The following is a 72,089-nucleotide window of genomic DNA, read 5'->3' on the forward strand; positions in this document are numbered from 1 at the left end:
GATCTCAGGTACCTTCTTCTGAATCTTTCTTTCTCCTCTTCGAATCTCCTTATGTTTCTTGCTCTTTGTTGTATCCTAATTTTGTCATGCCTTTTATTTTCTTTTTAGACCTCCATGATGTACTGCATTGTATACCACTTACTCCAAGTATGGATGTTAGGTCTTCCACCTTTCTAATAAAAAGCTAGTCATCTAGGATGACCATTTGTGCTTTGGGAACCAACTCAGGCTAGTAGAGTCAACTCAAGGTTCCATACTTAGGAACCTTCGCACACTTCAAGAGTCTAACGCCTCACTAGAAGCAAGGGTCGAGCGGCTTGAGCTATCACAGAGTGACCGATGCTGCAGTATGAGTCGTCACCCTCGACGAGCAGGACAGGGAGGAGAAGGTACTAGCGGTCAGCAGTAGCACGGTCCATGTTTTACCTATCTCATTTTCACCTTTTATCGAAACATTGAGATTAATGTTCGGTTTAAGTGTGGGAGGGGATATTTACTATTTTCTTAATTTCCTTTATGTTTTCCATTTTTTATCGCTTTCTAGTTTAGTTTTTCATATACTTTTAATCTATTTGTAGTTTTTTTTTCAACAACTACATGTGCTTGACGAGTCATTTGTGTAGTTTGTCTATTTTTCCCATTTCTTGAGCCATAACAAAAAATTTAATAAAAAAAAACAACTTTTATTTTGAAAATTTGGGCTGTTAGATAAGTTTAGGATCATTCGTTGCATAGACTTGGGAAAACTTTTGAAAAATAGATACTATCTTAACACCATAAATTTCTTGACTATAAGGACTTATCCAGATACTTATTATGTTTTGGCCTTAAAATCTCACTCTTAATTATTTACCCTTAAGTAGTTTATTTTAGCAGTCAACACCATCTTAGTCACCGCTAAGTGACAAACTGATGCAAATAGGTACGATCCCGCGAAAAAGAAGAAAAAAAAAAGATATAACTTGAAAGCAAAGAAATCGAAAAAGTATTCCACCTTTTAAGTTGGGTAACCCTCACCTGGTTATTTAGCCTAACAGTAGTGAATCTTCTTAGAGTATGTTTGTGTATCTGTGGTTAAACTACAAAGAATAGTTAATATTGATACAATCATGGATCGGGATTACCAACAGGTTTATTCACCATGCGAGTGTGAGATAACAGGCTTAATGTGACTGCACCTGAATGAAAAATGAGTAAGAAGGGGATGAGTAAAGTAGGTGTGAATATAATATCATGATATGGATTTGTTTGTATAGAGAAGAAACTTATGACTGCAATCCTTGGAAAGTGTTATCACGATGTCTTTAGTTCACGAGTTAGTACCTATCAGAGCATCATTGATCGAATTAAAGTCTATAGCCCAAATTTATTACTTGTGTGTTGTTGTTTATCTTTTGTGCTTATAAGAGTTTTTGCTTGAGGAGAAGCAAATGTTTAAGTGTGGGAGAATTTGATAACACTAAAACACATTGCATATTTGGCTCGGATTGCACATGTTTATTGTATTTTATTTATTAATTTCTTGTATTATGCTTGTGTTTTGTTTCATTTTCAGGTAATAGTTCCCTTATAAGCCTCCCGCGAAGAAACGATGCGAAAAGAGCAAAAATAGGGGATTTTAAGTGAAAAATACACATCTGACATCCCACATGGCGTTGGCCAAGGAGGGCGCCATGAGGTGTCATGGTTTGACCAAGTCCCAACGGTCACAAGACCACGTCTCCCACTCTTTTCCCACATGGCGGGCATCAAGTATAGATGGTGGGTGTCATCTTCATGGTTTGACCACGTCCCAACGGTCACAAGACCACGTCTCCCACTATTTACACACATGGTGGGCGCCATGTAAGGGATGGCAGGTGCCATCTACCTAAAGGAAGCTTTCGATCATGACAGTTGGAGCACTCTCCCATGACCAGAGAAATCCTCTCACACGAATTTTGAATGGACTGCTTGAACCCCAAGGCATTCCTACACTATAAATAGGTCTTAAATTCTTAGTTTTTAAAGGCATCTAGCCTTAGTTTTAGAATTAAGTATAAACTCATTATTCAAAGCGATAATCTGTCACATCGAGAGGTTATCACACTATCGTTGTAATCGAGATTAGAGTACCATAGCATAGAAGTTTATTTTCCTGTCAAATTTATCTTCAAGTCAGATTTACTTTCCAGCATTGTACCAGATTCAAGTCTCCGATTTGGAGTAGGTTTTTATTTCAATTCGCACATTACTATATATCACACTGTCTTTACTTTATTTAAATCCCCGTACCGCTTTACATTCTTTATTTTCCTGTCCCGCTTTAAATTTATTTACATTATTGCTCTGCTTTACTTTGTTTACTTTACCGCATAATTTACTTATTTTAAATTCTTTTCCTGCAAAACGATTTGTCTTCGAACCGAACTTAAGAGTGACACTTTTGTTATTTTAAAAACCAATCACACACTTATCACGTTTTTAATCCCGAAATGACTTATTCTGCAAACCAATTATATATGTATACCATAGTCATGTCCAGCTAAACTTATTGTGTTGGGATGTGAGGACTGTCATTTCGACGGTACTCCATTTGTTGTTTCTGTAGAAATACTTTAGTGGCTAACTTTGATTTTAAACAATTTTTCTGAACTTAAGTGGATCGGCCATTACGTAAACGGGACCATGTTTTTATTTATGTAATAGCCGTGATTACGTCGGGTAAGATCGAAAGTCGTTTGACACTTTAGATAAAAGTTGGTTAGTTTTTAATAGATAAAAACAGTGAAAGCGCTTTATTAATTAATTAGGAAATTTTGATATTATTAGAATGTGATTGTAAAACTATTTTTGGAGCGTCTATAGATTTAGGATCCGGTTATCCGAGCAAAAGCCCGGAACCCTTTTAAGTCAAACTTTCAAATCAAAATCACTTTTCAATTGAGGTAAGAGTTTATTTCTTAAAAAAATGAGTTTACTACATTAACACGGTAAGCACCGCCCATATGTGACAAATGGAAGGTATAAATTAGAGAGTAAAACTCGGTTCCGATTACGCTAACACGAAGGTTCCAGTTTAATTAAATTTTATTTTGAGAAGAAAATATTGCCCTGTAAGTTTTACTACTAGACAATAGAAGTACTGTTAGATCAAAGTGAATCACATTCCAGTATTATTTCTCTGAATTCAACCTTTGTTTTTATTTCCTGCGCGCATTACACTCTGTTTCGATTAGCCTTAGATATACAATATAACAATAGTAGCCGATAGATTGACAGTGATCTCTATGGGATCGATAATCTTTTATATTACTTGGATATACTTCATATACTTGCGGATAATATCCATCAAGCACTTTCGCAAGGGTTGCAGTTTTAGGAGATTGAAGCATGAATTAGAGAAAACAAGTGGTGATTTTTGGAGCATTTGAAGCCATTGGAGACCATCTCTTCAAAGAACTTATTATGTTATCATTGTTTATCAATTATGGTATTTTTAATTACACTATGAGTAGCTAAATTCTTCTAGGTTAGGTTGTGTTATGATGAACCTATTTCTCAATCATTGGATTCTATGTTAATTTGACCACTATATGAACCTATTTATCTATAATCTTATTCAATTGCTTCTTGTTCGTAATGCTTTTATATGAGATACTCTTTTAATTTGATTTTGGGCACATAGGAAATATTGACCCTTAGTCTATGTGTTCGACCTAAGGAAATTGTTGTGTTTACGCTGGTTGAATAGACATGGGAGACCCCGAGTAGTGGCATAGAGAACTAACATTTAATACATCGCTTAACCCTGCTTATGTTAGAAGACTAGGAATAGAAAGATATTGGTAGTGATTAGGGAGTTATTTTGTGAGGGATCGACTATAACAATTTTGTTAATTCGCCGTGAGGTTATAGTGATTAGATAATTCATACAGGGAATCAAACATCAACAGAGACAAATAGAGGATTCTACAATACAACCTGACCGCTTTCATGACATTATTTACTCGTTTATTTAATTTTCTCACTGAAACCTGAAAATCCCCCTTTTTACTAGTTTTTCCAAATTGCACACATTTTGTCTTGCTTGGAGGCAGCCCTTATGGATTTGATCTTTTTATTACTTTGACAGTATTGGTACACTTGTCGAAGTCATCAGTTTGCCTAATACTTCTATAGGGAATGATTGAGTTTGGGTTTTAATGGATGGAATAACTAAATCGCCTTATTTCATTACGACTAAGATCAGTTATTCATTGCAGAAGTTTGTTGCAGTGTTGAGAAGGTTGTTAGCTTGCACGGTATTCCCTCTGTAAGAACAAAATTGGTTCTACAATAGAATTCTAAGATTTTGATGATAACAAAGGATGAAACCAAAGTGGCACTCTAACAAGATTTTTTCTAAGTATGCAGGACTCTGAACAAATATGCTGGACTCTGAATAGCAACGAAGCACTCCGATCTCTTATCAGATACAAACACTTGTCAGATACAAAGTGCTAGAAGATCAGACACCGCTAAGGAAGAAGTACGTCCAAGAAGTTCTGATTCTGATCAAAGAAAGACAGTAAAAAGAACCAGAAGCTCTAGCAACTACTGGTTTTAGAATCTGATGATCAAGAAGACTAGTACTTTGAGAAGCTCTGATGAATTCAGACGTGATCTCACTCTGAAGAATGACTCTGATACAACAAGACTCTGATGAAGATTCACCATGTCCAAAAAGAGTAACGGAAAGAATTCTCACTATGGAAAGGAAGTATTTTAAGAAAGAAGTTAATCGGGGAGACAAAATGGTTATAGCAAGAAACACAGAAGTAATAACATTGAATGCTCATCAAAGACCAAGATTCTTTCATCACTCCAATGGTCCTTCTCACTACTATATAGAGGACAGTCTACCTCACTGAGAGATACAACATCAACGCACAGAAAAGTCATTCATATTCTCTCTCATTTTTCACGAGTTGTTGCTCTTACGTGAAAAACTCTTGTTCTAATACTTTGCTGTAATACTTGCTTACCCTTAGAAGCACCTTACATTACAAATCTATTTTTAAATTGTTTTTGTTCCTCAAGTGACTCTGCGCAGTCTGTATAACTTGAGAAGGCTAAGAGATTATTCTCTTAGACGATTGGTTGTGTAATCTTTCAAGATTAGTGGATTAAGTCCTTTTTGAAGGCGAAATCACCTTGGCTGGGTGGACTGGAGTAGCTTTGTTTTCTAAGCAAACCAGTATAAAGTTCTGTGTTATTTTTTCTGAAAAAGCTTTTATTTTTCAAAACAATTCAAACCCCCCTTTCTTGTTTTTCTCACCTTCAGTTGGTATCAGAGCTTCGGCTCTGTTATTGATTTTTTAATCAAACACTTAATAGTGTAGAGAGATCCAGAACGAGAAAAACTATGGCCAACACCAATGAAAGAGATAGTTACAATGCTAAACCTCCAGGCTTTGATGGAGAGAAATTCGATTATTGGAAAGACAGAATTGAAAGTTTCTTTCTGGGCTACGACGCTGATCTCTGGGATATTGTCACAATTGGTTATATACCACCTGTAACAGATGCTGGAGTTGCCATTCCCAGAAGCAAAATGTCAGATGATCAGAAGCGTGAATTCAAGAACCATCACAAAGCCAGAACGATACTTCTCAACGCTATCTCCTACAATGAGTATGAAAAAATCACCAACAAGGAAACAACTAAAGAAATACTTGACTCCCTAAAGATGACTCATGAAGGAAACTCTCAAGTCAAAGAAACAAAGGCTCTGGCTCTAATCCAGAAATATGAAGCCTTCAAAATGGAGGAGGATGAAGCTGTAGAGGTAATGTTTTCTAGATTTCAAACTTTAATTGCAGGACCCAAAGTGCTAGATAAAGGATATACAACTGCAGACCATATCAAGAAGATTGTCAGAAGCTTGCCAAAGAAATGGAGACCCATGGTCACAACCTTAAAACTATCAAAGGATCTGAACAACATCAGCCTTGAAGAACTTGTCAGTTCACTCAGAAGTCACGAGATAGAACTGGAGGAAGATGAGCCTCAGAAGAAGATCAAGTCTATAGCAGTAAAGTCCAAATCAGAAAGGCGCAAGTCTGATAGAAACAAAGCCTTCAAGGCTAAAGAAGAAGATTTTGATGACTCTGAAAAAGAAGATTCTGACGATGAGGAAGAATTATCCCTTTTAACTAGAAGAGTAAAACAACTCTGGAGAAAAAGGAATAATAACTTCAAAAAACCAAGATCCAAAGGAGATCGATCAGAATCAACTTCAAAAGGTAAATCTAACAAAGATGTTACTTGTTATGAATGTAAAGAAACAGGTCATTACAGAAGCGAATGTCCCAAGTTGAAGAAAGAAAGCTCCAGAAAAGAGAACTTTAAGAAAAATTCCTTCAGAACCAAAAAGGGATTGATGGCTACCTGGGACGACAGTGGATCTGACTCATCAGAATCAGACTCTGATGAACAGGCAAATGTGGCACTCATGGCTACCATCTCCAAGAATGCTTCAGATGAAGAATCTGAATCCGAAGAGGTGTTTTCTGAGCTTTCTCGATTTGACCTTGAATCATGCCTATCTGAAACTCTAAACTCATATCAGAAACTTAAACAAAAATTTAAAGTTGTTAAAGAGGTGCTTGAAGGAACCCTCGAAGAATGTGGTAAACTTGAGATAACAGTTTTAAAACTAAAAGATGAAAACCGAACCTTGATATTAGAAAGAGATTCCACAAATAAAAAATGCTCAAAACTTGAAGAAGCGTTATCTCAAGCTCCACAAACTTCAAACACAATAATTTATGAATATGAAAAATCTTTTCAAAAGTTTCTGAAGAATGGGATAGAGAGGAGCAGAATGGCATCCATGATTTATGGGGTCAGTCAGAATAATAGAAGAGGAATTGGGTATGATCCTAGTGAAGATAAAACTTCTACTAATGACCAACCTAAATCTCCATTTCCTATCACTATACACATACACAAGCACAACGCTTTGATAATGCTAGAAAACCCAAAGTGTTAAGAAACTCTGGGAAAACTAATCACAAAGGACCCAAAAGATTCTGGGTACCAAAGGATAAGATTTTTTATGTTGCAGATATCTTATGCAGCAGAGTTAAAACACCAGTCATGGTACCTGGACTCTGGATGCTCGTGACACATGAAGGGAAGAAAGTATATGTTCCAAAACCTGGAACTTAAAGATGCTGGATTCGTAGGCTTCGGAGGAAATCAGAAAGGAAGGATCAGAGGCTCCGGAACTATTGGTAATGGTACTCTTCCCTCTATATCTGATGTTCTCTATGTAGAAGGATTAATGTATAATCTGTTATCAATAAGTCAATTAAGTGATAACGGGTATGATGTAATCTTCAATCAAAAAACATGTAAAGCAATAAATCAGAACAATGGAACAGTCCTATTCACTGGCAAGAGGAAAAACAATATTTATAAAATAAATCTTTCAGATTTAAAAGAACAAAATGTAAAATGTTTAATGTCTGTTCATGAACAGCAATGGGTATGGCATAAACGCTTGGGCCACATTAGCATGAGAAAGTTATCTCAGCTAAATAAACTCGAGTTAGTCAGAGGTCTACCCAAGCTAAAGTTTTCTTCAGATGCTCTATGTGAAGCATGTCAGAAAGGAAAATTTTCAAAATTATCTTTTAAAAAGAAAAATATTGTTTCTACCTCTAAGCCTCTGGAACTTCTTCACATTGAATTATTTGGTCCTGTGAAAACAACATCAGTCAATGGGAAGAAATATGGATTAGTTATTATTGATGATTTTAGTCATTGGACATGGATAAAATTCTTAAAGCACAAGAGTGAGTCTCACTCTGTATTCACTAGCTTCTGTTCCAAAGTGCAAAACGAATTTGACTCTAAAATCATCAGAGTCAGAAGTGATCATGGTGGAGAATTTGAAAATAAATTTTTTGAAGAATTATTTGACTCTAATGGAATATCCCATGATTTCTCCTGCCCTAGAACTCCACAACAAAATGGAGTTGTAGAGAGGAAGAATAGGACACTCCAAGAGATGGCCAGAACCATGATCAATGAAACAAATGTGGCTAAGCACTTTTGGGCTGAAGCAGTAAATATAGCGTGTTATATTCAGAATAGAATCTCCATAAGACCTATTCTGGAGAAGACTCCCTATGAATTGTGTAAAGGAAGAAAACCCAACATTTCTTATTTTCATCCTTTTGGATGCTCTTGCTTTATTCTGAATACTAAAGAACATCTGAACAAGTTCGATTCAAAAGCTACAGAGTATACAATACAGAAACCAAAATTGTGGAAGAATCAATTCACGTCAGATTTGATGATAAGCTTGACCCTGAAAAGTCAAAGCTAGTTGAGAAACTTGCAAATCTGGAGATTACTCTTGCAGGATCTGACGAGAAGATCAAAGCACCAGAAGCATCTGGTACACAAAGTTCAGAAGGAACTAAAGCCCCAGCGATCCCAAAGAAATCAAAAAGTCGACTCAACATATCTGAAGAGTTGATTCTGGGAAGCAAGGATGAACCTATCCGAACTAGGTCAACCTTCAAGGTACCTGAAGAAACTCCTCTGGGACTAGTATCTCCGGTCGAGCCTACTTCCTGTGATGAGGCACTTCAAGATAACGACTGGGTTCTAGCCATGCAAGAAGAGCTAGATCAATTCACAAAGAATGACGTCTGGGATCTTGTTCCTAAACCTAAAGGCACCCACGTTATCGGAACCAGATAGGTGTTCAGAAACAAGCTAAATGAGAAAGGCGAAGTCGTCAGAAACAAAGCTCGAATGGTGGCTCAAGGGTACAGTCAACAAGAAGGCACTGACTACAATGAAACCTTTGCCCCAGTCTCCAGGTTAGAATCTATTCGCTTACTTGTTTCATTTGCTGTAAATCATTCTATCAAACTGTATCAAATGGATGTCAAGAGTGCATTTCTTAATGGCTATATATCAGAAGAAGTGTATGTCAATCAACCTCCAGGTTTTGAAAATTCAATTTGTCCAGAACATGTTTTTAAACTTAAGAAATCTTTATACGGATTAAAACAAGCTCCTAGAGCTTGGTATGAAAGATTAAGTAACTTTCTTCGGGAACATGATTTTATCAGAGGGAAAGTTGACTCTACACTCTTCTGTAAAAACATTAATAATGATCTCATGATATGCCAGATATACATTGATGATATCATTTTTGGTTCAACTAACTCCTCTGTATGTCAAGAATCCTCTGAGCTAATGCAGGCAGAATTCAAAATGAGCTTAATGCAAGAACTAAAGTTCTTTCTAGCAATTCAAATCAATCAAGCTTCAGAAGCCACCTATGTTCATCAAAGCAAATACATAAAAGATATTCTGAAGAAATTCGAAATGGCGGAATGCAAACCTGCTAAGACTCCCATGCATCCAACTTGAATTCTGGAAAAAGAAGAAGTTAGTCAAAAGGTTTGTCAGAAGCTCTATCGTGGTATGATAGGCTCTCTTCTCTATCTGACTGCTACACATCCTGATATTCTGTTTAGTGTTTGTCTCTGTGCCAGATTCCAATTAGATCCTAGAGAATCTCATTTAACAACTGTTAAGAGAATACTCAGATATCTGAAAGGAACTTCTAACCTGGGCCTGATGTATGAGAAAACACCAGAGTATAGACAATCTGGTTTTTGTGATGCAGATTACGCAGGGGACAGAATGGAACGAAAAAGTACATCTGGAAATTGTCAGCTCTTGGGAAAGAATCTGATATCCTGGGCCAGTAAAAGACAATCAACCATAGCCTTGTCCACTGCAGAAGCAGTATACATTTCAGCATCATTATGCACCACTCAGATGCTCTGGATGAAGAATCAACTAGAGGATCTTCAAATCTTTGAGAGTAACATTCCTATCTTTTGTGACAATACTACTGCCATCTGTTTAAGCAAGAATCCCATTTTGCACTCCAGAGCTAAGCACATAGAAATAAAACATCATTTCATTAGAGACTATGTTCAGAAAGGGGTAGTAATGTTGAAATTTATTGATACAGACCATCAATGGGCTGACATATTTACCAAACCCCTTGCTGAAGATAAATTCTCCTTTAGCTTAAAGAATCTAAAAATTCAAAATTGTCCTGAATAAAATGTGCCTCTGAGATAGCAAAATAAGATTCTGATGTAAATAGTTGGATTCTGTATCTGACTCTGATGCTACTACCAGTTAGAAGTCATCTAAGTTAGAAATCTCCAGGAACCAACCCTTTGGTATTCCTAAAGATCAGATAAAGTAACACGTGGAGCATCATGCGTGTTACCTTGGAACTTCTAGACAGTTGTCTAGTAGTAATCAAGAAAAAGTCTCTTGAGATCTCCTCGAGCAGTATGCTGATTTTGGGGATTAGACATCATTTATGAGCTGTAATCATTCTCCCTCTAACGTGCGTACTTGGTTTTTGTGCTAAACTCATTTATGTGTGTCGTTTTGCATGCGCCCTAATTTGGGTATTTAAACGCTTCTCTTCACAATAACACACTTTTCACTCCCATAAACACTATTAACCCTCTTGTAAGTGTTCCTCTCTCTCTCAAGGCATATTATGCAGTGTGTACTTCAGTTCTTCAAACTTCAACCCAGTTCTTCAACAATATTCATGGATTCTCAACAATAGTCCGTGTACAACTTCTCTCAACAGATGAACTCGAACGAGCAAGCTCCAAGTTCAAGCAATCAAAACCCAGCAATTATAGGCGCCGTCTCCACTCCCATCTACAAAGAACCTCACATTCTCGATCGTGAGCCTCATATCCATTTAGCAACACCGTTTGAAAAGCTGGGAGTGTTGTGTGAATCACTGGTTGATTTTGACAATATGAGAAGGATAGGCGTCGACCTCACTGATGAACTAAAGAAGCAAGGATGGGAAAACTACTTCCAACGTCTCTATGGCCCAGTCTACACTAATTTGGTTAAAGAATTCTGGAGATTTACTGACGCTGACGATCACTACATCGCCTCCTATGTTCTGGGAGTCAAGATGGTGATCACTGAAAAGTCTATTGCTGCTCTTCTGGGAATGGAGAAAGCTGGAGGAAGACATATTTACATTATTAATCCCAGGGCAAAGTATCTGTCCCATGAGATTAACCCAACAATCTTTCAACAGAACACTGAAGGCAAACATTCCAAGAATAAGGAACTTCATTAGAACCTCCGGGTATGGCTGAAGATCATCTTGGGCACCATCCATCATTGCCCAGCCTCCAACTCCTCATATTACATCAACACAGACCAGAAGTGCATTCTGTACTGCATTCACAAGGGACTGAAGCTCTGCCTTCCTGCACTACTCTTCAAATATCTCAGAGATTCCGTGAGAGATACCATAAACAACATGAATACCAGAAATTACATTCCTCTGGGGAGGCTCATTTCTGATGTACTGATTGAAAGCAATCTCGTGGACCATCTGATACAGTTCAGACTCATGGAAGACGTGATGATAGACACTGGAAGAGCTCTGAACGCTCACAATCTGAAGAGCATGGGAATTCTTAATCAAGTAAGGGTCAAACCAACTCTGGACACCTCCTGGGAAGCTCTTAAAGATCAGAGGAAGATCCCAAATGGACTCTATTTGTTCTCAAAGATCGACCCTCAAGAGGTAGTCATGTACTACTTAGATGATCTGCGTAAACAAGGAGTAGAATTCTCAGATTTCTCCCTAGACTGGCTGCCCGATTTTCCTCCAGATTTCATGAAGAGGACACGAGAACTATCTGAGAAGGCAAAGCAGGCGAAGAGAGAAAAGCTGGGAGAATCTTCTGGATCAAGACCTCCAATACCTCTGGGTGGATCCCCTGGTAAGTCTATACCTCTCTCTCCTTCTATAATAATTAAACCAATTACTTCCTCAATCCCTCAACCTACGCCCATATACACAAACTCTGAAACTCCTCCAACAACCTCCAGACCATCTAACCAACCCTCTCAAAAATTCAACCTTGCCACCACATCTCTACCCATTTTGGAAGTAGAAATGCTGAACGAAACCACTTCACCCTCCTCATCATCATCTCTAGAATCACCACCTTACTACACACTTTCATCAGACACTGAACCATCTGACCCTCACTCCCCAACTCTGGCTCAGCTCCAACATCGTGCTCTGGCCTCTCAACAGCCAACATAATCTATCCCTGAACCAGAAGTTACCTCTCCACCCACAAAAAACCCAAACACAACCACATCTGACCCTCCACCATCCGAACCAATTCACTCTGAATCACAACCACACAACTCTGAAATACCCCAACCAACCACATCCGCTGACCCACAAACTCCCACACTTAACTTAAGCCCTCTCACTTCTACTCCCCAAGCCTCTGAACCTGACAACACCCTTCTAACCCTTGAGGAAGCAATAAAGGTGTTTGCAGAAGTTTCAGTTGACAAGGTCAAGTCTCTGACCATCAACTCTGGCATCAGTGATGATCCCTCAACTGTAAGGACTTACTGGAACAGAGTGATAAGTTGGATGACCTCTGAAGCCTTCAAGTTGAAAGGCCTCTCTGAACAAGTCCGCAACGACTTTATCAGAGATGCTGAGCTCAGACTCCAGGAGCGTCTAGCCAGAGAAGTGTTAGATGCCCAAAAGTGCTTATTTGAGCTATCATATGTGGGCATCTTTCACTCTTTTTCCTTGCTAAAATTGTCAAAACCACATTTGTTTTACATGGAATGCATTACATTGATAAACAAGCTTGGTGCCTTTGATTTGTGTGTTATTGTGCAGGAAAAAGGCATGAACTAATTGAAAATGAAGACACAAGAAAATTGGCAAAGGAACCAAAGAATACAAGCATTTCATCAGCCTGTTCGCTAGGCGAGGCTGTGGCGAAGCACTGCTTCGCTAGGCGAGCTCCAGGCGAAAAGCCCCAGTAAATTGACAAATTAATTCGCCAGGCGAGCTGAAGGCGAAGGTGGTAGCGAGTTCATTCTGTTTTGGTGAAAAACGCAGCCAACACTCACTCGCTAGGCGAAGCTCTAGCGAGTCCCCAGCGAGCATTCCAGTAGCAAAACCTCTCAACCTCGCTGGGGCGAAGGTTGAAGCGTGTCCTTCGCTAGGCGAAGGTATGTTCGCTAGGCGAACATGACAGTTCAGCAGACCCTGTTTTCTCTGGGCGCAGGGGCCTTATGTGCCCATATTAGACCCTCGCTAGGCGAGCCATTCTGCTCGCCTAGCGAACATGACAGCCCAGCAGTGGTCTATAAGTAGCAGGTGCCACTTTTGAGCACCATACCTTAGTTTTACCTCATTTTTCCACTTTTGTACTTTCTTCTAGATATTTTTGCAGCATTGTTCTTGGGAGCTTTTATGCCCTAATTTTCATTTCTCTTCAGTAGAACCATCTTCTACAAAAAGAAGGTGGATTCCCATCCAACTTCGATTATCCGACTTGGATGTTGATCAACCTTCTTTCCTTACTTGCCGACCAAGCTACCATGAAAATGAGTAGCTAAGTCATCCATTTGTCAAGGTTAGATGTAGGTGATTACTAGCTTTGTGTGTAAATGTAAGGATCCTCATATGTAAACTCTTTAATGGTAAATATATGATGAAAACTTTGTTTCTATTTAAAACTCTTTGTGTTGGTTTATGATCGAGAGATGTTTACCGACTCTTGACCTAGGTTTTCATCCAAACTTGTTTGTTAGCTAGAGATAGTAATGAATGATTTTGTTCACCATAAGGTTGAACCAAAAAGTTGTCATTTTGATAGATTGTGTTCGAGAGAAACAATGGATCAAAATGGCAAAACTCACAATGTGTGTTCGAGAGAAACATATTGAGAGGACTTTGTGAAATTATTTATCATCTAAAGGAGTTTATAAGATTGTTGACCGAGCAAATACATGCAAAGTGATCATTGAAACCTAACTTTGACAATATTTCTCATTTAATCAAACCATAACTTTTACCACAATTTATTAATTTTTATGCAAGATAACTTGATTAAAAACAAAACCCTATTGTTACATTGAGCTACGATTAATACAACCATCGAACGGCGGTGATATCTTACAATCCCTGTGGATATGATAACAAAAACCCGACACGAAAAATACTTTCAACAAAATGGCGCCGTTGCCGGGGATGTTGATGCTGATGCTGATGATGATGATGTTGATGATGAGGCTACCGGTTCTGAGGCCGATAGTGAGGAGGAGTCCTGAGCCCTTAGTGGGTTAAGTTTTTTGTATTTTTTTTCAGTTTTTATGTCATTTCTATTTGTATTTTCGGATTTTGTATCTTGATTTTGGGTTGTACTATTGGGGTGTTTTGTCCCCCATGAACAAATTTATATTTTCAGTTAATGTTATTTAGTTATGTTTTTAATTTTGTGTGTTTAATAAATTTTTGGTTGATTGAGTGGCAAACCCTTCTAGATTGGTTGCTCCTCAAGAAGTACCCAATGAAGGTGCATCCGAGCTTGGATGGCAATGATAAGAATAAACAAGTGAATGAAGCTAAGGTACATGGTTACCTTCGGCTAGAATTTTAGAATGCATTAGGAACTTTACTCTTTTTGGTAAATTGAATATTGTCTTTTTGCAACATAATTGAATGAATGTTTCATCTAGAACTTAAAACCACAAATTGTGAGGAAACCTCCATTGTACACTTAAATGCTGGATTCTAATAAGTTTTGTTGATTCATGTGATTCATGCTTTGTCTTTTATTATTGTGAAATTGTGGAAGCAATTAGAAATGATCAAGGCACTTGTTTTCTTTTGAGCACAACTACATCCAAAAACAACTTACCTGTGAGCAGAGAGAGTATTTGTTAACCCCTTTGAGCTTAAACAGTTGAATCTCGGCTTGAAATAAAGCGAGATCTCAAACATCTTTTTTTTACAACCCGAAAAATCTTGATTATTGTTCTTTTGCCGTAAAAAGTTAAGAGCATTCACTTAGGGTGTGGAAGAAATAAGTTGGGGAGAACGAAAAAGAATTGGTAAGTACCACAACTCTTGTAAAAGAAAAGAAAAACCGAGCAAGCATAAAAAAAAATGCATGTATAGAAAATATAGAAAAGAAACATCTGTTTTGTATATTTGATGTGAAAGAAAAGAACAAAAATAGAAAGAATGAAAATGAATGCTTGCTTGGAAGAAAAATAGTGAAAAATAAAAATTGAGTTGTGGAATATGTGTTGTGAAGGTTACAAATAAGAAACAAATGAAACAAAGTCGAGTAGTGTGAATAATATTGTGAATGTCTCTTTTGCATCGGCACTTTCGTTTCAATGGCCTTAGAAATGTCCCTTGTTTGTTAACCTAGCCAAGCTGCACCCTAAAAGCCCTTAGTGATCTTTATGCTTCCACAGTACCATTCATAATTGTTAGACATTGTATGAATCTATTTGTTTTCTTCATTGTTTGTTAGAGAGTGAGATTAATCCCGCGGTTGCAAACGCGTAAAATCTTCATTCCTTATTCGAAGAGGAGAGATAGGATGATTCATTCAGAATAGTATTGTTGTAGATAGATAAATATTTTGCATTGCTATTTAAGTTTTAGTTCTTATGTATTATGTTATTCGAACCGTTGGAAACTTGTATTTGCTGATTTCGCTTGTGTTTGAGCCGTTTATCCAACTTCGGAGAAACCAGTTTCTTAAAGCAAATCCTCTTGTCCTGCAAGAGGCATACTTTGCTTGAGGACAAGCAAGAATCTAGTTGGGGAGAGTTGTTAGATGCCCAAAAGTGCTTATTTGAGCTATCATATGTGGGCATCTTTCACTCTTTTTCCTTGCTAAAATTGTCAAAACCACATTTGTTTTACATGGAATGCATTACATTGATAAACAAGCTTGGTGCCTTTGATTTGTGTGTTATTGTGCAGGAAAAAGGCATGAACTAATTGAAAATGAAGACACAAGAAAATTGGCAAAGGAACCAAAGAATACAAGCATTTCATCAGCCTGCTCGCTAGGCGAGGCTGTGGCGAAGCACTGCTTCGCTAGGCGAGCTCCAGGCGAAAAGCCCCAGTAAATTGACAAATTAATTCGCCAGGCGAGCTGAAGGCGAAGGTGGTAGCGAGTTCATTCTGTTTTGGTGAAAAACGCAGCCAACACTCACTCGCTAGGCGAAGCTCTAGCGAGTCCCCATCGAGCATTCCAGTAGCAAAACCTCTCAACCTCGCTGGGGCGAAGGTTGAAGCGTGTCCTTCGCTAGGCGAAGGTATGTTCGCTAGGCGAACATGACAGTTCAGCAGACCCTGTTTTCTCTGGGCGCAGGGGCCTTATGTGCCCATATTAGACCCTCGCTAGGCGAGCCATTCTGCTCGCCTAGCGAACATGACAGCCCAGCAGTGGTCTATAAGTAGCAGGTGCCACTTTTGAGCACCATACCTTAGTTTTACCTCATTTTTCCACTTTTGTACTTTCTTCTAGATATTTTTGCAGCATTGTTCTTGGGAGCTTTTATGCCCTAATTTTCATTTCTCTTCAGTAGAACCATCTTCTACAAAAAGAAGGTGGATTCCCATCCAACTTCGATTATCCGACTTGGATGTTGATCAACCTTCTTTCCTTACTTGCCGACCAAGCTACCATGAAAATGAGTAGCTAAGTCATCCATTTGTCAAGGTTAGATGTAGGTGATTACTAGCTTTGTGTGTAAATGTAAGGATCCTCATATGTAAACTCTTTAATGGTAAATATATGATGAAAACTTTGTTTCTATTTAAAACTCTTTGTGTTGGTTTATGATCGAGAGATGTTTACCGACTCTTGACCTAGGTTTTCATCCAAACTTGTTTGTTAGCTAGAGATAGTAATGAATGATTTTGTTCACCATAAGGTTGAACCAAAAAGTTGTCATTTTGATAGATTGTGTTCGAGAGAAACAATGGATCAAAATGGCAAAACTCACAATGTGTGTTCGAGAGAAACATATTGAGAGGACTTTGTGAAATTATTTATCATCTAAAGGAGTTTATAAGATTGTTGACCGAGCAAATACATGCAAAGTGATCATTGAAACCTAACTTTGACAATATTTCTCATTTAATCAAACCATAACTTTTACCGCAATTTATTACTTTTTATGCAAGATAACTTGATTAAAAACAAAACCCTATTGTTACATTGAGCTACGATTAATACAACCATCGAACGGCGGTGATATCTTACAATCCCTGTGGATACGATAACAAAAACCCGACACGAAAAATACTTTCAACAAGAAGTTGAGGTGCGGGCACACAAAGAAGTTGAAGAGAAAGCAAAGCAAGAGGAACTGCAAAGGATCAAGGAAGCTGAGGCCAAAGCTCTAGCTGATGTCGTTGCTGTTACTGAAGCTGAGGCAAAAGCAAAAGCTGCCGCTGAAGAAGCAGCTCGTCTGGCTGAAGAGTTTGCCGCTAGGGTAGGAAACGATGCTCTGACTCAGGGGGAGTCCTCCATCTTTGTCCCCCTGGTCCTGAAAACACTTGAAGAGCTACAGAAAGAACAACATGAAGTTCGAGCCAGACTGGACCAACAAGATTCTGTTAATGTCAACATTCAGAACCTGCTGACCCAGCTGCTCCAGAGGATGCCTCCACCTCCAAACCCTTAGGCACCTAGGATTTTTTGTGTGTGTTCTTATCTGATTTGCGTGTTGCTCTTATCTCATTTTCTTGTTATTTTTCTGCTTCTATGCTTTCTGCGTTTCTGGCCTCTGTACTTGCTATCTGTTAATATATATCTTTTGCTCATATGTTTTACTAAGTCTTTTTTATTCTGACAAAAAGAGGGAGAACTAAAAACAACTTGATAAAAACATATCTAACTCCCTTCAAACTCTGCAAACAATGTTTCTAAATATTGACTTAAAGATTTGCAAGAAAGTAGCTAGAATTACCAAATCATGCAAGGTCCGGTAAGAACTTCTGAACTTCCAGATCTAACTCAGGGTGAGCTCACTACAATCTGATCTAAGACTCTTATCTAAAAATGTTTCATCTCTAAATTAAATTGTTTTGTCATCATCAAAAAGGGGGAGATTGTAAGAACAAAATTGGTTCTACAATAGAATTCTAAGATTTTGATGATAACAAAGGATGAAACCAAAAATGGCACTCTAACGAGATTTTTTCTAAGTATACAGGACTCTGAACAAATATGCTAGACTCTGAACAACAACGAAGCACTCTGATCTCTTATCAGATACAAACACTTGTCCGATACAAAGTGCTAGAAGATCAGACACCGCTAAGGAAGAAGTACGTCCAAGAAGTTCTGATTCTGATCAAAGAAAGACAGTAAAAAGAACCAGAAGCTCTAGCAACTACTGGTTTTAGAATCTGATGATCAAGAAGACTAGTACTTTGAGAAGCTCTGATGAATTCAGACGTGATCTCATTCTGAAGAATGACTCCGATACAACAAGACTCTAATGAAGATTCACCAAGTCCAGAAAGAGTAAGAGAAAGAATTCTCACTATGGAAAGGAAGTATTTTAAGAAAGAAGTTAATCAGGGTGACAAAATGGTTATAGCAAGAAACAAAGAAGTAATAACATTGAATGCTCATCAAAGACCAAGATTATGTCATCACTCAAACAGTCCTTCTCACTACTATATAAAGGACAATCTACCTCATTGAGAGATACAACATCAACGCACAGAAAAGTCATTCATATTCTCTCTCATTTTTCACGAGTTATTGCTCTTACGTGAAAAACTCTTATTCTAATACTTTGCTGTAATACTTGCTTACCCTTAGAAGCACCTTACATTACAAATCTATTTTTAAATTGTTTTTGTTCCTCAAGTGACTCTGCGCAGTCTGTATAACTTGAGAGGGCTAAGAGATTATTCTCTTAGACGATTGGTTGTGTAATCTTTCAAGATTAGTGGCTTAAGTCCTTTTTGAAGGTGAAATCACCTTGGCCGGGTGGACTGGAGTAGCTTTGTTTTCTAAGCGAACCAGTATAAAGTTCTGTGTTATTTTTTCTGAAAAAGCTTTTATTTTTCAAAATAATTCAAACCCCCATTTTCTTGTTTTTCTCACCTTCACCCTCGAGTATTGTTTCTGATAGAGATCTCAGATTCACATTGAGGTTTTGGGGGAGTTTGTAGGAATCCATGAACTAAGCTGAAGTTATGGTCTTCTTACATTCGTCGACGGACAGTCAGACAAAGAGGACTATCCATTCTTTGCAGGGATGTAACTGGGACAACTACTTACCGTTGGTTGAGTTCACTTATAACAACAACTTTCATTCTAGTATTGGAATGGAACCATTCAAATCTTTGTATAGTGAAATTCTAGTTATCAGACTTTGGATGTCACACGGGTTGTTATGACATCCAATTCTGCACAGACAGGGATTATGCAGAACTTAAACGTAAGTGCAGTAAATAACACAAGTAATTGTTTACCCAGTTCAGTCCAACATGACCTACATCTGGGGGCTACCAAGCCAGGGAGGAAATCCACTATTAGTAGTATCAATTCAAAGCTAAACTCACCCGTTTACAACATATCACTTAATCCCTACCCAATGCAATTTCAATCTTACACTAAGATCAGAGTTCCTACTCACTCCCCCTCAATCACCTCAGTGATTACTACCTTTAATCAATATTAAAGACACGTTGAAGTCACACTTCAAACAACTCTTGATTGTGCTTCACAGCTTTAATCAAGATACACAACACTCACGCTTAAAAGCTTTGAGCGACACAACACTTACAACTCAATGAACACCCTATGCCACAACAATCATCTACTTGATAATGGCTTGGCTTACAAGATACGTCTAATACAAGACTCACAAAAATACAGCAGTGAAGTATGATGGACACACAAAATCTTCACGCCTCAAAATCCCCGAAGCTGAATGAAGGAACGCCTTCCTTTTTATATTGCAGCACCTGGGCTTTTGCACCTGTATTCTCCTGAATTTAAGGTCACACGAGTTCCCATAAATTCAACATTTAGGTTACTAACAAATAGGCTATTTGTTAGGTTCATTAAATGTAACTTGGTTGTTGATTTCCTGGTTTTTCTCTAAGCTGTTGACTTCCTGAAGAATAGCCCAAGAAAAGCTGAAACAGAAAACTGAACAACCTACAATCTAGCATATGCTGTCAGGAATGAATGTCACGACATTCAGCTTGATATCAAGGATCATATGCTGAGTCTGTTTTTCCAGAAAACAGACTGTACAATTTTGCTGACCTGTACATGACCAAAAAGACCATACTACAGTAACAACTTACATTAATAAATGTCAAAGTATCCAATTTGACATTTACACATTTGGCCTTAAGTTAGTTCTGTTATCCTCTTGAAGAACAAACTAAGAGACATACTGAAGTGTAGCAGAATACCACTCTGTCTATTATTCAGTATATACTGTCCATGATGAATGTCATAACATCCAGTTTGACATTCACACAGTAGGCCTTATGCCAGGTCTGGTTCTTCCTTGATAACCAGACTGCAAATGAATACTGAGCTCTAACAGAACACCAACTGTTCTATTCCTCAGTAGCTGCTGACAGGGATGAATGTCACAGTCTCCAGTTTGACATTCAATAAATCCTGTATTAGCTAATCCTGCAGTAACTACTCAAGTGTGTCATGACATCAGTCAAGACATCAGAGTACAGTTAGATATTCTAACCTACACTGCAGTCACACATCCACACCATGTTGTAACACCTCAAAATTTGCCCTCCTCTCTTGGGACTAGCTTAACATATTGCATTTCATTTTTTAGGTCATTAGGCATTGCATCTTTGCATATCATGTGGCTACATTAAGCAAGTCATCCTCCTAAGTCTTGATCAGAAGATAAAGAGGTTAAGATGCAAGCTGAAGGTTTCATTGAATTGATCATTAATCATTTAAGGATGTGTGGTACAAATTAGGGTTTCTTGATTCTCAAAGAGATTGAGCTTTATCTTGGTTGCAATGATGCATCATCATCATCATGGTTTTGTCATCATCCCAGAGATTCAAGAGCTTGATCAGATACCTTGGGATTAGGGTTTTGACCACTGGTCAACCCTAATCAGTTGAATCATCTACATTGGGCCAGTCAGGGCTTGGCAAGGAGATGAGGTCTACAATGGATATGGGGATCATCATGAGATTATATTGAGCTTATGGAAGCTAGGGTTTCATCATTGAGCCATTTCATCAGGGGTTTGAAGCTCAAGTTGATCAATGCATAGCCAGATTCATCTATCAGTCAGAAAAGTCAAATGTGGTCAACTGTGCCTGAAATTATGGATTTGGAGGTGGGAGAGAGTTAGAGACACTTCATTCATGTCTAAACAAGTTTCATTTGACATTTCAAACATCAAGAATGAAGAAAATAAAGTCAGGTGGAAACTTTCCAAAAATAGAAAGTGACTTGTAATTGAAAACTGCCAAAAATGGAAAGTTTTTCTCCTCAAAATTACGTGTCCAAAAATGCTTCAAATGAAATTTTGTTTAACATGAAAGTTGTAGATCTTGCTCTCACCTTTCCAAAAAGTCCAAGAACATGAATTTCTCATGTGTGGTTGGCAAGTTATGATCAAATCATTTTTCAGAAAATGTTGATTTTCAAAGTGGCATAACTTTCACATGGAATGGCCAAATTGGGTGATCTTTCTTTGAGCAAACCACATTTTACATGTACTTTCATGATGCATTATCACATTTCATCAAAAATCATCATGGCAAAATGTCATTTTTCAAGTGGACTATTTGAAAATTGGTGGGAAAAAAGGTGATTTTGTGAAATACATGGCTTTTGCATACAAGACCAATTGCAACACATTCCAAATGACATTTAGAACTTGCTTGAACTGGTTTGGTGCTATTACATTGGCTGATAATCAAAAGGACATATTGGCCATTTCACATGAAAATTACATTTCACTAATTTCATTTGATTTTGTTAATTGTGATTAACAACTGGATTAGCATGAGGTATAAAAGCATAATCATAACAGAAAATGCATAATGATTCTTCACAATTTCAGATCTAACAAATTTTCCCTCCAAAAACCTTTCAATTCTCTCAAAACTTTTCACATTTTTCATCATTTCTCATTGAATTCTTCATCAATTTTGCTCATTCTTGTTGGATCTATCCTCTACAAGTGTTGGTGAAGGACTGTTTCACAAGATCAAGGCCATAGCATTGCAGAATCGTGACTGTTGAAAGCAAGCTCATCCATGGTATTTTGTTGATTCTTCAAACTGGAGCATAGTTGAGCTAAGGCATTCATTCCATTCAACTTCCACATCATTGATCTTCATCTGTTTTGGCATTTTGGACCTTGAAGCACGCAGATTCATCACTGCCATCATCAAGAGGTTAATTTTCGAATTCCTTAATTGCTTGAATTGTGATATGGTTATGGTAGATCTTTGATCATAGAGTGCACTGCAACTTGTAGAATTGAAAAACATTGAGAATCGAGTGAGAAATCTTGAATTTAAGTTTGATGCTCAATTGTTCTTTTGCTCGATCCGGTTGATATGTTTAGAGTTAGGTCAAATGCTTGCCATATCCATGACGTACATGCTTAGACGAGTTCAACCATATATGATTTGTTCATTTTAGTGGAATTTTGTTCTTGTTGATTTTTCTGGAAATTCTGGTGATGAATGCTTCAAGAACGCGCTAGGATACGTGTTTGATCCTGTTAGGCCTGGCATGCGTTTGAATTCGATGTTTCCCGCGGATCCTGACCAATCGCGCGCTGCCAGGGCGTTTTAATGAAACGCCGCGTTTCATCGTGGCTGTGGATAATTACGCAAATGCCATTTTCAATATTAATTTGTATTATTTCATTTTCTTTTTCATTTTTTCATTTCATTTTGATCATGCAACTTCAAAAATCCATAAATCATTCATTTCTTGTCCAAATTTGATGAGGTTTTTTGAATATTTCTCCCTGTGATGTGTAGTTTTTTATGGTGATTTTTATTATTTTTGTGCACGAGTGAAAAATAAAATTGCCTAGGGTTTGATTGAATGTGTCCAATTTGTGTATACCATGCCATTTTGCTTGTGAAATCTTGATGCTTCCATAGAAATGCTTGAAATTTTTTGTGCATATTCTAGACTCTTTGCTGGTGATTTTGATGTATGGTTTGCAATTTTTGGATCCCTGGTTGATGAGATATGATTTTTTGAATAGAGGTGTGACAATTTGTGTCACACCATGCTTAGTGCAATTTCATGATTTTATTTGATGTGCTTAGGGGCCTTGGATTGAGTTGAATTTTTGCAAGATTGAGCATATGGATATTGAGAATACATGGGAATTTTTCTGGATTTATTGATTGCATTTCCTATTTGATTGGAATTTTTCCCTCTGTTTGGTCATTTGTTGATTTTTTGTGATACATGTTTGTATTTGCTTTGTGAAATTCTGGTCATTAATTGGATGAGTGTGAAATTTGGTATGAGCATTGTATACATCTTATAGAACATTTTGGCTTTGATCCCATTCATTTATCATGTTTTGTCACTGTTTTATGATTGGTGGAAGTTGATGCTCGTTTTGATGCCTTGTGTTGGCTTGCTTGAACTTGTCTGGACTTTATGAATTTCATTGACCTACTTCCCTTTATCTAAATGAGCTAAAATTTGGTGTGCTTGACATGATATGTGTTCTGTTTAGACTTGAATTTTTGTGGAATTTATTGAAATGTTTTGATATTGATTTGAGTGAGATCATTCTGTTTGGTCCTTTGAGGTTGCAAATTGCATGTTTTGTGTTATTTTGTTCATGAAATGATAATGGTGGATGATATGAGCATGGGACCAATTGGTTTTGTTTCTAAATTGTTTGATTGTGATTTTGGATAATTTTCACTTGCTGTTTTGGATTTTTGATCTCATTTTGACCCTAGGCTTGTCCTAGTGGTCTTGGTTCTCATATTTGAGTTTGGCTTTTCAGGTTAAGAGGCAAATGCTTTAAGGAGATTAATGCAAGTTGATTGAGTTTGGTTGCTTGTTGTGAACTAACTTGTTTGTTTTGTAGGATGCTTGGCTCACTTGCTTTGAGTTTGTGCTTGGCTCACTTGAGTTGATTGTGCTTTGCATATTGCATTGTTTGATTGCACATTGTCTGTTGGTTTTTATACTGTTTGTTTTGACTTTGTGGTTGGTATGCTGACTGAATTAGATTGATTTCAGGTACCATAGTCGCTTTAGTTCTTTGAGAACTTGCTGTGCTGCTGCTTGGTTGTATAAACCAATTGAGGTTGACTCTCTTGTCTCCATGTAGTCTGGAAGACCTGGCCTGTTACTTGGTCAGGCACCTGTCTGAAGTCCTCCTTAAGAGGCAATGATTGTGATTGTTTATTTTTGTCCCCAAGCAGGAAAAGACCTTGATTAAGGCAATTGGCAGAATCCAAGGGATGTGCAATCCATCCCCTGCTATTCTTGTTGAGTCGTCCCTCTGCTCACACCACTGTGTTGATGCATTGGGACATTAACCCAAGATCAGTTGAGTCAGAGTCTTAAGTGTAGAAGGGTTCCCACTTTCTGAACCCACGCTCCTTTGTCTGAAGCTCTCCCTGGCCAGGGATAAGAGCTGTGAAGTCTCATCTTCACTCACCTTTCATCTGCTTCACCCTGACTCTCAATGTCAGGGTTAAGAGCGAACACTACCCTGTACAGCTGGCTTGCTCTTGCGGCCTCACCCTTGTTTGAGCCTCACTTGACTGGATATAGTGTGTGCTACTTGTGAATGTTTGCTTTGTTTTGTATATGCTTGCATGCTTTGCTTTTTCCTGGTTAGGATTAGCTTGCTGTTGTGCAAGTAGATAGAAACCATAACATAGGGCAATGATGCATGATAACATCTAGGCTCGAGTCCAGCTCCCTAGTAGTGTGTCTCCCTTTGTATCTGGTTAGAATTTCTTTCCCGTTCAGGGGAACTACGTGGCCCTGATCCTCATACCAGATGAGGTACGTAGGCAGGAGACCGTGCGAGGTCTCTCCGGGCACTTTTTTTCTTTTTGTGGGTGTTTGTTTGTTTCTTCTTGTGTGTCAGGATATGGATGTAAGCCCAGCGATTGGCTGTCTGTATCCTGATTGTGTTTGTTTGGTTCGGAAGCCGATGTAAGTCCAGCGATTGGCGTTCGGGTTCCAGGTTTGCCTGTGTTTGTGTGTGTCTTGTTTGGCGTGCGTGAGCCGAACTACGGCAGCTCTGATTTTCGTTCCAGACGAGATACGTAGGCATAAGATGCGATATCCTAGCGAGCCCTCTCCTCTTTTCCCCCACCTGTGTTGTCTTCGGTGTGTGTGTGTGATGTTTGTTTAGCAACCTTTTCTTTCTTTTAGAGCGTGGATCCCGTCGAGTACGACGGACGTGAGGGGTGCTAATACCTTCCCCTTGCGTAACCGACTCCCGATCCCATTCTCTTTGGTCGCGAGACCATGCTTTTTCCAGGTTTACTCTGAGCGTTTCCTTTCCCTTTTTTGGGATAAATAACGCACGGTGGCGGCTCTGTGTTGTTTTGTTTCAGCCCGCCGGTTGTTTTTCGCGGATGCGACAGCTGGCGACTCTACTGGGGACCTAGATGTTGACCTGTGCTGGTCCATCTTCCCTAGGCGAGTCTCTCCTAGCGTTCTAGGATAGTTTAGGTTGCTTGTGCTGCTATTTATTGCATTTATTATTCTGACTGTGTATATATTTGCATAAATACTTGCATGCATCATACTATCATTCTGCTGTCCTCTGTACAGGTGGTTCTTCTGTGTTGGGGTGGATGTTCTGAGTGGGGCTAAAACCCAGGCCCGAGTATACACCTAGGAGTAGTGTGGTCTCATGTTGCCTCCTTCATGTTAGGTTAACATGTGCTTGGCAATGTGATGTACCACAAGCCGGACGAGGTTCATTTGATAGTGCTCTTCCTTTGTGGGGTACTCCACTCTGGTTGAGTCACTTCATCTGAACTATTGACTCTGGTGACCGATCATTTCCCGGATCTTTGGTTTAGACGATCTCAGGAGAGCTACAATGGCACACCCGAAAGGGCAAACCCATTGAGTATCTCTGCCCGATTGTCGAGACTATTATCCGCCTTAGGATGACCTGATTAGAATTTACCTGTGAGGGGAGGGTGATTCTTACAGATGCATTGTTCAGATGGTGACTTTGATGGTGACTATTGGTTCCGCAGATCAGAGTCCTATTTATAAGTCGGATTTATGGCCATTTATAAGTCGGATTTATAAGTCGGATTGATGGTGACTTTGATGGTGACTTTGATGGTGACTTTGATGGTGACTATTGGTTCCGCAGATCAGAGTCCTATTTCAGTTCCGTTTATTTCGGAACCCTTGAGTTGGATTTGTGGTTACATATTCCTTCAGATGGTTGTGATCGATTCAGAGATTAGGGTTTCAGTGCAACAGATGTTCAGATGACTTGGAGGATGGCAGTGCATTGCATTCATTCATCAGCATCATTAACATTTTGCATTTACCTGCATCTAACACATGTTTATCCATATGCAGGGACATTTTGGATTGAGATCCTGGTTGAGAGACTTTGCTCAGACATGAGGACCGGTTTGAAGCATGATGTTGCCTATAGTTTCTTTGACCCAGAGATCGGTGTGCTGAGAGATATGATAGCATTGATTACGCCCGACCATGTGGGGATGTTCAGAGAGGCATACGGTGGTATTCTGAAGATGGTTTTCAGACTCACTGACAGTGACAGAAGCGCCATTCATACTCTTCTCCAGTTCTATGACCCGGGTCTGAGATGTTTTGTGTTCCCGGACTATTTGTTGGGACCTCTGATGGAGGATTATGCTAGCATTCTGGGTATTCAGATCCGAGATCAGATTCCTTTCTGTGCTATTAGGGGAGAGCCTGATGTCCTTGGGATTTCTCGTGCTCTTTATTTGAGCCCGGAGATGATCAAGGAGGGTTTGAAGGAGAAGGGCAAATTACCGGGTTTTCATTTGAGTTTCTTGGAGGCCAAAGCCAAGGAATATGCTGCTGCGGGTAACTGGAAGACGATCTGTGCTTTGATTGCTGTAAGCATTTATGGTGTTATTCTGTTTCCTAATCAGAAGAACTTTGTCGACCATAATGCTATCAGATTGTTCATGCAGAGGAACCCTATTCCTACTCTGATTGGAGATGTCTATTACTCGGTCCATAACCGGAATGAGAAGCGGCGTGGGGGACTGATTCGATGTTGTGCTCAGATGCTATTCAGATGGTTTATGGGGTATTTGCCTTCCCGAGGTGCTTTTGCTCATCTCGATCCGACTGTCAAGTGGTCATTCAGACTGATGGGTTTGCGGGCTGCTGATATAGCATGGACTCATAACGGTATGGCAGGACGGGATTTCATATATAGCTGTGGGAGTCTCTCCAATGTGCCTCTTGTGGGAGTTCAGGGTTGCATCAATTACAACCCGGTGCTTCTCAGGAGACAGATGGGGTTTGCTGTGGAGGGTCCTCCTCTTGGACGAGAGATTCAGGAGTCCTTTTACTTCCCGATTGATGGCAATCAGGCCAAGCTGAGGCAAGTGTTGGATGAATGGCGCGATATTCAGAGAAAGGGCAAGGTTCCTTTTGGCAAGGTCAATAGCCGGTATTTTCCTCTATTTGATGATTGGCTTCGGAAGAGGATCGAGATCACACATCTACCATTTCCGGGAGGTGATCCTGGGTGTCCTTTGATTGAGGGTCCGCGTTCTTCTGTCAGTATGGAAGAATTCCTCGAGATGAAGAGAGCCAGAGATCAGTTGCTAGCGGAGAAAGCTGAATTGGAGATGAGTGTTGCTCGGATTCAGACGGCCAACCAGGAGATCAGAATGAGGATGGAAGATCAAGACAAGCGACATGCCCTGGAAGCAAAGCGCTTTGAGATGGATACTGCCTACTATGGGAAGATCAGTCAGGCTTTGGCATCATCGACAAAGGAGCACGACATCACCAAAGAGAGATTGGCTAAAGCTTCAAAGGTCATTGAAGATCAGAAGAGGAGGCAAATTCTCGTGAGGGATCAGAGGGATGACAGAGTCAGGGTTCTCATTGCTGAGTGGGAGGCCAAACTGAAGACTAAGGAAGCAAAGAATGTGAAGATCATCGCCGAGAGAGATCATTACATTGCTGAGAGAGATCATTGCTTCAGGCAGATGAAGATTCATCAGAAAGAGGTGGGGAGATTACAGCAGGAGAACACCGAGCTCAGGTTCGCCGCAGAGTTCGCGAAGATGGTTGATGATATAGGGCCATCTGTGGGACCCTCATCAGGCTAGCTTTATCATTTGTGTGGATTACCGTCAGGCTTGTTGACGGAATTCATTTTGCTTGTATTTCTTTCCCGATTCTGGAGATTTGTATCTGATTTGATGTATGACTATGGCACTTATTGTGCATTTTGCTATGCGATGATTGTTTTCATTCAGTGATCGATCTTCAAGCTTTACTTGCTTTACTTGCTTTACTGTATGCACTCACACAGCACACACATGGTTGGGCGGTATTTTGCTAAATCATATATCTCTGGTCTGTATGATGAAATCGGATGACGAATATCAGAATATTGTTGCTGGGTTATTATTTGTCTCGATAAAGCCAGGATCGAGAGACAAAGTGTTCCTCATGTGGATAAACACTGCATTCATGCATGATCATAATAACTTGTGTTTTATTTTGCAGGTATCAGTTCTAACGTGCTTGATTGTTTCAGGAATCATTGCTCGTGCTCGCAGAATTGTACCTTTGCACTCAACCCGTCCTCACAGATACTTCACGCGACGTAATACTCCCAGACTGATGGATCTCCCAAATTCAGATATCCTCGAGTTGAAAGACAAGATGACCGAGCTGATCAACATCATGCAAGGTTTTGCAGTTGGTCAGAAAGCTCTAGCTGACAAAGTCGAGAAGCTCGAGCGGGCTTCTGCTGCTAATAGTGGTGTGAACCTGGATGGTGTCTCCAACCAGGGGCTGGGTGGTTCCAGAGACGGTGGAAAAAGAACAACAGTGGGTATAGTGAATAACACTGCTGGTTTTGGTGCTGCTGGTGGTCAACCTGGTCAGAATATGAAAGACAGTCTATTCCCTCCATTCTTTGGGGTTGAAGATGACAGAGAGGAAGACCGAGAGGCCGATCAGTTCTCGATGCACAACGAACCGTTCGGTCAATACGGTGCCCAACCACAGAATAAGGAGATTCAGCTGCTGGCTGAAAAGATCAGAGCACTGGAAATTTATGCCACTCCTGGGGTGGTCAACATGTCAAATATGGGGCTAGTGGAGGGGATCGTGATCCCGCAGAAATTTAAAGCGCCCGCGTTTGATCGGTATAATGGGAGTTCCTGCCCCGAGACTCATCTGCAGGCGTTTGTCCGTAAGATCTCAGCTTACACCATGGACCAAAAGCTGTGGATGTATTTCTTCCAGGACAGTCTGTCCGGAGGCTCACTGGAGTGGTACACCAAGCTCAAGTCCTCGGATATCAAGAATTGGCAAGATCTTGGGGACGCATTCTTTAAATAGTATCAGTTCAATGCTGATATGGCCCCGAGTCGTACCCAGCTGCAGGGTATGTCTCAGAAGAATAATGAAGGGTTTAAAGAATACGCTCAGAGATGGAGGGAGTTGGCTGCCAGAGTGCAACCTCCACTTGTGGACAGAGAGATGTTTGATCTCTTTATGGGTACTTTGCAAGGGGCGTTCGCCGAGAGAATGGTTGGTTGTCCGGTGACCAACTTTTCAGATATAGTGGTGGCTGGAGAGAGGATTGAGAGCTGGATGAAGCTCGGGAAGATTTAGGGTAATGCTTCATCTTCAGGATCGAAGAAGCCCTTCAGTAATGGCCAGAGAAAGAAAGAGGGTGATACCAGTGCGGTCTATGCTCAAAGAGGACCCAGTAGGGATCGTTACTTTCAGCACACTGCTGCGGTAACTATTCCTGCTGACAATCAACCTGCACAGCAGCAACAACAACAACCTCAACAGCAGAGACAACCCTTTCAGCAGAGGCCTCAGAGGGCTGGGTATCAAGTCAGGGGGAGAATGAATGACCGACAGTTTGGCAGGCCTCCTGTAACCTATTCCTTTTTGCTGAAGAAGTTGATGGATTTGGGGCTGGTACAACTCAGGACTTTGGCACCTTTGAGACCTGATCAAAGGCCAGCCAGTTATGATGAGAGTGCAAAGTGCGAATTCCATTCGGGTGCTCCCGGACATAACGTAGAGAACTGCAAAGCTTTTAAGCACGTGGTTCAAGACCTGGTGGATTCGAAAGCTATCAACTTCGCACCATCTTCCAATGTCAATGCTAATCCCATGCCCGCGCATGGTCAAAGGGGGGTGAATGCTGTCTCTGAGGAGGGCCGAATCGGGTTGTTGTCTGTTGATCAGTTGAAGACTCTGTTGGTTGAGGTTAAACGGCAGTTGATGTTGAATGGGGTTCACCCGGGCTGTGGTATTGATTGTGCTGAGTGCACTGTTGTTCAGAATGGGTGTGAATTATTGAGGAGGACTGTCCAGGGTTTGATGGACAATGGAAGTATACTGATTGAAAGGGCTGATATGGGAAAAGAAGATGTCTCCACCATAACGATTTATTTTGATCCGGTGGATTTGTCTACTCTGGAGGAGGCGGCTCCAGTTACCATCACGGTACCTGGACCAATTCCATATGACAAAGATGATGCCGTGCCATGGCATTATGGTGGAGAAATTTACTGTAACGGAGAGAAAGTAGAAGATCAGACTGCAAGTGAAACCACCGTTTCAAAGGTGGATAATGCCGGTCCCAGCGGTTTCACTCGCAGTGGCAGACTGTTTGCTCCTGATGCCTTGAGGGGAGGAGAAGGAGAAAAAGAGAAAAAAGAAAAGGCCAAGGCTTTAGCCAGGGCGAAAGGGAAAGCAGTGGTGAATAATGGTACTCCTGATGTGACACCGACGCCTGTTGGGTCGGAAGAAAAGCTTGATGATGATGCAGAGGAGTTCTTAAGGATCATCAAGAAGTCTGAGTACAAGCTTGTGGACCATCTGCAGCAGACTCCTTCCAAAATTTCGATTCTATCTTTGGTGTTAAGCTCTGAGGGGCATAGAGAGGCTCTGTTGAAGATCTTGAAGAAAGCCTATGTTCCTCAGGAGATAACCATTAACCAGTTGGAGACGGTCGTGTCTAATGTGCATGCCAGCCATGGGTTGGGTTTTACAGACATGGATCTGACTGTGGATGGGAGAAATCATAACCGGGCTCTACACATTGCAATGGAATGTAAAGGGGCCGTGCTTTCGCATGTGCTGGTTGATACCGGCTCCTCTTTGAATGTGTTGCCAAAGAAGGCTCTGGCTAAGCTGAATTGTGACGGGTTGATCCTGACTCCCATCGATCTGATAGTGAGGGCGTTTGACGGGTCAAAGCGGGCTGTATTTGGAGAGGTTGAGCTGCCAGTGAAGATAGGCCCGGAGGTGTTCAAGTCGACTTTCTACGTCATGGATATTCAGTCGGCATACAGTTGCTTGTTGGGTAGGCCGTGGATTCATGCTGCTGGGGCAGTGACCTCGACTTTGCACCAAAAACTTAAGTATATCTGGGAAGGACAGGTTGTCACTGTGTGCGGAGAAGAGGATATCTTTGTCAGCCACCTGTCCTCATTCAAATATGTTGAAATGGACGGTGAGATATGGGAGACGCCTAGTCAAGCATTTGAAACCGTTAAGGTGGAGAATGCTCTGTTTGCAAAAGAAGAAGAGAAACCGTCCATTGCTTCGTACAAGCAGGCCGCCGAGGTGGTGAAGAATGGAGAGGCTCCTGGTTGGGGCAGGATGATGGACATCTCCGCAAAGAAGGACCGCTTCGGAGTGGGGTATCAGCCGGGCCGAGGCTCAGAACAAGGCAGAGGACGCCGTACGTCAGTCACCTTCACTAGTGCCGGAATGCTGGATCCGGATCACATCTGCATGATGAGTGAGGAAGCTGATAGCGACTGTGAAATGGACCGATGGAGAAAGCCGTGCGCACCAGGGATGGGAATCCAGAACTGGAAGGCTGAAAAGATCATCCGGGTCACTCTGCTGGAAGAGTAATATTTTTCCTGTTTTGATTTTATATGCATGAAAGCCATACGTGTTGCCCGACACGTAATGGTTCATTGTAAGGGCCACCTCATGTTTAAATTTGCAAATTTGCATCATCAATAAAAGGATGTTTTTCAATTAAAAGTGGTGTTCCCTGTTTTTCATTTAGTTTTGCAGTTTAAAAATAAACAAAATAAAAATGGCAATGTTTTCATTTTTCTTTTCAATTTGTCTCACACCGGTTCTAAGCAATGCATGAATCAACATTCATGCAGATGCGATCATTCTCCGGATCTCATTGATAACAATCCTGTTACACCCTTGTATGACTTCGACAATCCAATCTATCATGCTGAAGAAGAAGACGAAGAAGATTGTGAACTACCAGGGGAATTAGCCAGGTTGTTGAAACAAGAGGAGAAGGTGATTCAGCCGCATGAGGAATCGATTGAGGTTGTGAATCTGGGTACCGACGAGGTCAAGAAAGAAGTGAAAATCGGGGCTGCTTTGGAGGAAAGTGTCAAGAGCAGAATGGTAGCATTGTTAAAAGAGTATGTCGACATCTTTGCCTGGTCTTATCAAGATATGCCAGGGTTGGATACTGATATCGTTGTGCACAAGCTACCGTTGAGAGCAGATTGTCCTCCAGTGAAGCAGAAGTTGCACAGAATTCGACCTGACATGGCAATGAAAATCAAAGAAGAGGTGCAGAAGCAGTGGGATGCTGGTTTCCTTGCTGTCACTAATTATCCGTCATGGGTTGCCAATATCGTGCCAGTCCCGAAGAAAGATGGGAAAGTGAGAATGTGTGTGGACTACCGATATCTGAACAGAGCTAGTCCGAAGGATGATTTTCCGTTACCTCACATTGACGTGTTGGTAGATAATACAGCTCAATTCTCGGTGTTTTCCTTCATGGATGGCTTTTCTGGCTATAATCAAATCAAAATGTCGCCAGATGATATGGAGAAAACAATGTTCATTACACCGTGGGGCACCTTTTGTTACAAGGTGATGCCATTCGGTCTCAAGAACGCCGGTGCTACTTATCAGAGAGCCATGGTGACTTTGTTTCATGATATAATTCATCATGAAATTGAATGCTATGTTGATGATATGATAGCAAAGTCCCAGACAGAAGAGGGGCATTTGGTAGATCTGGCCAAGTTGTTCGACCGGCTGAGACAGTTCAGACAGAGGTTGAATCCGAACAAGTGCACGTTCGGAGTGCGGTCCGGTAAACTGCTGGGGTTCATTGTAAGTGAGAAAGGAATCGAGGTTGATCCTGCGAAAGTAAAAGCAATAAGAGAAATGCCTGAACCAAAAACAGAGAAGGAGGTTCGTGGTTTCTTAGGTAGATTGAACTACATTTCACGGTTCATATCTCATCTAACAGCCACGTGTGAACCAATATTCAAGTTGTTAAGAAAAGATCAAACGGTCAGGTGGAATAATGATTGCCAAGCGGCATTTGAAAAAATAAAAGAGTATTTGCAGGAGCCTCCGATTGTGATGCCTCCTGTGGAGGGAAGACCGTTAATTCTGTACCTGACAGTCCTCGAGGAGTCTATGGGGTGTGTATTGGGGCAGCATGACGAGTCTGGTCGAAAAGAGCATGCCATATACTACCTTAGCAAAAAGTTTACCGACTGTGAAACAAGATATTCACTGCTCGAGAAAGCTTGTTGTGCTTTGGTCTGGGCTGCTCGCCGACTGAGGCAGTACATGCTGGTCCATACCACTTTATTGATTTCCAAGATGGATCCAATCGAGTACATTTTCGAGAAGCCAGCATTGACCGGACGGGTTGCGAGGTGGCAAATGATTTTGACAGAATATGATATACAGTATACCTCTCAGAAAGCAATCAAGGGGAGTGTATTGTCTGATTACCTCACCCAGAAACCCATTGAGGATTATCAACCGATGAAGTTTGAATTCCCTGATGAGGACATCATGTTTCTCAAATCGAAAGATTGTGAGGAACCAATCCCGGAGGAGGGGCCTGACCCTGAATCCGAATGGATTCTGATGTTTGATGGGGCCGTTAACGTGAATGGAAGCGGTGTTGGTGCTGTTTTGGTTACGCCGAAAGGATCCCACATTCCTTTTGCTGCCCGGCTAACATTTGAGTGCACCAACAACGTGGCTGAATACGAAGCTTGCATATTGGGGATTGAAGAGGCTATTGATTTGAGGATCAAGAACCTTGTCATATATGGAGATTCAGCTCTGGTTGTAAATCAAGTTAACGGAAAATGGTATACGCATCAGTCTCATTTAGTGCCGTACCGGGATTATACGAGGAGATTGTTGACGTTTTTCACCAAGGCGAAGTTGCATCATGTGCCCAGAGAAGAGAATCCTTTGGCAGATGCTTTGGCTACTCTGGCCGCCTTGATTAAGGTGCAGTGGTGGAATCAGTTCCCCAGTGTTGAAGTAGGTCGTCTGGATAGACCGGCTTATGTGTTTGCTGTTGATACATCGTCTGATGATGAGAAGCCGTGGTATTACGATATCAAGCGCTATCTAGAGACTCAAGAATATCCTGAGGGAGCATCTAAGAAGGACCGAAAGACTCTGCGGAGGTTGGCCATGGTGTTTTACTTGAATAAGGATGGGGTTTTGTATAAGAGAAATTTTGATTGGGTCTTGCTCAGATGTGTTGATGATAAAGAAGCAAGCGAATTGATGAAAGAGGTTCACGAAGGATCGTTCGGTACCCATGCCAGTGGGAATGCGATGGTAAAGAAGCTGCTGAGGGCAGGTTATTATTGGATGACAATGGAGGCCCAATGTTTCAATTTCGTGCGGAAGTGTCATAAATGCCAGATTTATGCTGACAAGGTGCACGTGCCTCCAAATCCGTTGAGCTTAATGTCATCTCCATGGCCGTTTGCTATGTGGGGCATTGACATGATCGGAAAGATTGAGCCTACGGCTTCGAATGGGCACCGATTCATATTAGTGGCTATCGATTACTTCACCAAGTGGGTGGAAGCAGCCTCTTATACGAACGTGACAAAGCAGGTCGTGGCCAGATTTCTCAAGAGAGACATCATTTGCAGATATGGGGTTCCCGAGAGGATCATTATTGATAATGGTTCTAATTTGAATAATAAGATGATGGCAGAACTGTGCCGGGAATTCAAGATTGAACATCACAATTCTTCTCCCTATCGTCCGAAGATGAATGGGGCGGTTGAGACAGCCAATAAGAATATAAAGAAGATTGTGCAGAAAATGGTGGTGACCTATAAAGACTGGCATGAGATGTTGCCGTTTGCATTGCATGGGTATCGAACGTCGGTGCGCACGTCTACTGGGGCAACGCCTTTCTCACTAGTATATGGAATGGAAGCCGTGCTACCAGTAGAGGTCCAAATTCCCTCTTTGAGAGTCCTGATGGACGTGAAATTGCAAGAGGCGGATTGGGTAAAGACCCGGTACGAAGAATTAAGCCTGATTGAGGAAAAGAGGCTGGCAGCCATCTGTCATGGGCAGTTATACCAGCAGCGGATGAAGCGTGCTTTTGACAGAAAGGTACGACCTCGGGTATATCACGTGGGTGATATGGTGCTGAAAAGGATCCTTCCTCCTCAAAACGATCGAAGGGGCAAATGGACACCGAATTATGAAGGTCCATTCGTGGTCAAGAAGGTTTTCTCTGGCGGAGCCTTGTTGCTAACGACCATGGATGGCGAGGATTTTCCATCCCCTGTGAATGCGGACACAGTTAAAAAATACTTCGTATAAAGAGACCCGCTGGACGAAAAGAATAAAATAGTCCAGGCAAAAAAGGGCATCCCGGCGAACCAAAAACAGAAAGAAAGGTTCGGGCAAAAATTAGGGATAAAAAGGAAAAATCGTACACCCGGCAAGTCGAAAACCTGGAAAGGTGACTTGGGCAAAAAAGGGTATCCCGGTGGACTGAAAACCCGAAAGGGCGGTCCAGGCAAAAGAGGGATTGAAACGAACAACTGCGTCTAGCATGATCGTTTGCGCTTTGGTTAAGGCATCTTGGATAATACCCGGTAGGGATCAATCAGAAACGTCTTGTTCAGAAGGCAGAAAGCAAGGAGAGTCTGAGGACATATGGGGTGTAACCGAGTTGGAACTCGATGGGATTACGGGTTTCACATTGCCATTAGGATAGATTTTTCCTTTTATGCGCAATTACCTCTTTTCAGGAATTGCTTCCTTTGTATTGCTCAATTTGAGCCACACACTTTTTCAATCAATAAAATGCATATTCAGTCAAATAATTTTGTTTTTGTTTTTCATTACCGCTTTGGTTGCAAAAACATCCAATTATTGTGATAAAGAATCTTGCATGTTAAGACATACAGGTCCCTTCCAATGCATGCTTATAAGATTGAAAGTTTGAAATCTTATTCGGAAGGTTGAGTGACTCGAGTGTTGAAATCTTGACACGCCTGGGGCACGGTTTTATCTAACGATCTCTTTTGCAGGTACTGTTAGATATTTTCACTCACTTGCAGGTTGTGACGTGGAAGCTTTTGACAAAATAATCCTCATGGAGTCCGATCAGGGACGAATGAATAGAAGAACGGTGAAAAGACGACGAGACGTACGACGATCCTTGAAATTAATCAAGAAGACTCTTCAAAGTCGGAAAATTGAAAAGTCTGTATAAATCCCAGGAGTTCGCTTTCCGTCGAGTACGGAGCGGTTTGGAATACAAGATGATGAAGCAGAAAGGTCCGGACGAGTCTGGGAGTTTTCAAAATTGGAAAGAGGATAGTGGAATTGGATGTGGAATGCCAGGGGTCTACGAGTCGACGGGTGTTCGGTATCAGATTTTCCTCCTCCCCAAGCAGAGTCGTGAGGACTAATTCCCCAGCAGATCCAAGGTCTGTGGATTCCCTAGCAGGGTCAGGATGGTTATCCCCAGCAGGTTTCAGATCGATGCTTCCCCAGTCGTCAGGCCTGGAGGTTGCTGTTTCCCAGCGGAGGTATCTGTGAGTGTTGGTTCCCCAAACAGAGTCTGGAGTGTTGCATCCCCAGCAAGTCAAAGACTGTTGTATCCCCACAGAGTGCATTGGTGGATCTTTCCCCAGCAATTCCCCAAGCGGATTGGGTGCAAAGGAGGTTTTTTCCCCAGCAAGGGTTGCCTTTTTCCCAGCAGCAGTGCTATTCCCCAACAGGGCGGAAATTGGAGTGGTGGCTAGTTCCTCAGCGGAGTGTCTCGAGCTCCTCAGAAGAGTCCCTTGAGGGGGATGCTTTTTATACATCCATCATGTAGATAAGCATAGCATATTGCATAATAAATTGCGTAGCATTTCCATAATTATGGAGCATTACGCAGAAAAATCAATCATGCATCATATTGCAAGCATAAGCTAGTCTCAGACCGTGGTTACCGTTTGAGAAGTGGTTGCCTGAGGGTGGAGGTGTTGCTCCGAGGAGTTTGGCACCGTTTTTTATCAACAGTACTTCCCCAGTAGTGCGATACTGGAGGAAACTTTTCCGTCGGACAGAGATGGAAATGTTACGCGATCAGCGTGACTCAAGCCGTGGTTACCGCTTGAGAATTGGTTTTGCCAGAAGTTGGAAGATGTTACGCTGAGGAGTTTAGCATCATGATGTCAGATCAACAATGTTCCCCAGTAGTGCGATACTGGAGGGAACTTTTCTGTCGGACGGAGATGGAAATAAAATCAAAGGACGTTACGCGATCAGCGCGACAATCGTGGTTCAAATGGAAAAAAGGAAATGTTGAGGCATTTTCTGGAAATCGGGGTTCAAATGGAGAAAGGGAAATGTTGAGGCATTTTCTGGAGATCGGGGTTCAATTGGAGAAAAGAAAATGTTGAGGCATTTTCTGGAGATCGGGGTCCAAATAGAGATTGGAGTTGAAGATTGTATCCGGGATGAGGTCCTCAGGATTATCTTCTGTTCATGTGTCACCTTAGACTTTGGCTGAGGCCAACAGAAGTCGTTATGGGTGTCTTCTGAGGAAGAGATGCACATGTTACCTTCCTTTTGTGAAGGTGTACCCTCTGATATGTCGCCCTCAGAGTGGTGTTTGGTGTTATTTCCGACGTTGCCAGCGGAATTATCACAAAAATTGGAGAACGTGGTTCAAATGGAGAAAGGGAAATGTTGAGGCATTTTCTGGAGAATGGGGTTCACAATGGCGATCGCAAGTTATCGTTAGGCGACTGGGGTTCAAATGGAGAATGGGGTTCATTATTTTGGCAAACAAGATGTCGGGGTTCAAATGTAGTGATCCGGGATCATTTGCGCGAAAGAAAATTTTGGGGTTCGAGAAAATGAAAAAAGAAAAACGAAAAAAGAGAAATTTTCGGGGTTCAAGAAAAAGTAAAAAAAGAATAATCCCCAGCGGATGTGTGGTGTTCAGGCCATGGTTATCCCTGTGTTACCATTTGTTTTGGTATCCAGGTCGACGTTTCTGTTTCGGTATTCCGGCTGACTTTCTCCGTACGAGACAGGTGTTTCTTTGAAGATTGTTTCTTTGCCGATTCTGACAGGCACTGTTAATTATTTTCCCATCGGAGTGCAAATTGTTCGTCTGTTCTTGGTATTCAATCACTCTTCACCCTGATCATCTGAAAGCCGAGGTTGTTCATATCGACAGGTTCACAGTGGATTGAATTGGGGCAGCTGTAACACCTCAAAATTTGCCCTCCTCTCTTGGGACTAGCTTAACATATTGCATTTCATTTTTTAGGTCATTAGGCATTGCATCTTTGCATATCATGTGGCTACATTAAGCAATTCATCCTCCTAAGTCTTGATCAGAAGATAAAGAGGTTAAGATGCAAGCTGAAGGTTTCATTGAATTGATCATTAATCATCTGAGGATGTGTGGTACAAATTAGGGTTTCTTGATTCTCAAAGAGATTGAGCTTTATCTTGGTTGCAATGATGCATCATCATCATCATGGTTTTGTCATCATCCCAGAGATTCAAGAGCTTGATCAGATACCTTGGGATTAGGGTTTTGACCACTGGTCAACCCTAATCAGTTGAATCATCTGCATTGGGCCAGTCAGGGCTTGGCAAGGAGATGGGGTCTACAATGGATATGGGGATCATCATGAGATTATATTGAGCTTATGGAAGCTAGGGTTTCATCATTGAGCCATTTCATCAGGGGTTTGAAGCTCAAGTTGATCAATGCATAGCCAGATTCATCTATCAGTCAGAAAAGTCAAATGTGGTCAACTGTGCCTGAAATTATGGATTTGGAGGTGGGAGAGAGTTAGAGACACTTCATTCATGTCTAAACAAGTTTCATTTGACATTTCAAACATCAAGAATGAAGAAAATAAAGTCAGGTGGAAACTTTCCAAAAATAGAAAGTGACTTGTAATTGAAAACTGCCAAAAATGGAAAGTTTTTCTCCTCAAAATTACGTGTCCAAAAATGCTTCAAATGAAATTTTGTTTAACATGAAAGTTGTAGATCTTGCTCTCACCTTTCCAAAAAGTCCAAGAACATGAATTTCTCATGTGTGGTTGGCAAGTTATGATCAAATCATTTTTCAGAAAATGTTGATTTTCAAAGTGGCATAACTTTCACATGGAATGGCCAAATTGGGTGATCTTTCTTTGAGCAAACCACATTTTACATGTACTTTCATGATGCATTATCACATTTCATCAAAAATCATCATGGCAAAATGTCATTTTTCAAGTGGACTATTTGAAAATTGGTGGGAAAAAAGGTGATTTTGTGAAATACATGGCTTTTGCATACAAGACCAATTGCAACACATTCCAAATGACATTTAGAACTTGCTTGAACTGGTTTGGTGCTATTACATTGGCTGATAATCAAAAGGACATATTGGCCATTTCACATGAAAATTACATTTCACTAATTTCATTTGATTTTGTTAATTGTGATTAACAACTGGATTAGCATGAGGTATAAAAGCATAATCATAACAGAAAATGCATAATGATTCTTCACAATTTCAGATCTAACAAATTTTCCCTCCAAAAACCTTTCAATTCTCTCAAAACTTTTCACATTTTTCATCATTTCTCATTGAATTCTTCATCAATTTTGCTCATTCTTGTTGGATCTATCCTCTACAAGTGTTGGTGAAGGACTGTTTCACAAGATCAAGGCCATAGCATTGCAGAATCGTGACTGTTGAAAGCAAGCTCATCCATGGTATTTTGTTGATTCTTCAAACTGGAGCATAGTTGAGCTAAGGCATTCATTCCATTCAACTTCCACATCATTGATCTTCATCTGTTTTGGCATTTTGGACCTTGAAGCACGCAGATTCATCACTGCCATCATCAAGAGGTTAATTTTCGAATTCCTTAATTGCTTGAATTGTGATATGGTTATGGTAGATCTTTGATCATAGAGTGCACTGCAACTTGTAGAATTGAAAAACATTGAGAATCGAGTGAGAAATCTTGAATTTAAGTTTGATGCTCAATTGTTCTTTTGCTCGATCCGGTTGATATGTTTAGAGTTAGGTCAAATGCTTGCCATATCCATGACGTACATGCTTAGACGAGTTCAACCATATATGATTTGTTCATTTTAGTGGAATTTTGTTCTTGTTGATTTTTCTGGAAATTCTGGTGATGAATGCTTCAAGAACGCGCTAGGATACGTGTTTGATCCTGTTAGGCCTGGCATGCGTTTGAATTCGATGTTTCCCGCGGATCCTGACCAATCGCGCGCTGCCAGGGCGTTTTAATGAAACGCCGCGTTTCATCGTGGCTGTGGATAATTACGCAAATGCCATTTTCAATATTAATTTGTATTATTTCATTTTCTTTTTCATTTTTTCATTTCATTTTGATCATGCAACTTCAAAAATCCATAAATCATTCATTTCTTGTCCAAATTTGATGAGGTTTTTTGAATATTTCTCCCTGTGATGTGTAGTTTTTTATGGTGATTTTTATTATTTTTGTGCACGAGTGAAAAATAAAATTGCCTAGGGTTTGATTGAATGTGTCCAATTTGTGTATACCATGCCATTTTGCTTGTGAAATCTTGATGCTTCCATAGAAATGCTTGAAATTTTTTGTGCATATTCTAGACTCTTTGCTGGTGATTTTGATGTATGGTTTGCAATTTTTGGATCCCTGGTTGATGAGATATGATTTTTTGAATAGAGGTGTGACAATTTGTGTCACACCATGCTTAGTGCAATTTCATGATTTTATTTGATGTGCTTAGGGGCCTTGGATTGAGTTGAATTTTTGCAAGATTGAGCATATGGATATTGAGAATACATGGGAATTTTTCTGGATTTATTGATTGCATTTCCTATTTGATTGGAATTTTTCCCTCTGTTTGGTCATTTGTTGATTTTTTGTGATACATGTTTGTATTTGCTTTGTGAAATTCTGGTCATTAATTGGATGAGTGTGAAATTTGGTATGAGCATTGTATACATCTTATAGAACATTTTGGCTTTGATCCCATTCATTTATCATGTTTTGTCACTGTTTTATGATTGGTGGAAGTTGATGCTCGTTTTGATGCCTTGTGTTGGCTTGCTTGAACTTGTCTGGACTTTATGAATTTCATTGACCTACTTCCCTTTATCTAAATGAGCTAAAATTTGGTGTGCTTGACATGATATGTGTTCTGTTTAGACTTGAATTTTTGTGGAATTTATTGAAATGTTTTGATATTGATTTGAGTGAGATCATTCTGTTTGGTCCTTTGAGGTTGCAAATTGCATGTTTTGTGTTATTTTGTTCATGAAATGATAATGGTGGATGATATGAGCATGGGACCAATTGGTTTTGTTTCTAAATTGTTTGATTGTGATTTTGGATAATTTTCACTTGCTGTTTTGGATTTTTGATCTCATTTTGACCCTAGGCTTGTCCTAGTGGTCTTGGTTCTCATATTTGAGTTTGGCTTTTCAGGTTAATAGGCAAATGCTTTAAGGAGATTAATGCAAGTTGATTGAGTTTGGTTGCTTGTTGTGAACTAACTTGTTTGTTTTGTAGGATGCTTGGCTCACTTGCTTTGAGTTTGTGCTTGGCTCACTTGAGTTGATTGTGCTTTGCACATTGCATTGTTTGATTGCACATTGTCTGTTGGTTTTTATACTGTTTGTTTTGACTTTGTGGTTGGTATGCTGACTGAATTAGATTGATTTCAGGTACCATAGTCGCTTTAGTTCTTTGAGAACTTGCTGTGCTGCTGCTTGGTTGTATAAACCAATTGAGGTTGACTCTCTTGTCTCCATGTAGTCTGGAAGACCTGGCCTGTTACTTGGTCAGGCACCTGTCTGAAGTCCTCCTTAAGAGGCAATGATTGTGATTGTTTATTTTTGTCCCCAAGCAGGAAAAGACCTTGATTAAGGCAATTGGCAGAATCCAAGGGATGTGCAATCCATCCCCTGCTATTCTTGTTGAGTCGTCCCTCTGCTCACACCACTGTGTTGATGCATTGGGACATTAACCCAAGATCAGTTGAGTCAGAGTCTTAAGTGTAGAAGGGTTCCCACTTTCTGAACCCACGCTCCTTTGTCTGAAGCTCTCCCTGGCCAGGGATAAGAGCTGTGAAGTCTCATCTTCACTCACCTTTCATCTGCTTCACCCTGACTCTCAATGTCAGGGTTAAGAGCGAACACTACCCTGTACAGCTGGCTTGCTCTTACGGCCTCACCCTTGTTTGAGCCTCACTTGACTGGATATAGTGTGTGCTACTTGTGAATGTTTGATTTGTTTTGTATATGCTTGCATGCTTTGCTTTTTCCTGGTTAGGATTAGCTTGCTGTTGTGCAAGTATATAGAAACCATAACATAGGGCAATGATGCATGATAACATCTAGGCTCGAGTCCAGCTCCCTAGTAGTGTGTCTCCCTTTGTATCTGGTTAGAATTTCTTTCCCGTTCAGGAGAACTACGTCGCCCTGATCCTCATACCAGATGAGGTACGTAGGCAGGAGACCGTGCGAGGTCTCTCCGGGCACTTTTTTTCTTTTTGTGGGTGTTTGTTTGTTTCTTCTTGTGTGTCAGGATATGGATGTAAGCCCAGCGATTGGCTGTCCGTATCCTGATTGTGTTTGTTTGGTTCGGAAGCCGATGTAAGTCCAGCGATTGGCGTTCGGGTTCCAGGTTTGCCTGTGTTTGTGTGTGTCTTGTTTGGCGTGCGTGAGCCGAACTACGGCAGCTCTGATTCTCGTTCCAGACGAGATACGTAGGCATAAGATGCGATATCCTAGCGAGCCCTCTCCTCTTTTCCCCCACCTGTGTTGTCTTCGGTGTGTGTGTGTGATGTTTGTTTAGCAACCTTTTCTTTCTTTTAGAGCGTGGATCCCGTCGAGTACGACGGACGTGAGGGGTGCTAATACCTTCCCCTTGCGTAACCGACTCCCGATCCCATTCTCTTTGGTCGCGAGACCATGCTTTTTCCAGGTTTACTCTGAGCGTTTCCTTTCCCTTTTTTGGGATAAATAACGCACGGTGGCGGCTCTGTGTTGTTTTGTTTCAGCCCGCCGGTTGTTTTTCGCGGATGCGACACATGTCATGACATCAGTCAAGACATTAGAATCCAGCTAGTGTTTTACCATATAATGCAGCCAATTAAACACCTACAAACTCCCCCTTTGGCAAATTTTTGGCTAAAACACTTTGATCCCCATAACAGAGTTCATAGCAGCGGAATCACACAACTAGCAGGAGATAAACCTAGCTAATACACTCAGAGTGGCAGCACACTCACACATATGGAAGTTAAATAAAAACTTCACAAAGCAACACACATACAGAAGTTAAATCTAAAATCTAAACTTCAACACACAGCAGCTGCAGGGGAGGATCTTCGAATCTGTCAAGAGCCATCTGTTGTCTGGGGTATCACCTGTTACTCCCCTTTTTTGTCAAAAATGTTGCCAAAGTCAACAACATAAACAGAAAAAATGACAGACATACAGACTTGGTTTTACTTCACAGTTTCAACCAAGTTAGTACCCACTTGATCTTGCTTCACAGCTTTGATCAAGTAATCACCCACTTTTGCTTTACTGTAGGTACAACCATATCAGATGCCATGACTTTGTTTCTGACATCCAGAACCACTCTAGCATGGACAACGTCCTTGAATTCCTGCAGGTGTATAGGCCTTCTCACGTTAGGGTGTCTCCTTACCCTCTTGTTGCCACACTTGTTGCACGTGGTAAAGCTATGATCTGTTGACCAATCAGAACATAGTTCCATTCCAATCATCAGTGATTGCTATAAGGTCTCAGAGAGACATATTCCCAGTTTGCCTCTTAAGTTTTCAAACTGAGTAGCATCCAGAGCCTTTGTAAATATGTCAGCCAGTTGAAGTTCAGTGGCTACATGTTCCAAAGTAATCACCTTGTCTTCCACCAGATCTCTGATGAAGTGGTGTCTAATGTCAATATGTTTGGTCCTGCTGTGTTGGATGGGATTCTTGGAGATATTGATGGCACTGAGATTATCACAGAACAATGTCATGACATTTTGAGTGACATTGTACTCAGTGAGCATCTGTTTCATCCAAACCAGTTGGGAACAGCTGCTTCCAGCAGCTATGTATTCAGCCTCTGCAGTGGACAGAGATACACAATTCTGCTTCTTGTTGAACCAAGATATGAGATTGTCTCCCAAAAAGAAACATCCTCCTGATGTGCTTTTTCTGTCATCAGCACTCCCAGCCCAGTCAGCATCACAGTACCCAGATAGGACAGGCTCAGACCCATGTGAGTACAGCATGCCATAGTCACAAGTCCCACTGATGTACTTGAGAATCCTTTTGACTTGGTTCAAGTGGCTCATCTTAGGCTCTGCTTGGTATCTCGCACACACTCCAACTGCATAAGAGATGTCAGGTCTACTTGCAGTTAGATATAGTAGACTACCTATCATGCTTCTATACAAGCATTGATCAACACTAGGCCCTCCATCATCTTTGGTTAACTTCAGGTGAGTAGGAGCAGGAGTCCTTTTGTGCCTAGCATTATCCATACCAAACTTCTTAACGATGTTTTTGGCATACTTGCTTTGTGAGAGGAACATAGAGTCCTCCATTTGGTTGACTTGCATTCCAAGAAAGTAGGTTAGTTCCCCAACCAGACTCATTTCAAACTCAGATTGCATCTGTTGAACAAAATGTGCTACCATTTGTTCTGACATACCACCAAAGACTATATCATCCACATAGATTTGAGCAATCATGATTTTGCCTTCTTCATCCTTCACAAACAAGGTTTTATCTATTCCACCTTTTCTGTATCCATTTGAGGTCAGAAATTCGGTTAACCTTTCATACCATGCTCTAGGCGCTTGTTTCAACCCATACAAGGCTTTCCTCAACTTGTATACATGCTTAGGTTGATTAGGATCACAGAACCCTTTAGGTTGTTCCACATAGACTTCTTCATTCAAGTAGCCATTCAAGAATGCACTCTTCACATCCATTTGGAATAGTTTAAACTTCAGAATGCATGCTACCCCTAACAACAATCTGATGGACTCAAGCCTAGCCACAGGAGCAAAAGTCTCATCAAAATCAACCCCTTCAACTTGAGTGTATCCTTGAGCTACTAGTCTTGCTTTATTCCTAGTAATTACTCCTTTCTCATCAGATTTGTTTTTGTAGATCCACTTGGTACCAATGATGTTGGTCCCTTCAGGTCTTGGAACTAGTTCCCATACTTCGTTCCTTTTGAATTGCTCAAGTTCCTCTTGCATGGCATTGATCCAGTACTCGTCGGTCAGGGCTTCTTTCACATTCTTTGGTTCAACCTTGGATACAAAGCAGGAATTTGAGCTTATTCCCCGTGACCTGGTAGTCACACCACTATTAGGATCCCCTATGATAAGATCCTTAGGGTGGTCTTTCTGAATTCTGATAGATGGCATTTTGGGGGTTGCATCTACTTCACATTCAGGAGGAGGTTCCTGTACTTCTTCAGGTTTGAATGGAATGTCAGTTGAACTGTCAAGGAATGTTTCAACATCCTCTATGACATCGATCCCTTCCTCTTTATCATCCACAATAACATTTATGGATTCCATCAGGACATTGGTCCTGTAGTTGAACACTCTGTAGGCTCTGTTGTTAGTAGAGTATCCCAGGAATATACCCTCATCACTTTTGGGATCCAGCTTCCTTCTCTGTTCACGATCTGTGAGAATGTAGCATTTACTTCCAAAAATATGAAAGTACTTCACTGTGGGTTTTCTGCCTTTCCATATTTCATATAGAGTGGAGGAGGTTCCTTTTCTCAAGGTGACTCTGTTGTGGACATAGCACGCGGTATTCATTGCTTCAGCCCAAAAGTGCATGGGGAGCTTCTTTGCATGAATCATTGCTCTGGCAGATTCTTGAATAGTTCTATTTTTTCTTTCAACTATCCCATTCTGCTGGGGAGTTATAGGGGAGGAGAATTCATGACTTATTCCTTCAGACGAGCAAAACTCATCAAACTTGGAATTCTTGAACTCCGTACCATGGTCACTCCTAATCCGGACCACACAACTGTCCTTTTCCCTTTGAAGTCTGATGCACAGTTCTTTGAAGACATCAAATGTATCTGACTTCTCTCTGATGAAGCTTATCCACGTGTATCTGGAATGGTCATCAACCACCACGTAGGCATATCTCTTCCCACCAAGACTTTCAACCTGCATAGGTCCCATTAAGTCCATATGCAACAGTTCCAGAACTCTGGAAGTTGTAGGATGTCCCAGCTTTGGATGTGACATCTTGGTTTGCTTGCCCACCTGACATTCTCCACAGACTCTTCCTTCATCAATGAGCAGCTTTGGGATTCCTCTGACTGCTTCCTTGGATATAATCTTCTTCATTCCCCGTAAGTGGAGATGTCCAAGTCGTCTATGCCACAGCTTCACCTCCTGTTCTTCCTTGGCTGAGGAGCATATTGTGGAGAAGTTAGAGACTTTAGGTTCCCACAGATAACAGTTATCTTTGGACCTGGTTCCTCTCATGACTTCCTGATTGTCACTATTTGTCACAATGCACAGCTCCTTAGTAAACTGAACATAGAATCCTTGATCACACAGCTGGCTTATGCTGATGAGATTTGCAGTTAGTCCTCTTATTAACAGTACATTATTCAGTTTTGGAACTCCAGAGCAGTCCAGCTTGCCCACACCTTTTATTTTTCCTTTGGCACCATCACCAAAGGTCACATAGCTGGTAGTGTGAGGTTGAATATCCACCAGTAGATTTTCCATACCAGTCATATGTCTTGAGCATCCACTGTCAAAGTACCAGTCTTCTCTGGTAGAAGCCCTTAGAGCTGTGTGTGCTAACCTAGCATACCATTGTTGCCTCTGGCTAGGGACATAGCGCTTGTATGTCTTATGCTTAGGTCTGACATGCGAGGCTTGGTTAGGAAAACCATGAATCTAGTAGCAGAAGGCTTTGATATGTCCAAGCCTACCACAGTGGTGACACCTTCACCCCTGGAATTTCCTCTTCTGATGATCATTCATCCTAGTTCCCCGATGTTGAGACATTGGCTTTGACTTCCGCTTGAACTTCTGAACTTTAGCCTTTGGGCGTTTGTGTTCAGCTGAGGATCTTTTCCCAAATCCTAGGCCAGATTTGGTTCCAGACTTCTGTCCCACCTTTAGAATTTCTTCCAAGGTGTCAGTTCCCTTGTTCATCATTCTGATGGATTTAATCATCTGGTTCAGCTTGGAGGTCAGCAAGGCTATCTCACCATTTAGACCCTCTATAGCTGTCAGATGCTTCTGTCTCGCATCTTCCAGTTCCTGGATGATTTTCTTCTGCTTTTCTCCTTGTGCACGGACTTCTGCACTGGTGGTACACAGCTTCTTATAGGCTGCAGCAAGTTCATCAAAGGTCAGTTCATCTGCACTTGAGTCATCATCAGAGGCACCAACACTAGTTAGTGCAGTGACATGCTTGGCAGATTCTCCTTCAGATTCACTTTCAGAATCTCCTTCAGACCATGTGATAGTTAGCCCCTTCTTTTGCATCTTGAGATAAGTAGGACATTCAGCTCTGACGTGTCCATACCCTTCACAACCATGACACTGGATTCCCTTGCCTTGGTTGAACTTTTCTTCAGAAGTTGATCTTTTCCTGATGTCAGACGGGATGTTCTTGACATTAGGTCTCCCTCTTTGATCAATCTTCTTCACGAACTTGTTGAACTGTCTCCCAAGCATGGCTAAAGCTTCTGATATACTTTCATCACCTTCAGTATATCCTGCTTCTGACTCCTCTTCAGCATTGGATACAAAAGCTATGCTTTTGTTCTTCTTTTCAGCATTCTCACACAAGCCCATTTCAAAGGTTTGGAGAGAGCCAATGAGCTCATCCACCTTCATATTGCTGATGTCCTGTGCCTCCTCTATGGCTGTGACCTTCATAGCAAATCTCTTAGGCAAGGACTTGAGAATCTTTCTTACAAGTTTCTCTTCAGCCATTTTCTCACCTAGTCCACCAGAGGTGTTTGCAATTTCAAGAATATTCATGTGAAAGTCATGAATAGTCTCATCTTCTTTCATCCTCAGATTTTCAAACTTGGTGGTCAGCATCTGAAGTTTGGACATCTTCACCTTGGAAGTACCTTCATGAGTTACCTTGAGGGTATCCCAAACTTCCTTAGCTAGTTCACAGTGGTGCACCAGCCTGAAGATGTTCTTACTGATTCCATTGAACAATGCATTTAAGGCCTTGGAATTTCCAAGAGCTAATGCCTCTTGCTCCTTGTCCCACTCTTCTTCAGGAATCTGCACATTGACTCCATCTTCACCTGTCCTCATTGGATGTTCCCATCCTTTGTTGACAGCTCTCCAGACTTTGCTATCTAGAGACCTTAACAAGGCTATCATGCGAGGCTTCCAGTCATCATAATTAGAGCCATCCAACATGGGTGGTCTATTTGAGTGTCCTATATCCTTGTCCATGGTACTAGAAAGTAACTTCCCTAGATCTCACCCAGAAAATCACAGGCAGGGTGCCTGCTCTGATACCAATTGAAATTCTAGTTATCAGACTTTGGATGTCACACGGGTTGTTATGACATCCAATTCTGCACAGACAGGGATTATGCAGAACTTAAACGTAAGTGCAGTAAATAACACAAGTAATTGTTTACCCAGTTCAGTCCAACATGACCTACATCTGGGGGCTACCAAGCCAGGGAGGAAATCCACTATTAGTAGTATCAATTCAAAGCTAAACTCACCCGTTTACAACTTATCACTTAATCCCTACCCAATGCAATTTCAATCTTACACTAAGATCAGAGTTCCTACTCACTCCCCCTCAATCACCTCAGTGATTACTACCTTTAATCAATATTAAAGACACGTTGAAGTCACACTTCAAACAACTCTTGATTGTGCTTCACAGCTTTAATCAAGATACACAGCACTCACGCTTAAAAGCTTTGAGCGACACAACACTTACAACTCAATGAACACCCTATGCCACAACAATCATCTACTTGATAATGGCTTGGCTTACAAGATACGTCTAATACAAGACTCACAAAAATACAGCAGTGAAGTATGATGGACACACAAAATCTTCACGCCTCAAAATCCCCGAAGCTGAATGAAGGAACGCCTTCCTTTTTATATTGCAACACCTGGGCTTTTGCACCTGTATTCTCCTGAATTTAAGGTCACACGAGTTCCCATAAATTCAACATTTAGGTTACTAATAAATAGGCTATTTGTTAGGTTCATTAAATGTAACTTGGTTGTTGATTTCCTGGTTTTTCTCTAAGCTGTTGACTTCCTGAAGAATAGCCCAAGAAAAGCTGAAACAGAAAACTGAACAACCTACAATCTAGCATATGCTGTCAGGAATGAATGTCACGACATTCAGCTTGACATCAAGGATCATATGTTGAGTCTGTTTTTCCAGAAAACAGACTGTACAATTTTGCTGACCTGTACATGACCAAAAAGACCATACTACAGTAACAGCTTACATTAATAAATGTCAAAGTATCCAATTTGACATTTACACATTTGGCCTTAAGTTAGTTCTGTTATCCTCTTGAAGAACAAACTAAGAGACATACTGAAGTGTAGCAGAATACCACTTTGTCTATTATTTAGTATATACTGTCCATGATGAATGTCATAACATCCAGTTTGACATTCACACAGTAGGCCTTATGCCAGGTCTGGTTCTTCCTTGATAACCAGACAGCAAATGAATACTGAGCTCTAACAGAACACCAACTGTTCTATTCCTCAGTAGCTGCTGACAGGGATGAATGTCACAGTCTCCAGTTTGACATTCAATAAATCCTGTATTAGCTAATCCTGCAGTAACTACTCAAGTGTGTCATGACATCAGTCAAGACATCAGAGTACAATTAGATATTCTAACCTACACTGCAGTCACACATCCACACCATGTCATGACATCAGTCAAGACATTAGAATCCAGCTAGTGTTTTACCATATAATGCAACCAATTAAACACCTACATATAGTATGAGATGTATCACACCTTTATGTTAGTATGATGCTGGTGAACGTGTTATGCTTGTACCTCAAGTAGTTCAGGATACTAATGAGAAGATCAAGATGATTCGGGAGAAGATGAAATCTTTTTAGAGTCGACAAAAGAGTTATCATGACAAGCGAAGGAAAAAACTTGAATTCCAAGAGGGAGATCATGTGTTTTTTAGAGTTACTTTGGTAGCCGGTGTTGGTCGAGCTTTGAAGTCTTGAAATCTCATTTATCATTTTATTGGTTCTTATTAGATTCTAAAGTGAGTAGGAGAAGTAGCCTACAGAGTTGTGTTACCACCATCTCTTTATAATCTTCACGATATGTTTCATGTGTTTCAACTTCGGAAGTATGTATCGAATGAGTCTCATGTGATTCAAATTAATGATGTGCAAGTGAGGCATAAGTTGATTATAGAGGCATCACCATTGCAAATGGATGAATAAGAAGTGAAACACTTTAGAGGTAAAGAGATCGTCTAGGTAAATTTTGTTTAGGGAGGACCTGCTGGAGGTAGCATAACATGGGAGCTAGAGAGTCGGATGAGAGAGTCTTATCAGGAGCTGTTTAGTTCAAGTAATTTTCGAAGGAGAAAATTCTATAACTGCGGGAGAGTTATAACACCACGTTCTCTTTAAATTATTTATTTAATTGAATTTATGCTTTATTTGTTTATTTAAAAGGATTTTATATGCATTAGATCGATGATTTGGTGTTTTGGCATGTTTATGATATTTTGAGATTTGTAGAAAAGTGTTTAGTTATTTAATTAAATAATTAGATAATTAAATAATATTAAAATTAAAAAGAAAACAGATGTTTTGGGTGGAAAATAAAAACTACGAGGAAAATAAGGTAAGCGGTGTGAATTATAATAACTTGGGGCCATGGTACAATTATTAGAAGATTAAATTAGGTTTTTTAATAAAAAGGTATTAGAAAACCTAAGAGTGGTCAGTACGTATTATTTTAGGACAAGAGGAAAGAGGCAAAGTGAGAGCAAAGTGAGAACAGGGGTTTGGGAGGAAATCACCATAGCCAACGCTTAAAGATGTCGTTGGAAATCCAAGGTAAGAGGGATTACTCTAAATATGGTGTTAATTGCATGATGGATATGGAGAAGTCCTTAATCACCATTAGTTTTTCCCTATTTTCTTCCATTAATTGAATGTTTGATGATATGGATGAAACTATTATGATAACATGTTGTGATTGTCGTAATCATCCTAAATTTCATGTGCTGATTTACCATGAAAATTATATGTTTGTATTCATAAAAGTGGTATGTGTTGTGTTCATATGGTTGGCATGAATATGATGAATAAAGTATTAAAAGTTGTGACTAATTGATGAAATTGCATGTTAATAGATAAGTATATAATTTTGTAATGATAACTTGTTATTTCTCTGGCGTGTATGATCGATTAGGGGTTATGGGGTGAAAATTTGGAGTTCTGAACTGAACTCTATAGCAAAACATGAATTCTACTTCTGTAACACGTGTGACGAGCGTCACTTGTTTGGTGGGTTTTGATGAATTTTTGTTCATGAATTGAATTATTTTATTAATCTAATTATGTTTAATTATATTGATGATGAGATAATTATGTGATGAACATATAATTGAGATTATGGTGGATAGTCCAGTTGTGGGGACTACTTTGATGTTATTATTTACAGTTAGATATGGAACTGTAAATTTGTCGTTTAGTTGTTGTGGTTGTGCATTATATCTGAAATTCTGGCATAGTCAGAATTCAGATGTTCTACTCCAAGTCATGACATCTGATCCAACATTGTAACTAATACAACAAGACAGTTATACAAATTAAAAACCCTGTACTCAAGCACGCTTTCACAGTTGACACGACATCTGCTACTGTATTACCTTAGAATGGAAGAACACCTAGTTCTGTCCTTCTTGTACAAAGACACAGCATAGATCAAACACCACACTTACTTCTGTTGTGTTTGCACAGTTATCAGCATGATATATCAATATTGATTTGAACATCACCTGTTACTGTATTCCAGATTGCTGGCGTGTTTCCTAAACTAAAAGTCAAGCAAGTTATCCTAATTTCCACACATTAGGGAGCTGACAAATAGGCTATTTGTTAGGTTCATTAATTGTAGGTTAGTTGATGGTTTCCTGGATTTTAGCTCAGTTGTTGGATTCCTAAAGAATAGCTTGAGAAAAATGCTGAAACAGAAAAACTAATTATCCTACAATTTAGCACAAACTGTCTGGTGTGAATGTCACAACATTCAGTTTGACATCCAGAACATATACCTCATGCTGATTCTGTTATGTTCCTGAAAACAGACTGTGCTAACTTTGCTAGACTGTGAAAGACTAATCAGTCTCTACTTCAGTATCAGCCAACTGTCAAGATATCCAGTTTGACAGTTTCACTATGAACCTTTGGCCAGGTCTTTTATCCTCTTGAAGACCAGACTTAACTAAATACTGAACTGAGAGCAACATGCCTATTATTCAGTATGTGTTGTTAATGATGAATGTCCAAACATTCTGATTGACATTCAAACAAAAGGTTATGTATCAGGTCTGTTATTAACTTGATAAGCAGACTGAATTACAACCTGAGTTATGGCAGCCAGGATTATAACATGCAGAAGGTAAACAAACACAGGAAATTGTTAACCCATTTCGGTGCAACATCACCTACGTCTGGGGGCTACCAAGCCAGGAAGAAGATCCATTATCAGCAGTATTAATTCAGAGTTAAACTCCCCCGTTTACAATTCTTCACTTAATCCCTACCCAATGCAATCTATACCTAGGAACTCCTAGATAGAAACCTCCAGTTTCCATTCCTATCACTACATATACAATGTAATGTTAAACAACTTGAACTTGCTTCACAGCTTCGTTCAAGCACATAATCACTCTTGCCTACAGGCTTTGAGTTACAAATACTCTCAGCTTTGAACACTGAGAAACACATGGTAACCTTCCCACAGATTGGGAGGTTTACCTCACACACACCCCTAAATTTTCATTCTACGAGGCTTACAGAAACTAGGTTACAATAAGCTATTTATAACCTAATCACCCAACTGGATTTGGGCTTTCAGAAATCGCAGCAAACTTGTTCTTTGCTGTTACAAATACAGCAGAAAATTTCTGCTACAAACAAGGTCTTCAATCCTAAAATCTCTCCATATATATCTCCTTATTTTGAGCCTATATATATTCTGATTGAGTCTTTAAGACCTCCACATGGGAGTTAGGATATTCACCAAATATCCTCACTAATCCTAGAATATATACTGAATTAATTAATTCAGTTTTCTACACATGTACGATGTCACAGGCATGATGTCATGACATCGTACATGACATGTTGGTCCAGATGTTGAACTTCTTCAACCCAACATATTAAAACAACAGATATGATTACATTATTTGTTTTACAAAATTAATGCCAATCCTAAGGTATTAACAATCTCCCCCTTTGGCAAATTTTAGCTAAAACAAATAAACATTACACTGGACAATACATCCCAATATGGGTATGCTCTTCATCTCTGTCATTGTCTCCACCACCACAAACACCAAACTTGGTGTACATGAGGAAGTAGAGGTACAAGAATCAGTTGCATCAGAACCCTTCCCTTCACCGGTAGAGCTTCCAGAAGAATATGTAATGCTGAGTACATAGATAATGTAACTCAGATCACAAGACACAACTGTCCTCTTAACTCAGATCACAAGACACAAGTGATATGCCTAGTTGGTGACTTCTGTGCCTGAAGCCAACTTCTGCTTGCTACCACATTTTACTTGCTTCTAGTACATTCTGAGGGCCATATTTCTCTCCCCCTTTTTAGCTAAACATTTGTAAAGGAACCCCTCACAAAACCAGATCCAGGCGTAATCAACAACCCCATTCATCTTGGGTCTGTAGGGAGAAGAATTATGATGCGTAATCTTGAAGTATTTACAAAGAGCTTCCACCATGTTATTGTTCAAGTTTGATCCATTATCAGTAATGATCTTTCTTGGCACATCATAACGGCATATAATCTGATTCTTGATAAACCTAACAACAACTTGATTGGTCACATTCACATACGATGTCGCTTCAACCCATTTTGTGAAGTAATCAATTGCCACCAAAATGAAACGATGTCCGTTTTAAGCTTTGGGCTCAATCATGCCAATCATATCAATTCCCGACATGGAGAAGGGCCATGGGGAGGAAATGACGTTCAATAGTGTCGGAGGAACATGAATCTTATCTGCATATATTTGACACTTGTGGCATTTCTTCACAAACTTGCAACAGTCAGATTCCATTGTCATCCAATAGTAACCTGCTCGCAACATCTTCTTTGCCATTTCATGTCCATTGAAATGAGTACGAAAGGAACCTTCGTGGACTTCAGTCATCAATAGGTTTGCTTCATGTCTATCCACACATCTGAGCAAAAACATATCGAAGTTTCTCTTATACAATACCTCACCATTCAGGTAGAAATTGTCGGCTAATCTTCTCAAAGTCTTCTTATCTTTCAAAGATGCCTCAGACGGGTAAATACGACTTTGGAGGAAACATTTAATGTCGTAATACCACGGCTTCTCATCTTTGACCTCTTCAACAACAAACACATGAGTTGGCCTATCAGGACGCATCACAGTCAAATTGGGAACCTCATCCCAATACTTCACTATAATCATTGATGCCAATGTTGCAAGAGCATCTGCCATCCGGTTTTCATCTCGAGGGATATGATGAAACTCAACCTTTGTAAAGAAAGGTGGAATCCTCCTCGCATAATCTCTATACGATGTTAAACCGGGTTGATTCGTCTCCCATTCACCTTTGATCTGATTCACCACCAAAGTTGAATCCCCAGACTGTCTATCCCCAGTAGAGTTGACAGTATCCAGACTGTCTATCCCCAACGGAGTTGACGGTGTCAGACTGTATCTTCCTAGCAACAGCGGAGTGGTTGCATACCCAACGGACAAGAGGGTGGTGTTCCCAGTGTTCATCTCATCCCCAGCATTATTTCTAACAGATTTGTTCTAATCCCCAGCTTGAGGACGATTAGCAAGTTCATATCCCCAGCAAAGGTCGTTTCCTACGACATTTCCCCAGGAAGTGTTTTCCCCACAGACTCTCCTCACAGAGCCTCGCCGAACAAAGTTTCCATAGTTGATACTCCCCCCGCAAGGTCAACTTTTCAAGCAGCCAATTTATTTTTGGTGGCTCATTGGTCCCGGCAGACGAATCATTCCCCACAGAGCATTCAAGGATTGATACAGCGATCTGTTCCCTACCGGAGTTTGCTTCCCCTAGCAGATTTCTTTTTTCTTTTACACCATGCATAGCATTTGCATTCGCATGTGTCATACCCCAATTTTGACCCTGAATCGCTGATTCAACACATTAATCATAGTTTTTGCATGTCTACATAGCATACCATGCATTCCATACCGCATAATGCCTAAAATATCAGTCGAAATATTTTTTTGGAAATTACAGACAAAACCGATTGAATTAATCGAAGGATGTGCGTTAAATCAGTAAACGAAAATTTTTAAAATCAAGCTTCTAGACATCAATTTCATTAATCTACGTTTCACGTAGTTTAATCTGGTATGCTCGATTTATTTTTCAGTTATTTTTTCGACCACCTTTTTATTCAGCTCAAGCCTGTTTAACCGGTCAAAATTTATTTCAAAATTAAAAGAAACGCTGTATTTTTCCAATAAGTTTATTTCACACTGATTATTTTGGTGCATTCATTTTAATTTTTCGAGCATTCTTTGCGTCCAAATTTTTATTTATTTTAAACCCATTTTTTATCCTTTTGTTAAAAGATTCAGAAAAGTTAAATAGGATTGTTCATGTCTTTTTTTATTTTATTATGGTTATTTTTAAAGGTGTGATTTTTTTTTTATTTATTTCCTTTGATTAATTTAATTTGGTTTTAAATTAGAGCATCTAGAAGGGGTATTTTTATTATTTAAATTAGTTGTGTTTCTTTGCTTTCATATTGACCATTAGATTCAATTGATCAATGGTTCATGCTTGCAATCCATGTAATTTTTGTTTCAACCAATCAAAAAGATAGGAATAAATTAAAAATAAGAAAAGGAATAGAAGGATATCTCTCTCCTCTCTCTCACTTTTCAAAAGAGGACAAAAAGAAAAAATAAAAATCTCTCCTTCCAAAAGAGGGACTCTCAACGTCTCTCTTGAGGATCTCATTAAGAGATCCCTCACTTTTCAAAAAAAAGACAAAAAAAGAAAATAAATAAATAAGTGAAATAACTTTTCCTCTTCTTCATTGGAAAAACCTAGCCGCTCACTCTCTCCAACTTCTTCATTCGAAAAACCCTAGCCGTCACACCCTCTTCTTCCTCACGATAACTCTAGCCGCCACACCCTTTAGTAACCCTAAGCTCTCCATCCACCACAATCCAAACCCTTCATTTTCTTCAGCTTCTTCAGCCCTAAACCCTAGCTGCCGCCTCCTTCACCCCACAAACCTTCGCCCTCTCTCAACCAAACCTCCTTCACCCCACAAACCTTCGCCCTCTCTCAACCAAACCTCCATCATCAACCTTCGCCCTCTCTCAACCAAACCTCCACCGTGTCCGCCGCCATTCACAATAAAACCCTTCACTCTCAAATTCTAAAAATGAAAATTTGAACCCTAACCGTATCTCATGAAATCTCCTCCATTGAATCGTTCGATTCTCTAACCCTAGAAGATTCCATTTCTTCATTCGCAATCATCCGCCATGGTTCTGCTGAAGATCCAAGAGCCTCGTCGTCGTTAGAGGTCGCCGATTTGAACGACTCCATAAGCCGCCTCAAATTGAACCACTCTTCCGACGAACATGCCGATGATGCTCCTCCGTCGTCCAGTGACAAAACTACCAACTTCCTATTTGTGGTTGGTTGCACATCGGGTGGCTCGGCATTACTCGTTGGATATAAGCCTCCTTTTGTTCATCTTGCAAGCATCCCTGTAAGGTTACCATCAGAAGACAATGCTCTCAAGAAGGTTGCAATCCATCTCAGATGCAGGTTGAAGGATTGAGGTTACAGGTTCCGGAGTTGATGGAAGTTACGGTTAGGTTCGAAGAACGGATCCAGTCACGAAACGTTGACCGACACAGCAGTGGCAAGATCAACGCTACACTAGCAGTTTCCCACTGACGGTAACGAATCAAGATTGGACGTATTGTTAGCTGCTCGGATTTCATTTCAGAAATAAGTTGATTATACTGCTCATTCATTATGCATTTCGGTTCTGTTTGAATACCTTTTTTTTTCATGCTTATGGTCCTATATATGCTCTTTCTGCTGATGTTGTTTCAAGTTTTGGTTGTTCTTTGAAATTATAGTTATGCAGGGCTGTTGCAGTTTGAGATCGGTATCGACGCTGGTGTACACATTGGAGCATTTGGATGCCCGGTGTTTTTGTGGTTTCTTAGTTCTGTTGTTGGTCTCAGACCCTTGAGGGATAAAACTGGTTCGGATGTAAAGGATTAGCAGGATTTTTTTTTTTGAACAATCAGTTAATCGTCAACAACAACATAACCCGCTGCTCGGATGCAAACAATGGTAACCTCTACATTCTGAACTTATATTCAATCCATTCCATTTTTGGTTCAAATTCCGTCATACCCCAAAAACAGTGGCTATTGTCATTTATTTTTGGGTGTTTGTAAATGGTCTTTCATAGTTTTTTTGAGCAGGTTTCTGTAGAGTTGTTGTTGCAGGTTCATCAGTTCTGCAAACCAGTTCCTTGCCGAAGGTTCTGGTTTAGTAAGTTGATTCGGTTTTGATACCATTAATTTGTAATGTAGCTATAGTGTTTGTGTTGTGCGTCTGTGATAGCTAATGACTGTGAGAATTAGATTGAAATTAGCATGTTGTGTACAATATTGATGTGTGGTTATGTTGATTGTTATGTGAAAGGTTATGATGTTTGCTTGGAAACCACTGAGATTGAGACCGATTCGTGTTTATTTGTTTTGTTTAAGTTATGATGTTATTCATAAACGGTAGATGAATGTCGACCTCCTGTTTCAAGTTCCTTTTTTTACAGGTCATTCTTTTTTTTCTCGTTGTCGAGTTAATAACGCTTTAAGGAGAAATTGGATTGATTAATGTGGTGGTAGTAGAAAGGACTATGAACTGGATTTCATTTTGATCATAAATCAAATTATTATTATTTATTTTTTTTATTTGTAAATTCAATTCATTTTAAAAAAATAAAAATAAAATACTTATCAAAAATTAAATTATTTTTTTCAATTCAATTCATTTTAAAAAAAATAAAAATAAAATACTTATCAAAAATTAAATTATTTTTTTTAATTCAATTCACTTCAAAAATTCTTATCACAAATTAAATTATTTTTTCAATTTTTAATTTATTTTAAAATTCAATTCATTTTAAAACCATTTCAATTTCAATTTAAATCATGTCTAAATTCAATTCATTTTAAACCATTCCAATTTCAATTTAAATCTTGTCTCAATTTATTAAACTTTGATCAGGTACCAATTGACCTCTCTTAAACCAAATCCAATATTCAAAATCTTTTCTAAAACGCGAAGAAAAAGATTACCTGGATGGAATGTCCAGTCGTAATCCCGAATATTAGGCTCGAGCTGTAAGAGCTTGTAAGTCATAAATATTCGTCTTCTCGCCAAAATATCCGTAAATACCTCAAATCACCTTCTAAATAAAACGTGAAGAAAAAGGTTACCTGGATGGAATGTCCAGTCGTAATCCCGAATATTAGGCTCAAGCTGTAAGAGCTTGCAAGCCGTTAATATTCGTCTTCTCTTTAACACTTTAATATTCAAAACTCACTTTCTTAATAAAGTTGGAAGAAAAAGGTTACCTGGATGGAATGTCCAGTCGTAATCCCGAATATTAGGCTCAAGCTGTAAGAGCTTGCAAGCCATAAATATTCGTCTTCTCTTTAATACTCTAATATTCAAATCATTTTCTAAATAAAGTTGGAAGAAAAAGATTACCTGGAGGGAATATCCAGTTGTAATCCCGAATATTAGGCTCAAGCTGTAAGAGCTTGTAAGCCATAAATATTCGTCTTCCCTCCAAAAGATTCGTAAGTATTCGAATCATTTTCTTAGCAATATTGGAAAGAAACAGACTGCCTGGGTGGAATGTCCAGACGTAGTCCCGAGTATTAGACCCAAGCTGTAAGAGCTTGTAGGTCACAAGTACTCGTCTTTCGAACTTCAAAATACCTAGTTCCTGCCTTAGTACTTTTTTTTCAATAAAGATGGAAATGGAACATGGTGTATACCATGCACTCCTGAGGCTAGGATTCGAGATGTATATCTCGCTCATCCAAGTTCTCGCCATCACTCAAAAATACATCCAACCAATCAAACTCTTTTCTCGCCGCCGTACGACTAATCAAAGAACCTTTTTCATAAATGAAAGATATATTGTCTTAAGTGATACAAAACAATGTTTCGGCCACGATTGTTGAGTAGAGATAAATGACGCTTTTCCGAATGTAGATTTATAAATCCGTTCGATGTGTGGTATGCGTCCACTCCTCATCTGTTTTGGGTAAAACAATGTTTTCGTCGATTAATACAGTATAGCTTTCGCTAAAATCGACCAACAAACAAACATTTTTCTACCCAGAACTACGTAAGCCTTGATTTCTCTTTTGAGATACGTAGGAGCAGGATTTATAAATCTTGTCAGGCCCACTAATAAAAAACTTAGGTTTAGTCCTTCGTTAAAAAATCCAAAAACATTTTCCTCTCTTTTACTCTTTCTTTCCCACCTAATAAACTGAAAAGCCTAACATTTCAAACTAACATTAATGCACACAACTGACCTAATGGTTCCCGTTGAGTACAACGGACGTAAGGGGTGCTAATACCTTCCCCTTGCGTAATCGACTCCCGAACCCTGATATTGGTTGCGATGACCATATCTTATCCTTTCTTTTGTCTTGGGTTTTATCGATATTTTCCCTTTCCTTTTTAGGAATAAATAAAGTTCGGTGGCGACTCTGTTCAGTCCATCATTGCGAGCGTGCGATTGCGCTTCGCTTTGAAGTCGTATCCCCATTTTTTCGAGGTACGACAGATGGCGACTCTGCTGGGGAAAAGAACATCCCTAAGTGAGTCAAGCCTAGTTAGGTCGTTTGTGTGCCTTTGTTTGTTTACCTATGTGGCTTTTCTTTATTGTTTTTACTATCTCTATTGTCATATTGATATGAATCTGTTGTATTGGTTCGATTGTGGTTTGGTATTTGGATATTCTGATTGCAAACCTTGTGGGGAAGACTTTTTACCTGAGTCTCGAGTAAAAACGTAAGATAGGACGAGGTTGAGTAATGCGGGTCCGCGAGATGTATTTCTCGTTGGGTTGGTACGAGAACCTTACTTAGAGTAGATTCTTGAGAGGATGTTGTCGCTCGGCAAGTAAGTTGCCGTAAGCTTCGATATTTTCTTTAGGATCCATGACTCTGAGAACCATTTGTAGAACCTTAGTTCTTTGCCCAACTAGGAAAGATGGTTGCGTAGTGTGGGTCTGCGAGATGTATTTCTCGTTGGATCGATGCGAGAACCTCACTTAGAGTAGATTCTTTAGATGGAGTTGATGCCCGGCAAGTAAGTTGCCGCAGGTAGCAAACAGTCTAATGGATCCATGACTCTAGGGATCCTTTGTAACAAAGCCCTAGATCATACCCGGTGAGAACCCCGTTTTGGAAAAGCAATCAAATGTATCCATACTTCGGACTTTTGAACCCGTGTGTTGAAAAAAAACAAATATACATGGCTTGCATTGCATTCATTCATTGCATTTGCATCGCATCATAATGCATGTCATTTTCCAGACGAAATGCCAAAAACACTCATCCATCTTTTGTCCGTGAAGCAAAGTGATTCTCAACACGCGTTAGAACAAAGAACCATGTCTCAGGAGATGATGGAAGAGCTAAGAAATGGCCAAGAAGCACTGAAGGGGGGACTTAATCTTTTGAAGAGCCAAATGAGATGGGTCTTGGAAACCCTGCTAGTCTTATTGAGAAAAGAGGGTCACCCAATATACACTGCTGCAACAAAGAGAGCTACTACCCCGCATCCATCCGGTGTTACCTCAAGTCAATGGAAGTTCTATGTGGCAACTCCTCATTTACCAGTATATGGACCTCCCTCAAGACGTCATCATCAACATCCTCTGGCTATTGCTCCTCAAAATCACTGAAGTCAGGTTCAGAACAAAAATCAGAATCAGAACAAGAGGAACAAGGATCACAATGACTCGATTCCGGTGCCATATAGCAAGCTCTACCCGCAACTGATCCAAAATGCTTTGGTGACCCCTCGAGCTCTCACACCCATGTCACCATACTTGTCATGGTACAATCCAAATGCAACATGTGAATTCCATAAAGGAGCATTGGGACATGACCTGGATTCTTGCTTAGCGCTGAAAGCCTTGGTGCGAGGGTTGATTAACAAAAAGAGCTTAATCTTTGAAGAAGACCATCCGAAGGTCAGGTGCGAATACCATACCGGGACAATGGGGCACCCCATCGAGGAATGCAAGAGTTTCAAGCTCAAGCTGCAAAGATTGATTGACATAAGGTCACCAACACTCAAGGAGGAAGGCTCAGGTACATATGCCTTGATTTCTGAGCCAGGTAATGGGAAAGGGAAAGGACCCTTGAAATCCCTCAAGGTTTTGTACCACAAGGAAGATGTCAGGGATGTGGCTAATGAGCTATCATTGTTTCCTGGTAAGAGCATTGAGATACCGCCTTGGATTTCCAATGTCACGACCCATACCAATGAAAGAAAAGGAGAAGTGAGTAGTGGATCCAGGAGGGTTGCGTTCAACGATGAGATTGAAGGAAAAGAATTTGAGGATCATCATGCCGATGTCAAAAAGCTTGTTGATCCCAACCTTCAAGTTTGAAGAAGTCAATTCCCTAAAGTTGGCAATCATTTGGCTGTTTCAACACTTCTTTTGTAGTTTCTTTGCATGTTGGTTGTTATTTGCTTTTAAACATTGTTGTTTTATTTGAGTTGGTAAGATTAATGAAATGTTTATGTATCTTTTGAATTAATCCATTCGTATTCACTCGTTTTTCATTTATGTGAAAAAAAACAAAAACACTCCTCTCATTCACTTTTGTTTATCAAACCGTTGTGTTAACAAAGATTGGAAGGAGGATGATGAAAATGAAACACCTGAAATTGTTGTGGTATGCTTTTGAGTAAAACCTTGTCGATGATGTAAGGCATTGTTTCAAATCCCCAAACACTGAAGAGGTAAGGAGTTAATCCCTAGTCAACCACTTTGAGCCTAGAAGTTGGTGTTTATTTCGGATCTAAAACCCTTAATCTTAACCTGGGGCAGGGTAGTTATGTTCAGATAGTTTGATCGTGCATTCGATCTTTCAAAAAAAATCGTCTATATGTACACCCTCCCGTTAGGTTCAACCACATGTTATCCTTCGCATACATGTTGAAGTGTCGAAGAAGTTGAGAAAAGATAAAATTAGTGTTGGTTGATCCTCATCCACCAATAATGTGGCAGTCAACACCTTTAAAAAATAAAAAAAAGGCTCGCTAAGTCAAATACCACAAAATGACTTAGGCAAAAGTTAGGGCATCCCGGTGGGCCGAAAGCTTCAAAGAAGCGGTCCAGGAAAAATTAGGGATAAAGGAAATCAATCAAAAGAGGTCATTAAATCCTCAATAAAAACAAAATAAGATGACTGTCACTTCAAGAAAATCTCACCTTGAACCCTCATTTCTACTCTCGCACCTTCGAAGTCGAATGCGTGTGTCGAATTAACTGAACGTAGGATCTGGAGATCATCAAGAAGAAAGGGTGGGTAAAAATAAATTTTTGAGCCTTATATCCTTTTGTTTCAAAAAACCGTGAACCAGACCACGTTACAACCCTTAAAAGACCTAATTGAGGTAGGGTTTATTTTGAAAGCATACTACAACAAGGTTGTGTTAACCTGACTCCAAATGATTTTTGTTAACCATTTGATGGCACCAACTTGCATACTGTGAATGACTTGATCACCATTGTGTTCTTATCAATGACGCGTTCACTGTATTCCACCCATTCATATCAATAAACTTTGATTTCGAATTTTTGCATAAGCATTGCATTAAAATTACCAATTTTTAAATGCACAATCTTATTTGCGAGTCAACACTTAGCATCAAAGAAATTCCAACAATATGCAGTTGAGGAAATTGATAAAGTGAAGGAAGTCCAAATAGGGGAAATCACTTTGAGCATCAGTTAATTCGAGCTAATCACCCTAAGGGTCATCTCGCCAAGAGTAATTTGCTTTAAGACTCAGACCGGGGCAAGCCACCTCAGAGCTCAATAAGTCCAACTATCCAAGGAAAGTCAATCAAGAGTCTACCATTCCAACATTTGGTTAGTCAAGTTCAGACCACTGCAGGTTTCAAACACTTGGGGCAAGCCATCTCGAGGTAGTCTCGTGGAAAGTTGTTTCCAAACCCACTTTCAAGGTGAACATTTCCAAAGACCCAACAAACTGGGGCAAGATGAGCCACAGAGGGGCAGAACCTCTTTCTTCGTGCTTTCAAACTGCTCAAACAAATTCTGCCATACGTCAACAACTATTGAGTTCAAGACGAGTGCCCGAAAATTATGCTAGCACGATTCATTAATCCTCCAAAAGGATCCCATTGGCAAAGTTGTGGTTATCAAGCTGGATAGAATCCTCCTTTGGCAACATCTATCATAAAATATTTGGTTGAGTTCTCGGTGTTGAGGAATCATGAGCTTCCATAAAAAGCCTTTACAAACTCCCAGTCTGCCCAGTGTCAGCATTCTCATAATCATGATCATTCATATATCATGCATAAGAGAAAATTCAAATCATGCATAGCCGAAATGTACTTCGTGCTCATTTTGCATTGACCCAGGTCTTGTTGTCGACCTCATGTCCTTGGACCTCTAATTCCAGTTTGTCTTTGGTATCCTTAAACCAACATCCGGTTTTCGCAGTCATTTTCAAGTCCAATTGTTGTTGGCAAAATCCGTTAAAAGCTGGTTGTAGTCCATTGCTTACGGTCAAAGTCCAATTGTTGCTATTCCGGGGTCCGGTCATACTTGAACCTGCTCTGAAGATTCTTTGTTCAATCCTATTCAGGTCATATATGAACCTGTTGTTGAACCTTTTATTCCGGGGTCCGGTCATACTTGAACCTGCTCTGAAGATTCTTTGTTCAATCCTATTCAGGTCATATATGAACCTGTTGTTGAACCTTTTATTCCGGGGTCCGGTCATACTTGAACCTGCTCTGAAGATTCTTTGTTCAATCCTATTCAGGTCATATATGAACCTGTTGTTGAACCTTTTATTCCGGGGTCCGGTCATACTTGAACCTGCTCTGAAGATTCTTTGTTCAATCCTATTCAGGTCATATATGAACCTGTTGTTGAACCTTTTATCCCGGGGTCCGGTCATACTTGAACCTGCTCTGAAGATTCTTTGTTCAATCCTATTCAGGTCATATATGAACCTCTTGTTGAACCTTTTATTCCGGGGTCCGGTCATACTTGAACCTGCTCTGAAGATTCTTTGTTCAATCCTATTCAGGTCATATATGAACCTGTTGTTGAACCTTTTATTCCGGTGTCAGGTCATACTTGAACCTGCTCTGAAGATTTTTCTCTGTTTGTTCAATACCATTCAGGTCATGTATGAACCTGTTGTTGAACCCTTATTCCGGTGTCAGGTCATACTTGAACCTGCTCTGAAGATTTTTTCTCTGTTTGTTCAATACCATTCAGGTCATGTATGAACCTGTTGTTGAACCCTTATTCCGGTGTCAGGTCATACATGAACCTGTTCTGAAGAGTTTTCTCCTTGATTATTCCCCAGCGTTGTCAGGTCATATATGAACCTGTTGTAGCATCTTTTCCTTTATTCGGGTTCGGTAAGTCATATGTGAACTTACTACCGAAACCTCTTGTATCCCAAGTATCGATTAATCAAATCTCATTTTGATTACTCCCCAGTGTGTGCCTGATTCTCCAGCAGGACTGTTTCTCCAGCAAGTTTGTTTCTTACCATTTGTCTGTCTTCCTGTGGACCATCAACATTCCCCACAGTTTGGTCTGTCTAAGAAGCATCTCCTGTTAAGGGTCCACCATATCCCTAGCAGATAAAAATTACAAAAAAAAGAATCATGCATCCATGCATATCATATCATATCATATCATATCATATCATATCATATCATATCATATCATATCACATCATGTCATAGGGATTCAGGATCAAAATCCGGGTCTTCTCAGTATTTAACCATCTCCCACTATGATCATATGAAGAGTGTCCTGCTTCATACTCTCTAGTTGAAGACGCTTAAATAGGGGCAACTGTCATACCCCAATTTTGACCCTGAATCGCTGATTCAACACATTAATCATAGTTTTTGCATGTCTACATAGCATACCATGCATTCCATACCGCATAATGCCTAAAATATCAGTCGAAATATTTTTTTGGAAATTACAGACAAAACCGATTGAATTAATCGAAGGATGTGCGTTAAATCAGTAAACGAAAAATTTTAAAATCAAGCTTCTAGACATCAATTTCATTAATCTACGTTTCACGTAGTTTAATCTGGTATGCTCGATTTATTTTTCAGTTATTTTTTCGACCACCTTTTTATTCAGCTCAAGCCTGTTTAACCGGTCAAAATTTATTTCAAAATTAAAAGAAACGCTGTATTTTTCCAATAAGTTTATTTCACACTGATTATTTTGGTGCATTCATTTTAATTTTTCGAGCATTCTTTGCGTCCAAATTTTATTTATTTTAAACCCATTTTTTATCCTTTTGTTAAAAGATTCAGAAAAGTTAAATAGGATTGTTCATGTCTTTTTTTATTTTATTATGGTTATTTTTAAAGGTGTGATTTTTTATTTATTTATTTCCTTTGATTAATTTAATTTGGTTTTAAATTAGAGCATCTAGAAGGGGTATTTTTATTATTTAAATTAGTTGTGTTTCTTTGCTTTCATATTGACCATTAGATTCAATTGATCAATGGTTCATGCTTGCAATCCATGTAATTTTTGTTTCAACCAATCAAAAAGATAGGAATAAATTAAAAATAAGAAAAGGAATAGAAGGATATCTCTCTCCTCTCTCTCACTTTTCAAAAGAGGACAAAAGAAAAAATAAAAATCTCTCCTTCCAAAAGAGGGACTCTCAACGTCTCTCTTGAGGATCTCATTAAGAGATCCCTCACTTTTCAAAAAAAAGACAAAAAAAGAAAATAAATAAATAAGTGAAATAACTTTTCCTCTTCTTCATTGGAAAAACCTAGCCGCTCACTCTCTCCAACTTCTTCATTCGAAAAACCCTAGCCGTCACACCCTCTTCTTCCTCACGATAACTCTATCCGCCACACCCTTTAGTAACCCTAAGCTCTCCATCCACCACAATCCAAACCCTTCATTTTCTTCAGCTTCTTCAGCCCTAAACCCTAGCTGCCGCCTCCTTCACCCCACAAACCTTCGCCCTCTCTTAACCAAACCTCCTTCACCCCACAAACCTTCGCCCTCTCTCAACCAAACCTCCATCATCAACCTTCGCCCTCTCTCAACCAAACCTCCACCGTGTCCGCCGCCATTCACAACAAAACCCTTCACTCTCAAATTCTAAAAATGAAAATTTGAACCCTAACCGTATCTCATGAAATCTCCTCGATTGAATCGTTCGATTCTCTAACCCTAGAAGATTCCATTTCTTCATTCGCAATCATCCGCCATGGTTCTGCTGAAGATCCAGGAGCCTCGTCGTCGTTAGAGGTCGCCGATTTGAACGACTCCATAAGCCGCCTCAAATTGAACCACTCTTCCGACGAACATGTCGATGATGCTCCTCCGTCGTCCAGTGACAAAACTACCAACTTCCTATTTGCGGTTGGTTGCACATCGGGTGGCTCGGCATTACTCGTTGGATATAAGCCTCCTTTTGTTCATCTTGCAAGCATCCCTGTAAGGTTACCATCAGAAGACAATGCTCTCAAGAAGGTTGCAATCCATCTCAGATGCAGGTTGAAGGATTGAGGTTACAGGTTCCGGAGTTGATGGAAGTTACGATTAGGTTCGAAGAACGGATCCAGTCACGAAACGTTGACCGACACAGCAGTGGCAAGATCAACGCTACACTAGCAGTTTCCCACTGACGGTAACGAATCAAGATTGGACGTATTGTTAGCTGCTCGGATTTCATTTCAGAAATAAGTTGATTATACTGCTCATTCATTATGCATTTCGGTTCTGTTTGAATACCTTTTTTTTTCATGCTTATGGTCCTATATATGCTCTTTCTGCTGATGTTGTTTCAAGTTTTGGTTGTTCTTTGAAATTATAGTTATGCAGGGCTGTTGCAGTTTGAGATCGGTATCGACGCCGGTGTACACATTGGAGCATTTGGATGCCCGGTGTTTTTGTGGTTTCTTAGTTCTGTTGTTGGTCTCAAACCCTTGAGGGATAAAACTGGTTCGGATGTAAAGGATTAGCAGGATTTTTTTTTTGAACAATCAGTTAACCGTCAACAACAACATAACCCGCTGCTCGGATGCAAACAATGGTAACCTCTACATTCTGAACTTATATTCAATCCATTCCATTTTTGGTTCAAATTCCGTCATACCCCAAAAACAGTGGCTATTGTCATTTATTTTTGGGTGTTTGTAAATGGTCTTTCATAGTTTTTTTGAGCAGGTTTCTGTAGAGTTGTTGTTGCAGGTTCATCAGTTCTGCAAACCAGTTCCTTGCCGAAGGTTCTGGTTTAGTAAGTTGATTCGGTTTTGATACCATTAATTTGTAATGTAGCTATAGTGTTTGTGTTGTGCGTCTGTGATAGCTAATGACTGTGAGAATTAGATTGAAATTAGCATGTTGTGTACAATATTGATGTGTGGTTATGTTGATTGTTATGTGAAAGGTTATGATGTTTGCTTGGAAACCACTGAGATTGAGACCGATTCGTGTTTATTTGTTTTGTTTAAGTTATGATGTTATTCATAAACGGTAGATGAATGTCGACCTCCTGTTTCAAGTTCCTTTTTTTACAGGTCATTCTTTTTTTTCTCGTTGTCGAGTTAATAACGCTTTAAGGAGAAATTGGATTGATTAATGTGGTGGTAGTAGAAAGGACTATGAACTGGATTTCATTTTGATCATAAATCAAATTATTATTATTTATTTTTTTTATTTGTAAATTCAATTCATTTTAAAAAAATAAAAATAAAATACTTATCAAAAATTAAATTATTTTTTTCAATTCAATTCATTTTAAAAAAAATAAAAATAAAATACTTATCAAAAATTAAATTATTTTTTTTAATTCAATTCACTTCAAAAATTCTTATCACAAATTAAATTATTTTTTCAATTTTTAATTTATTTTAAAATTCAATTCATTTTAAAACCATTTCAATTTCAATTTAAATCATGTCTAAATTCAATTCATTTTAAACCATTCCAATTTCAATTTAAATCTTGTCTCAATTTATTAAACTTTGATCAGGTACCAATTGACCTCTCTTAAACCAAATCCAATATTCAAAATCTTTTCTAAAACGCGAAGAAAAAGATTACCTGGATGGAATGTCCAGTCGTAATCCCGAATATTAGGCTCGAGCTGTAAGAGCTTGTAAGTCATAAATATTCGTCTTCTCGCCAAAATATCCGTAAATACCTCAAATCACCTTCTAAATAAAACGTGAAGAAAAAGGTTACCTGGATGGAATGTCCAGTCGTAATCCCGAATATTAGGCTCAAGCTGTAAGAGCTTGCAAGCCGTTAATATTCGTCTTCTCTTTAACACTTTAATATTCAAAACTCACTTTCTTAATAAAGTTGGAAGAAAAAGGTTACCTGGATGGAATGTCCAGTCGTAATCCCGAATATTAGGCTCAAGCTGTAAGAGCTTGCAAGCCATAAATATTCGTCTTCTCTTTAATACTCTAATATTCAAATCATTTTCTAAATAAAGTTGGAAGAAAAAGATTACCTGGAGGGAATATCCAGTTGTAATCCCGAATATTAGGCTCAAGCTGTAAGAGCTTGTAAGCCATAAATATTCGTCTTCCCTCCAAAAGATTCGTAAGTATTCGAATCATTTTCTTAGCAATATTGGAAAGAAACAGACTGCCTGGGTGGAATGTCCAGACGTAGTCCCGAGTATTAGACCCAAGCTGTAAGAGCTTGTAGGTCACAAGTACTCGTCTTTCGAACTTCAAAATACCTAGTTCCTGCCTTAGTACTTTTTTTTCAATAAAGATGGAAATGGAACATGGTGTATACCATGCACTCCTGAGGCTAGGATTCGAGATGTATATCTCGCTCATCCAAGTTCTCGCCATCACTCAAAAATACATCCAACCAATCAAACTCTTTTCTCGCCGCCGTACGACTAATCAAAGAACCTTTTTCATAAATGAAAGATATATTGTCTTAAGTGATACAAAACAATGTTTCGGCCACGATTGTTGAGTAGAGATAAATGACGCTTTTCCGAATGTAGATTTATAAATCCGTTCGATGTGTGGTATGCGTCCACTCCTCATCTGTTTTGGGTAAAACAATGTTTTCGTCGATTAATACAGTATAGCTTTCGCTAAAATCGACCAACAAACAAACATTTTTCTACCCAGAACTACGTAAGCCTTGATTTCTCTTTTGAGATACGTAGGAGCAGGATTTATAAATCTTGTCAGGCCCACTAATAAAAAACTTAGGTTTAGTCCTTCGTTAAAAAATCCAAAAACATTTTCCTCTCTTTTACTCTTTCTTTCCCACCTAATAAACTGAAAAGCCTAACATTTCAAACTAACATTAATGCACACAACTGACCTAATGGTTCCCGTTGAGTACAACGGACGTAAGGGGTGCTAATACCTTCCCCTTGCGTAATCGACTCCCGAACCCTGATATTGGTTGCGATGACCATATCTTATCCTTTCTTTTGTCTTGGGTTTTATCGATATTTTCCCTTTCCTTTTTAGGAATAAATAAAGTTCGGTGGCGACTCTGTTCAGTTCATCATTGCGAGCGTGCGATTGCGCTTCGCTTTGAAGTCGTATCCCCATTTTTTCGAGGTACGACAGCATGCATATCATATCAAGCATACACATAAGCTGATAAACAGGTTCTTCCAAGCAGACTGAAGAATTACTTTACAACCAAGGACATGAGATCCAGCCAGAGGATCAAGCGTGAGTGATCCAGCCTGAGGGTCATTTTGAAGATTCAGCCTGAGAATCGTTTTCCCGTGATCCAGCATGAGGGTCACTTTTTGAAGATTCAGCCTGAGAATCGTTTTCCCGTGATCCAGCATGAGGGTCATTTTTGAAGATTCAGCCTGAGAATCGTTTTCCCAAGAGTCAGCCTGAGGCTCAATTTGAAGATTCCCCAGTGAAGTCGCCTACAAGCTTTATTTCCCCAGCAAGTCTAATTGAGGAGTCGTTACAACATGTTCTAGCCCGAAGAATATGTACGAAGCCCAAAAGTGGAATATTCTCGAAGCTGTATATCTAATATGAAGGTTGGGTGTAGATTTCAAAAGAGGGTCAACCAGCGCATGCCTCAGATGCGGGATCCTAATGATGGGAATTTGTCATCAAAACAATCCAGATCTAGCCAGAAGATCGAAATAGATTCGGCCAGAGAATCGAAACAAAGGAGATCTAGCCAGAAGATCGAAGAAGATCTAGCCAGAAGATCGAAGTCAGGTCTAGCCCGAAGACCAGAAATAGATTCAGCCAGAGAATCGAAACAATTCAGATTTAGCCAGAAGATCGAAGTAGATTCAGCCAGAGAATCAAATTAAGTTCAGATTCAGCCAGAGGATCGACACTCCAGATCTAGCCAGAAGATCAAAGTCAGGTCTAGCCCGAAGACCGAAAATGGATTCAGCCAGAGAATCAAAGGAAATAGATTCAGCCAGAGAATCGAAACAAAGGAGATCTAGCCAGAAGATCGAAGAAGATCTAGCCAGAAGATCAAAATCGTATCCAGCCCGAGGATCAAAATTAATATCCAACCAGAGGACTAAATTGAGTATAGGTTCAGCCAGAGGATCGAAACTCCAGATTAAGCCAGAAGACTGATTCATATCAAGCCAGAGGATCGGAAGAAAAATAAACAGCATGGTGTATTTCCGCGTTTTTGTGGTATTCTCGGAGCACAAATTTTCGGTCTGTCTTTGGTATTCAATCACAGCTCACCCCGTTTGTCTGATAAGCTGTTCGCTTTCATCCTACTCGGGTTAGCTGATGATTGAATAGGGGCAGCTGTAACACCCCAAAATTTGCCCTCCTCATTCATGCATTCATTCAGCATTTCATATTGCATTTCATCATGTCAATCAGAATTAGATCCAAAAAAAACAAAAAAAACAAAAAAACAAAAAAAAATAATAATAATTTTTTACAAAAAAAAAAATA

Source organism: Lathyrus oleraceus, chromosome 7, assembly GCF_024323335.1.
Source record: "Lathyrus oleraceus cultivar Zhongwan6 chromosome 7, CAAS_Psat_ZW6_1.0, whole genome shotgun sequence".
NCBI classification, from domain to species: Eukaryota; Viridiplantae; Streptophyta; class Magnoliopsida; order Fabales; family Fabaceae; genus Lathyrus; species Lathyrus oleraceus.